Source organism: Phodopus roborovskii, unplaced genomic scaffold, assembly GCF_943737965.1.
Source record: "Phodopus roborovskii unplaced genomic scaffold, PHOROB, whole genome shotgun sequence".
NCBI classification, from domain to species: domain Eukaryota; kingdom Metazoa; phylum Chordata; class Mammalia; order Rodentia; family Cricetidae; genus Phodopus; species Phodopus roborovskii.
This window is the reverse complement of record NW_026126469.1, coordinates 29,362,097-29,434,185: the sequence shown is the minus strand read 5'-3', so window position 1 is coordinate 29,434,185 and position 72,089 is coordinate 29,362,097. Positions and strand designations below refer to the sequence as shown.

General features: G+C 41.2%; 2 protein-coding genes across 2 annotated transcripts in view; both read left to right on the top strand.

The window, feature by feature from the left end:
* Window positions 1-15,821: 15,821 nt before the first annotated feature.
* Tmprss7 (transmembrane serine protease 7) lies at window positions 15,822-51,329 on the top strand. The gene is made up of 18 exons (XM_051190966.1): window positions 15,822-15,944; window positions 18,113-18,314; window positions 22,121-22,251; window positions 23,680-23,747; window positions 24,886-25,079; window positions 26,816-26,854; window positions 27,601-27,829; window positions 28,903-29,033; window positions 30,293-30,405; window positions 33,205-33,311; window positions 38,170-38,306; window positions 39,766-39,873; window positions 42,700-42,810; window positions 43,596-43,712; window positions 44,582-44,753; window positions 46,433-46,701; window positions 48,790-48,926; window positions 51,126-51,329. Exons 1-18 carry the CDS (start codon window positions 15,873-15,875, stop codon window positions 51,294-51,296), a joined length of 2,508 nt encoding a protein of 835 aa, XP_051046923.1. The 5' UTR covers window positions 15,822-15,872; the 3' UTR covers window positions 51,297-51,329.
* A 2,527-nt stretch (window positions 51,330-53,856) lies between these two features.
* The window catches only part of CUNH3orf52 (chromosome unknown C3orf52 homolog), a 25,833-nt gene continuing 7,600 nt past the window's right edge, over window positions 53,857-72,089 (top strand). The window contains exons 1-3 of the mRNA XM_051190938.1: window positions 53,857-53,979; window positions 59,330-59,459; window positions 71,561-71,688. Coding sequence (XP_051046895.1) covers window positions 53,857-53,979; window positions 59,330-59,459; window positions 71,561-71,688 — 381 coding nt within the window. The remainder of the gene's footprint in view (window positions 53,980-59,329; window positions 59,460-71,560; window positions 71,689-72,089) is intronic.

The following is a 72,089-nucleotide window of genomic DNA, read 5'->3' as shown; positions in this document are numbered from 1 at the left end:
TAGAGTTCTCAGCATAACCTTGGGTAATAGTTTCAACAAAGACTTTTCTATCTAGACCAGTGGTTCTCAACCTTCCTAATGCCTTTAATACAGTTCCTCATGTTGTGGTGACCCCACCCACCATAAAAATTCTCACTTCTACTTCATAACTGTAATTTTGCTACTGTTATAAATCATAACATGAATGTCTGATATGCAAGATATCTGATATGTGATCCCTGTGAAAGGGTTGTTTGACCACCAGGACTGTCCTAATCCATGGGTTGAGAACCACTGATCTAGGTAACTTAAGTTTAGAATGCTGCTTTTAGAATGGATTATTTAGTATTATGAGGCAAAAGACTATGTGCAGGCATTTGTGTGGAACTCAGAGAACAGCTTTGAGAAATGGGTTTCTTTCTTCCACCATGGGTTCTGAGGGTGATGCTCTAGTTACCAGGCTTTTGTGGCAAATACTTTTACCCACAGAACAACCTCTGCCCTGCTCACTAATTTTTAAGCACAATAATAAAGCACATGTTAATGAAGACTCACTTTGAGAAAATAATTACTTCATTAAAAATAATATATTATCAGGAATATGTCATTTGATGTGGGAAGTGAGGGTAAATGCACAAATTATAAAAATGCATCCTTATTCAAATATAAAAGTACTGACAAATATGCACAAAATGGTGACAAAGCAAAACACCAAGATTCTAGAAACACTAATGTGGCAAGAATAGCATAGGAGAAGAAATGCAGAGAAAGTTACATGTTCTAAGAGCATCCTTTTGTTTGGAAGGGGGGTCCATTCCCCAAAACTGATACTATTTGGGCCACAAAATAAGTAACCATATTAGAATAGAACCTAAATTATAAAGTAAATGTATTAATCTGTACCAGTATCAGTAAATGAATGAGTGGATACATGAAGAAGAGACAAAGATAAAATTGCATAGTAGCTAACTAATCCGTACATACACATACATATACACATACACATATACATATACATGCATACATACATACATATAGTCACTCTATAGACCAGCCTGGCCTCAAACTCAGACATTGGCCTACCTCTGCCTCTTGTATGCTGGGATTAAAGGCATGTGCCACCACCCGGCATCCAAGACATATTCAAAGCTGAGAGTCATGGCATAGTTCCATGGCAGAGCTACAGGTATCTTGGTGAAGTGTTTTGCACATTATATATCATGCTGCTCTCTAACCAATCTTCTGACACACATACTGATAAGAGTCTGGAACAATGGGTGCTGGAGGTGTAATGTGATTGGTAGTGTTTTCCTAGCACACAGAGGGCCCCAGACTGGATTTTCATGCTGTGTTTGTTAGGTTATATGCCTTCATTACTATTCTTCCTAATCTGCCTGGACTGAGTAGGTGTGACCCCAAGCCAATTCTTTCTGAGTGGATTTGAGCAAGGGGTTAATTTGTGAAATACCTGTCACTCCTGTGCTTAGGTCTCACTTCATCTTAGATTTCCTCAAGCCAGATCTTGAAGCAAAGTAGAGAAGTTCCTTGCTTTTAAGTAACTATTTACTTATTTACTTTTGCTTTTGTTTTTTTTTTGAGACAAGGTCTATGTAGCCCAATCTGGCCTTGAATTCACTGTGCAGATAGATAAAGCTGACCTGGAATTTCTGACCGTCCTTCATCCTGCCTCCACCTCTGTAGTGTTGGGATTATAGCTGTGTATTACCGCCTGAATTTGTACCGTGTTGAGAATCTAATCTGGGGCTTTTTTTTTTTTTTTTTTATGATAGGCAAACATACTCTCAATCACACACCACATTCCAAGTCCATATTAAGTGATTTTTTTTTTTCTGTTGTTGTTTGTTGGTTTTTTTTTTTTTTTTTTTTGACACATGGTTTCCCTATATAACAGTTCTGGCTGTCCTGGAACTTGCTTTGTAGACCAAGCTGGCTTCGTACTCACTGAGATCTGCTTGCCTCTGCCTCCCAGGTACTGGGATTGAAGGTGTGTGCCACCATCACCCAGCTACATTAACTGATTTTTAAAGTCCAAATTCTACCAGCATTTGTGCCAGAAGCCCGGTTGGAGCACATCAGTGTGTGTTTTATGTCTATTTTTTTTTTTGTGTGTGTGTGGGGGAGATTTCGGAGGTTGATTTTCCTATTAAATGGGCCAAGGTCAACTTCTGACATGCTTTAGATTCTGAGTCCTCTTTCACAGAGCCTTCATATTGTGCACACAATGAGTGAAGCAATTAGGGGGCACCTGAAATGACAGACTCCTGTTCTTGGGAAACTATTTTTTTTTTTTTCATTTCAGTTTGAAAGAACTCCTGTTTGGCTGGATTTCAAAGTATATTCCAATCTTTGATTGACCAATTGATTGATTGATTGATTGATTGATTGACTGATTGATTGATTGGTTTTCCTTTTTTGAGACAAGTTTTTATAAAGCCTAGACCAAACTTGAACTTTTGATCTTCTTGCTTCCATCCATATACCAAGTTCTGGCATTATAAGCTATGGCATTGTTGTTTAAATAAGAATAGCCCCCATAGGCCTCTAGATTTGAATACTTAGTCACCAAGGAGTGTCAGCATTAGGAAGGATTAGGGGGTGAGGTCTTGTTGGAGGAGGAAGTGTATCACTGGGGATGGGTTTTGAGGTTTTAAAGTCCATGCCAAGCCCAGAATCTCTTGGCCAGGGGATGAGGATGTAGCTCTCAGATCCTTCTCCAGCACCATGTCTGCCTGTATCCATGCTTGTCACCATGATAATGGACTAAACTGCTAAAACTGTAAGCCAGCTCCATCTAAGTGTTTCCTTCCATAGGAGTTTCCTTGGCCACAGTGCCTCTTCACAGCATTAGAACACTGACTATGACAGGCACTATGCCTGGTAAGCCCTTTGTTTTTACAGTGCTGAGGCCTCTAGCATGCTAAGCAAGTACTCTACTGTAAACCATGTCCTAAGCGCTCTTTTTACTTTTTATTTTGAGACAGGGTCACACTCAGTTGCTCAGAAAATCCTTGACCTTTCTCCAAAGCCCAGTCAGGCCTTGAACTTCAGGGCTTCTTCCTTTAGTCTTCTGGATAGCTGTGTACCAGATCCAGAGTCAAGGCCATGCTTTAAAAGAGCAATCTTCTTCCCCTCTTAAACTGTAGTCGTATTTAGCATGCTGGGCATCTTTTCTCATAGTAAGTAGTAGTGATTATAGGAGAGTAAATTCCGAAGGGTCATTATGCAAACCTCAAGTGTCCTTAGTAATACCTCTCCTGTGGCCACTAAACCACAAGTTAGAGGAAAGATGAGTGCTTAGCTCTGCCCTGTGTGAAGCCAACAGGCTGTTAACTGTAGAGATAGGAATTTTCATGTCAACCAGGGCTGTGCTAGTACGCGCAACAAATAAAATAAAAAGAATCAGGTATTTTTTAATATGAATCTTTTCTTGGCATATGAATGGCTCCAAATGACTTATAATATAGCATGCCACAGATGAGAATATGAGCTAATTCTGTTTGGAAAACACACTTGATTCTAGAAGCCACTTTGTACCCATTGCCTTTGTAAAATAGTCTAGTAATTTGTGGTTAATAGAAGACTAATTCTACTTCTGGGATATTTACCTATGCTAGCTTGCATAAATTTAGATTATGGTTCCCATAATCCCACTTGAATATTTTAAGTGAGAGAGCTTATATGAAATATGGTTAGCTGGCTTATAACTCAGCAAAACAAAAGTTCTGTTTATCTTAGGGCCTAGGATGTATTCTCAAAATAAATTCCAAAACCTTAATAGCCTTCAGCTAGCATGCACAGCATCTCTTGACTCTCTCTCCTCATGATCTGGTATGTGTCCTTCAGTTACAACCTGTGCTTCTTAAGAATGAGGAGCATAGACATGTTCTTAGCACGCGTGAGACTTGTGCCATCCATGTCCCAATAAGATCACATGAGGAAGTTGATCTTTTCATCTTGAAGAGTACTTCTACATAGAAACTACTGAATAGTTTGTCACTGAAAACCCACCAGATATGCTGGGCATGGTGGTATACATTTTAAATCCCATGGCCCCACACAAGGAGGATACCGTGTGCCTGAAGCCAGCCTGGGTTAATAGTAAGATCCTGTCTCAAAAAGTAAATTCAAATACAACAATATACAAACAGAAAAGAAAATCCACTGAATGGATATGTCTTCTCTTATTTAACCCCCACATTGTTGGATTTCACTCTTGAAAATCAAACCAGAAGAAATATCCTTGTAGACATCCATGTTTACCCATTTTGACTAATATTACTGTATTACTATTCACACTTCCAGTCTACAATGTTTCCCACAAAGTCTAACTCTACCAATGTCCCTAACCCTCAATAGAATTATCATTCTTTAAAAGTTTGTGACTATTTCAAAAGGCGTCATGTTAGGGCATTAGTAGAATCCAGAGTCCACAGGCAACTGCAAAGGAATTTACAATGGCTCACTGCCTTGCTGCAAATCCCAATGTTTTTTATGTGTGCCTCGTAGTCCATTAAATCCATGAGCAATTTGTGCTTCAAAGGAGTCCCTGAAGAAGACAAAGTTGGTAAAAACAAAAAAGTTGGCTGTTGAGAATGACCACAAAGCACGGCACCAAAAGAGAAATGACTGTTTCCAGAATTCCACTTGAATGCCTCAGGCGAAGGAGCCCAAGTGAAATGTGGTTAATTGATCTCTCTCTCTCAGCACACTCCAAAGCTCTGATGTGGCCACTAGCCCGTAATATATTCTCAAGATAAATATGACAACTTTTATAGCCTTGAGCTATGAAGGTAAAGCCAGTTTGAAGAGCAAAGATAAATCTCACAGAGTGCTCATTTGTCTAGAGCAAATATTGTCCTACTGACCTTTATCTTAATGAAACACATATTGAATGGCCTTCTGTAGGATAAAGTTAAAGATCCATTCTGTTCCATATTCTTGGATCAATACTTCTTTGAGAGAACATTATATCAGTCTTGTAATGGAATGGTTTTGGATCACACAGATTCAAAGATGACAAATGGTCTGTGAAGAGATCCTGTTTCAGAACAAACTAAGAAGAAATAAGCTGTGGGGTTTTCACTTGAAGGATACCATCCATCTGATTGAGCTGTCCTCACAAGCTGTCTCAGCCTGGGGAGGCTGTAACAATGGAAATGCATTTCTTACAGATGTAGAGGTTGGGCCTTCAAGATCAAGGTAGCAAAAGCTTTCATGCTTTGCTCTTAGCTTCAAAGATGGAACTTTACTGCTGTGTCCCCTGGAGGGGGACCAAACCTTTGTCTTCAAATAGTGGAAGATATGGAGGAGACTGAGGAGTTGTCTGAAGTCTCTTTCATATAAATATTAATGTCACCATGAGGGGAGAGCCCTTATGATCTAATCACCTTATAAGACCATCATAGTCTCTCTGTGTCTCTCTGTCTCTCTCTGTCTCTCTCTCTGTTCATGTTTCTGGGGGCAAAAAGATAACCTAAATATCATCCTCAGGAATATCACCCACCTCCTTTGACAGGGTCTCTCATTTGTTGGGAGCTCAATTAGGCTAGGTTGGTGACCAGCAAGGCCCAGGGATCTTCCTGTCTCTCCCAGTGCTAGGATTACAAATGTGTGCCACCACAGTATTTCTATGGAGGTGCTGGAACTTCAGCTCATGTGTCTCTATTTCCAAGATACAAACTTAATCAATCTACACCATCCTCCCAGATCTCAGAGGCCCCATTTTTTAAATTTAACTTTTTTTCTGTTTTTATATAAGCATAGATGAATAGCATTGATTTTATAATTTTCTTTATTCTTGAGAATTTCATACATGTATACTATGTAATATAACCATATTCATCTCTCATTTTCTACCTCCAACTTTCCCCATATTCCTCCACAATACATTGCTCTTCTTCTTCTTCTTTTTTTTTTTTTTTGATAAGTCATTCATTCAAATTAGTATTGCCCTTGTGTGCCTTGGGTGGAAACTGCCAGTGAAAAGCCTATTCTTAAGGCCATTTTGGAATTCTGGGAAGTGAGCAGGGTAAACTTGTAAGTATTAACATTAATTTTAGAGTGATACACACATTCAAACTACAGCAGATATTTGTTTAGCATTTACTGAATGTTAAACTTTTTCTATATAATCCAGATTCTTTAATAATTATGGCATACTTACATAATTTGATTTTTTAAAAAGCAGAACAAGTCTGAATTTGGAGATCAGAAATAGTGGACACATATCTTTGATCCCAGCATTTAAGAAGCAGAGGTAGATGGCCTCTGTGAGTTAGAGGCTAGTCTGATCCATATATAGAGTTTTAGGCCAGCCGTGGCTACAGAGGGAAGCCCTGTCTTAAACAAACAAACAACAACAAAACCCCCAAATTTGGAACTGTGAACACTGTGATTCCCAAACCATATGAATTTCACTATCTAATGGTACCTCCTGCATCCTAGACCAGGACTGGGCTCAAGGGAGTACAGGGGTAAACCCATGGTCTTTGTGCTCAGATAGCACTTGAACTTTCCCCAGTATTAACTCACAGTGAAGATTCCGTCCAGCTGTAGCTCAGTAAAGCACAGATGTGTCCATTTCTCTGGACCCAGCTCAGGGGATGGATTCGGTACTTTCCTGTGAGTATATAAGTAGCCAATATTAAATGTAGCTTCTAATACATTAGAAAATTTAGCATATGATTTTAGATCAGAATTATTCCTGCAAGCCTACATAGATATTATGTAAAGCTTTCTTTTCTTTTGGGATCTTTTCCAGAGGGGAAGATTGGAGTAAGATAAGTGAACATTTAGTTTTGAGAAGCCAGTGTCTGCAATACTCCTCTGTACAGTAAATGAGGCAATGATTATGGAATTAGAGCCGTGGCAATGTTGTATAATATAACCTGGGGTTAATTAATAATCAACACAACAACCAAACTTTTCTAAGCACCCAGTGTGCATCAGATTCTGTGCTACCCTTCAGCTAGCATAGGGAACAAGGAGTCTCCTAGCGGTGTAGATTTATCATGAGAAGAGTCAGGTAACGAAGCTCCCCTGCTGTACAGTCATTCTTCCTAAGCAGACTATTTTGGAGAATGACTCTCAAGGTTTGACACTAGCTTGGTAGACAGGTTCCCTCCTCTGCTGTTTTGCTAAAACACCAAAGCAGATGAGTGAGTATGAAGAGCCTTAGCTCAGAGTAAAGGGGTTTGGCAGCCGTGGGTGACTGTGGGCGGATGCTACCAGAGACTTCCAGTGAAACTCAGCTTGTGAAAGTGGAAAACTCTCATTTAAGTCAGAATTCCTTCTGGCCTTGTTAACCCAGTGAGGGAATAGTTAGTAGAAACATCTATGCACATGACCTTCATGCCTTAAAAGAAAATAGAACGGTGCTACCAAACACTTCCAAAGCCAGAAGCCTGCTGAAGTAGCAGCAAGACTCCATTGGAGTCTTCTTCATGTTGGTAGGCCCATGAACTTAAATGACCCTATAATTCTCATGAGAACAGCAAGCATGAGGCATCCAGGAGACCCTTTGTAAATTAACATTTATCTGGATATCTTAATGTTTGGGCAAGACTAGAAAGAGATGCCAGTGAATGAATACAAAACCCCACAGAGATGTTGTCTTGTGTTGACTTCAAAGATAAAAACAACCAAAACAAACAAACAAAAAACCCCAAACCCAACAAGTTCTATGTAACTCCTTAATTAAAGAAAAATAATCTCCAAAGCTGTTTATGGTAGAAAGGTCTAATTTAATTCTGAAATGGTTCATCTTTTGGGAAGGGAAATCAAGATGAGTACAATTTCTGTTCCACACATCACTGACTGGTATTCAGATTTCAATCCCAATATCTGGACTTTGGAAGAAATGAGTAGAAAACACCATATTGGGGGAAGAAATGAGTAGAACACACCATACTGGGTCATTTCTCTTGTCATTTGTAAATTACATCAAGGCTGTTGAGGTCATTAACTGGGTGCAGTTTGGGATGAGGAGCAAGCAGCTGAATGAGGTATTGTTCAGATTCCAGCTTCTGCACACAGTCTGTGGAATGGTTGTCCTGACAACCACACAGATGCTGGGAGCATGGAGCAGCATGATGGACAGGAACTAGCTGGCAATGCCAACTGCAAGGCTGAGCAGGACTTGACATGTCATTACTCTCCAGGTTAGTACACATTTACAAAGTCTTGGAGGAACATTTTTTATTCATTTTCTCGACCTTTTTCTGTGCCCAGCATATTTACATTCATGTTTCATTTCATTCTTCATGCCATAGTTATTCTCATCTCCTGTCATTTTTTTTTGCATTTTCTTAGTCATTCCCTGTTGCTCCTTTTAAATAGTATGACCTTTTTATGATTTCTAAAATCAATAGTTTTTAGTGCAGCAAATGTTTCTTTGCCAAGCATTAAGCCAGTTCAGCTCCTGCTATGATCTGGAAGTCACAGGCAGCTCGTGAGAGTGATGGCTTCCTGTGAGATTGTTGCTTCCTTTGGACCAGATTGGGTCTCCAGCCATATGTCTGGTTAAACCTGTGAGTCAGGCTGGCTGTGAGTCTGTCCACCACAATGCCTATATCTTGATTGTAGCCAGAAGATCAATAAGAGAAACCCCAGAGCACCTTAATCCAAACGTGTGTACACTGAATTGAGCACTTCTTAAAAAAAATTAAAAAGAAACACAGAACTTTGTAGTGGGACAACTGGACCAGAACAAAAGGCCTTGTAGAGCTCAGCACTTTTATTTTGGCTTTCTCCAAGGAATAATATTGCTTACCATGGATGCAAAGTTCACGTTGGGGATAGTAGCAATCCAATAAAACATCAATGACTGCTGGCAAACAACCAGAAGCAGGAAAAATGAATTTAAAGGATGCAGAGGAAGCATGGGCCTGCCAATACCTTAATGTCAGATTTCTTGCCTCAAGGACTGTGGGATAGTATGGTTTTGCTGTGGTTGTTCAAATTTCTCAATATGTGGTGGTTATGTTATGGAAATTTAGAGATGATCCTGTGAGTGCTAAGAATACAATGTCTTGACTTCCTTCAGGTGTGTTTGTAGAGAAACTCGGGGAGTTAGGTGCTACATTCATCTTTGACCATATATTAATTATTTCCTGCAAAAGTAATATATTCCCCAAGATCAGATACCTTCAGTCTTGGTGAACATAGTGTGACAACAGCATCCACTTGGACCATGTTGTGACAGGTTTCCAGGAGACTTAAGGGGAAAGGGAAGCAGGACAAATGACTTGATGCTAATGCTGCTTTCTAAGCCAAAATTTTATGTCATCTGCCAGCACCTATGAAATAGTACATAGGATGAAACCAAATCCTAACCCCAACAAAATTCCATCAAGGTTCTCTGTCTGTGCCTTCCCATCAAGCTATTGTATGGAAGGTAATAAGGAAAGACTTGCCTCAAAGGAACCTGAAGTATGGTTGGAGAGTGAATAGATATACAACATGATAATTAGTAAACAAGACAATGTGAGAGTTTCCGTAGAGTTCTGCTTGATGAATTACTATAATGGAGATCTCAATTAATAGGTTGTACCATAGAGCTTTTGATGCAGAAAAACAAAACAAACAAACAAAAACCAAGAAATTGTTGTAGCTTGGGATGCAAAAATTTGCAGGATCACTATAAGCAGAATGTGGAAAGCAGAAAGGGACAAAGACATGAGGCCAGGAGGAAGAGCTGCTGATGCCATCCTCCTCTGTGGTCCAGGGTGATCTTCCCATCTTTGGAATTGTACATATTGCCTCAGGATGTAATCAGCAGCTTACATGCCTTTCCCTCCACTGAGAGCTATTTTAGAACAGTGGTATATTTTATCATTTAAAATATTTGACATGTGTCACCAAATGCCATGCAATAAATGTATAAACAGATGGACCGGTGCATTGAAAAATAAACACTGAAAATGCATGACTTGATGGGTCTGTTAGTGTTGTGGCTTTCTTGTCACACTAAGAAAGAACTTAAAGAGCAGGCGGAGGGACAGATAAGAAGGGCTACTCTTTGTGAAAGAATAAGATGACATCAGAGTCATTTTAGGGAGCTTTATTTTTCAGTATTGAGCACACCACATGGGTCAGTTTCAGCATGGGTGGGGCCTGGAGGAGGAAATCCAGTTAAAGACGAGAGTAGTCCTGATCCAAGATGCTTGCTTTTTAAAAAAGAAACATGGGATGTGACAGGAAGCATTAAGATCACAGTCCTCCTTGTAAGAAGGAAAGGAAGCCAGCAGTTTATTACAGAACATTAGAGATGACCCAAATAACCTTGAGAGTCCCACCCCCAGCCTGAGGGCTCAGCAGTGAGTGGTGATCAGATGGCCTCTCTCTGGGTGTGCATTTATCATAGCAGAAGGAAGCAGAGCTCCAGTGGCAGAAAAGCTCTTCTCTGCCTGGGAAATGCTGGCCTCACCTGCAGTTACGCAAAGATGGTGGAGTCACCTCCCACTGCTGAGAGCCTCTATGCCAAGGTCTCAGCACCTTACTTATGGGGGATGAATGCCTCACAGCTGTCTCTGAGTCTTCACTCTGCGGTAGCTTTGCTGGGGAAAGTTGAAACACTTGCAAGGTTTTCATAGGTTTAATTTACATCGAGGTTACGTTTGCATTGATCCAGGTCATCATGTGCTATCTGTTTGACTAAGGGACACACACTGCTTCCCTCCATACAGGGCCTTTACTGCTGACAAGGACCGTCTTTCAAGCAGCTTATAGAGGGGACACTTTGATCCTTGTGTCGTCTTTGGTGACAGGTTCTGGAACTTCGGGGCCTCTGCCCGAGCTTCAGTAACAGTCAAAACGATAAGGAGGTCAAAGAATGTTTGCTCCCCAAGCGGCTTACAAGCTTCTTTGCCTCACACCCCATCTCTTCATCTCTGTGTCTGTCTAATGTATTTCACTCGCAGATGCTCATTTCCTCACCAACATTTTAGCAAGAAAAATTTCAAACTTTGCATTGAAAAACTTAATGCCCATACTTGGATTTTTTTACCCTCGACACTGAACCTCACTTTTTTTTTTTTTTTTTCATTTATCTGTTCACTCAGACTGGATTGTATTTTGATTTTGTTTGTTTGCTTGTCTTTGTGATTGTATTGTATTTTATTTGTTTGTTTTTATTGTTTTGTTTTTTCAAGACAGAGTTTCCCTGTGTTATCCTGGCTACGCTAGAACTCTCTCTATAGACCAGGCTGGCCTGGAACTCACAAAGATCAGTCTGCCTTTGCCTCCTGAATGCTGGCATTAAAGGTGTGCACCACCACAGGCTGATTGAGATAGCATTTTAATTACAATATGTCTCTTTTCCTTTTCCTCTTTTCAAACTTCAAAGCCTCCCCTGAATCCCATCCCCACTCTCCTTCAACCTCATGGACACTCTCTCTCTCTCAATTGTTATTGCATGCATATATGTCTTTGTATATTCTTAAATATAATTTATTGAGTCCACATGTTACTTGTTTGTGTGTTTTCAGGACTCATTGTCTGGCACAGTGAAAGGATGGAAAATACAGCCTAACTCTCCAATGATCACAGGAAGCTAGAAGTTTAGAAATACTGTATCTAAGAAGCCCTAAATGCCTTAAATTCCTCTGCCAGTAAATAGGCGAAAGGTCACACTCCTTGCTGTTTATGGCAGCCCCTTGAGTATGTGATCCTGGTCTAGTAAGATAACAGGAAATGAGCTAACTAACCGCTTATCTGACTATGGTAAACTGCTTGTGAAACCCCCCCACCCCAGGGACCTATCCTAACTGCCATTTGTCACCCCACTTAGGAGCCCATGCAAATGCATACATCCAGGGCTATAGAAAACTGATTGGTCTATAAAGCGCGGGCTTGGATGATTTAAGATGATTGGTCTAAAACCTATAAAATGGTTTAAATTGATTGGCCTGCACCACGCAGGCTCTTGATGGTTTGGGATGATTGGTTTGCAATGTGCAGGCTTTGTTGTAAACCCTATAAAAGCTGTCTCGATTTACATTCAGGTTTCTCAGACCTCTACCTCTGAGTGGTGTATGACTGTGGACCCCAGTGCACTTGAAATAAAAAAGTCCTCATGCTGTTTGCATCAAGACCACTTCTCGTGAGTGATTTGGGGTGTCACCTTTTCTGAGTCAGAGCATGAAGGTCCTCAATCTGAGGGTCTTTCAACAGGGCAAACATTTAGTGTGCTCTTCCCTGGGGATGATCTCCACTCCCTCTCCCAGCTTTACTCGGGTTTCTGCTCCTGAATAAATGGTTCCAGAGCCATAAGGTGGGAGTGTTTTGTAGATATATCCATTTGGGAATAGATTATATTCTAACAACTTCTTTCTATGTATTTTGAAATTAACTTTTGTTAAAAAAAAAAAAGACACACTACAATCAGGAATGTCTACGGAAAACAGGAAACATTTTATTTAACTTTGTGTATATTATCATAGTAGTAAAAATAAAGTTAACAAAATAACTATTGTTCACAAACTATTACAAGTAAACGCATAATACCTCCTCTTCAATCTCTACACAACTGTACTGCAGTTTAAATACAAATTGACAATGAGTGGTCCCATAGAAATTATTTAAATTCCATTTTCTTGTCTGTCCAGTCACCATGATTACAATTGTTTTGAATCTTCTGTTTAAGTGAGGGAGTGTGCAGTCCTTCAGGAGTAAGTAAATGGAGACAAGCATCCAGCCTCATGTGAGCTAAAATGGCCCCAGCAGTTGAGGAACATATCCTTGATCTGGGCGTGGTGTTGTGTACTTGTACTCCAGAGCTTAGGCTACATAAGGAAAGAGGGAAGGGAGGGAGGGAGGAGGAAAAGTAGGGAGAGAGAAGAGAAGGAAGGACTAGAGGAGGGAAGGGAGGGAGAAGGTAAAGAAGGGAAGGAGGAGGGAAAGAAGGGAGGGAGGGGAAGGAAGGAAGGAGAAGAGGAAAGGAAGAAAGAAACTTTCTCTTAAAATGAAGATGTGTTTCATAGAACCTTCATCCAGCAACTGATGGAAGCAGCTGACCTGAGCTAATGGGAGCTCACTGACTCTGGACTGACAGCAGGGGAACCTGCACAGGACCAAACTAGGCCCTCTGAATGTAGGTGACAGTTGTGTGGCTTGGGCAGTCCTTGGGACCATTGGCAATGGAACAAGGATTTATTCCTAGTGCTTGCACTGGTGGCCTACAACTTTAACCCCAGCACTCAGGAGGCAGAGATAGGGGGATCTCTGTGAGTTCCTGTTCTACAGAGCTAGTTATAGGACAGCCACCAAAGCAATACAGAGAAACCCTGCCTTGAAAAACAAAACAAAACAAAACAAAAACAAAAAAAAAAAAAAAAAAAAAAAACAAAAAAAACAACAAGCAACAACAACAAAAAGTATCCCTTGTGCTTGAACTGGCTTTTTGGTGCTTATCCTCTTAGGAGGGATGTCTTGCTCAGCCTTGCTCAGGGCCTTGGTCCTGCCTCAAAGCTCTAGACTTCATTGACTTCCTATGGGAAGTCTTACCCTCTCTGAGGAGTGGCCAAGGGAGGAGGGGGTGTTGAGGGGTGGGATGGAGGGGGGAAGGTGGAGAGAGCAGGAGGAGGGGAGGGAGTGGGAACTAGATTGGTATGGAAAATGAGAAAAGATCATTTTAAAATAAAAAAAGACTTAAAAACTGAAGATGGGTCACAGATTTCTTGTTAAACACAACTGAACATCCACCAAATTAACTTCTATATTCACTCATTATTTATTAAAACATGAATATTAATATGATCATTTGATATTTAGCTATGAAGTATAAAACTCAATTGTGATATTAGTGATTGTTTAGATTTTAAATTAATCAAAAAATTTCCAGGGTGGGATGTTTTTATCACTGATAATTGTTGGAGTGATGATTAAAAAGAAGCCCGTGGTTGGCTATATAGTTATGACCTTTGATACATATAGTGTAGCATCTTATTATCTGGCTGCTACTTCTCCCACTTAGTCATGTCAAAAATAAAGGGATGTGTATTCATTACCTTCATATGATAAAACCCCAACAGTGTCTTGTGTGGGGGGGAGCAGTTTGTTTTAGTTTACAGTTCCAGAGGGAGAGTACATAAAGGCAGGAAAGGCATGGCAGCCTATGTGGCTAGAGCAGATAACCAAGAGATCACATCTTTAACCCTGTACTGAATTAGCGTGGGCAAAGTGGAAGTGAGGCAAGGTTATTAACTCTCAAACCCCATTCTAAAGGTTCCTTACCTCTTCAGTGACACAACCAGGGACTAAGTGCTCAAATATGTGAGCTTCTGGGGACTATTTCTCATTCAAACTGCTGCGCAAGCATGAACCAGTAGTAGGCTACAAAGACTGGTTTTATTGGGCATCATTGCAACAGCGAAAGAGATCAGAGTAGAATTGAGCTCAATTGCAAACACAGGAAAAATGGTTGAGTAGAGCCAATGAGCAGAGTGAGCAGAGTGAGGGTTAAGGAGGTAGAAAATGCTGAAAAGAGTTCATCAGCAGTAGAGAGAAGGAACCCTTGATGACTGACATAAGAGGTTCTTGCTCAAGGCAGGCTAAGACTCATAGAAACATAGAGAATGAATGTGGCTAAATATCAAGAATCATCATATATCAAACGTGTGGATTTCCACAGAATCACTTTTAGTGGGTCTCTTTCAAAACTGGGATAGACCAGTGAGGGACAGGGTCCAAAGACAAAGTCTAGTTAAAGAGAGAGCTCAGAGGAGCCTTGGCAACATTGGGTCAGAGATAGATTCTTCCCTAGGGACCACTGCTTAGTATGGATATTTTGCCTATATTAATTGAATATGAGTTTGTTCTGGAAAGAAAGTAGAATACATCAGAGTGAACCATTAAAAAGGCCTAATTTTAAACCTTCTAGTTTCTTTAAATTAGAAATCCTAAAGTATCCATCCCACTGATACCTAGATGTCTCAAAGAAAGATGTGTTAACTTGTGTGAGCTTTCTCTGCAACAAGAGGTATTCTGACTATATCTTTCAGCATTGCTTTCCCCATCCTTGGATCTGACTCAAATTCCTATGCAAGAGTTGGTTATAAGGGATTTATATCAGAAAGGCTCCTGGATTTTCTTAGGATCCAAGATTAAAGGGAGAGAGATCGAAGAAATCCTGATAGGTAGATTTCTAAGGGCTGGAGAGCTGAGGGCAGGATTATAGAAGGTTCCTTTAGGAACCTACAGGAGATACTAACAAGGCAGAAATGTAATGCCTTTTTCCCCCTTTGGAAGCAAGGTCTCTATATGTAGTTGAGGATATCCTCAAAATTTGGTCCTTCAGTTTCTTTCTCCCAAATTCTGAGATTAAAGAGTGTGTTATCCCATCCATTTTAATTGTTTGATTATTCTATTGTGCAATCTGGAAAGACATTTTAGTATAAACAAAATAAATCCCCCTCCGATAGTCTGAGCAAATGAGGTGGTCTTATCGACTTAGAAAGGTTTGAAGGAGGCAGTTAGAAAAAGCAAGAGCAGGGTGGCCTTTCCGAAACTAACTTTATGATGAGGACTCACAGAAGACAATAGGAAAATGTATATTTGGTTAATCTCAATCTTAATGACATGTATCCATGTATTTGCAATGTTGGGTTGTGTTTCTGGGAGAGAACTGAGCCCTTGGTTCATTGCAGAGTTAAAGTGAGATCCTTTCATTGTGGGGGAAACACTGGGTGCTAGGTCCCTTTAACTTTACAGTGAAGCAAGGAGACAGCTTCAGTTTCTGAACTGGACCCAGGGAGGTAAGCTGACTCCATCCATTCCTCTGTAAGCTAGCTGAACACAGTGACTGCCTCTCAATTCTTCTCAAGTGGGCATGTGAGGGAGTGAGCGAACACTGGCTGGCCTGCACACATCCTGGCATGGCCACACACAGAAGCCTGGAAATGGACAAAGAAAGCAGTGATGCTTCCTGCAAATCCTCAGACCTGAAAGTAAGTGCAGCTCACTCTCACCCGAACACCATGTACTGTTGACCCTGTTAGTGAAATACGTTCACATGACTGTAAAAACGAAGAGGACAAGATTAACACTTAATTTCTACACTACTTAGTGGATTTTGTGAACGTGAGCTTGTTTGGAAAGACTGTAGTTGGTAATTGATTACTGCCTGTTTTTAGAAAACTCCAAGGAAATTGTACTGATCTCTTGGTAAATTCCACTTTAAACTTTAATCAGTAGTGCTAACTGAGCCAGCCTGCAATGTGTTCTGGTGCTTAAAGATCCAGCTTGAGCCTTGGTATTCAACATGTGTTGGCGTTTCTTTTCTTTTCCTTTACTCTTTTTGAGTTTTGCTATGCATAAAAGTAGCTTGACACCTCACTGAACTCATCCTATGACAGTTTATTTTCTTTCCAAAAGAACAAATTCACTCTTTCAGGAAATCGCATTAAATGAAGTCTGTCTAGTTCAGTTTCACTATGAGAGATGCAAGCAGCATTTCATTCCAAGGGTTGACAAGGATGTTTGGCAAAAAGAATGAAGGCATCGTGGATAATGCAAAGTGTGCTTGGCCCCATATTATCCCATTAATTGGCAGGATTAAAGACTGGAAGACATGCCACTTTGAAGGAAAGCACAAGGAAGAGAGTGTGAGCATGAGGAAGCTATAGCAGAGCTATTGGGAGGTGACGCCATTATTTCTTTTTTCACTCTCTCTAAAAGAATGCGTGTTTAAAAGTTATTTCCTCACTGGAGTTTAGTTACCCTGACATGTATAAATCTCTTTGTCTAAGAAGCTAAACTCTCACATGCATTATTAAAGGATTCACAGCATCAGATGACAGAAGGTAGAGGGAAAAATAAAAGAGGAGGAGGGGAAGCAGCTAAATAATGTATTTTTCCTCCTTTCAAGCAATAGAATGCACACAAACCAGCAATTTTACCAACTTATGAGTCACCTACTTCATTCCTTTAGTTTAAAATTATTCTTTTATTTATGAGCGAGAAACTGAGTCACCAATCAGTTTAGTGGCTGTCAGTGACAAAACAATCATGTTGGCATCCCATCCTTCAGGTCTGCACAAATCACCACACCTCTTTAAGCTTTCTCCCTAGCCCAGCAGTCAGAAAGTTACAATGAGGAAATCAACATATTTCTGTGAGAAACTCACTTGCATTCTTATTTCCAATCTTGCCACCAGACAGAAAGAAATAATAAGAGTACAAGAGAAAAGCAGAATAATAACAAGCATCTGAGCCATCAAAACATCTGGGCACAATAATACATTCGTGTAATCCCAATACTTAGAATACTGGCAGGAGAATTGTGAATTCAAGGGCACCTTGGGCTACATAGTAAGATCTTGTCTCATAAAATAAATGTTCCCAAACCAAATCCCTTCTGGGAAAACAAAAACCAAAAAACACCCCAAAGAAATACTCAAAGAAGGCTGTGTCATCGGCATTTGGACACCACAGGCCTTTCCTCATCCCCAACCTTTAGATCTCTTTGTCTGCTTAGCTCCATGAAGTCAGGCCTCTGCTCATCTGCTTCATTCATTACGGTTGTAGAGGATCTGTCAGATGCACTCAGTTTTTCTTTTCTTTTTACATTGTAAAAGAAAGTGCAAGAACGTGTGCATGTGTGTGGTCAGAGGATAACTCTCAGGAATTGTTCTCTCCTGCCTTTGTGGGTTTAGGGCAGTGGTTCTCAACCTGTGGATCATGATCTTTTGGGGTCTGGCAATCCTTTCACAGGGGTCACCTAAGACCATTGAAAAACACAGATATTTATTATGATCCATAACAGTGTCCAAATTACAGTCATGAAGTAACAATGAATATAACTTTATGGTTGGGGGCAGGGATGTCACCACAACATGAGGGACTGAATTAAAGGGTCACGGCATTAGGAAAGTTGAGAACCACTGGTTTAGCGGAATCAAAGTCATGCTTGGTAACAAGCACCTTTACTCACTGAGCTATTTCGCCAGCCCTATTGTCTAGATTTCCTGAGCTCCATTTTGTAACTGAAAACTGTTACTGCACTCACACGGGCTTGACTGATAGATAGGCCTTCTTGCACCAATGTCTCCTGCATGAGTTGCTCCACTCACGCTTGAGATGACCTCTCATCGATAATTTGTTTTTTCTTTGAAAGATATCCAACATCTCCATTCAGGTGGTCAGTGTCCCAACGAAGCTACCGGGGAGAAGACTGCCTCGAAAGCCCATTGGCAAAGCCAGAAAGCAGCCCAAGAAGAGAGGAGCCCTTTGGAACGTTCAAAATAAGATCATTCTCTTCACTGTGTTTTTATTCATCCTGGCCGTCACAGCCTGGACACTTCTGTGGCTCTATATCCGTAAGTTAAAGTTCGTGTTTCTTTGGGAACGTGGGAAGTCAGGTTGTCCTCTTTCCCAGACAGACACACTGCTTCCTAGAATGGGACTGAGACTTTAAGGGGAAAGCCACCAGAACTGTCCTCCATTTCCCCTTTATCGCCATCACTTCCTTCCCATGGGTGGACGAAGGAGGAGGGATGAGGGATGGGAAGGGAGCTGTGAAGGATGCCTAGGGGGAGTTGACTCACTCATAAGTGTGATGCATTTGTAGCTTTTAAAAAATGAATGGAACACTAAGCTGTTTCATTTCTTCATTCCACCCACAGACTGTTACTAGGCAACCTTAAATTTCCGGCTCTCTGAACCCCCTTCATATAAACATCTTTGCCTCCCAGTTCTGGTTTTTGCCCCTGTAAGTATGCTTTTGTCAATCTGATTGATCCTTTGGGACAGATGTGACAACTAGGCTCTTTCTTATGGAGTACTTCCTAATTCATTCTGGTAACTATAGCATTGGTTGACTTGCATTGACATTCCTATTTTGTGTAATACATTTGATGTGAAATACACTTAATAGCATGTAAATGAAATGCATACCTGTGGTCTCAGCCCTGGGTTCTGACATTCTTATAGCTTTCTGAATGATAGTAGGTGGGAGTGTCTTTTGTTATTTTATCATGGTCTAGTTCTTAGTTGCTAATAGAGAACTTCTAAGAATATTGCTTCTTTTGTTTTGGTTTTTGAGTATTGGTAAGACTGCTACAAAGGCAGAGGAACCATATCATTGCCAGGCTGTATCTTTTAATTCTAGACGTCATTGGAAAGAGGAGAAAAACAAGAGATTAAATTCAATCATCAATGGTTAATGATTTAATCAATCATGCCTTCATAATAGGACATCCATAAAAATCCTCACAGATCAGGTTCCAAACATTCCTGAGTTGGTGAATTTGGCGCGAGGTGCTGTGTTCTAGCCTCACAGGGACAGCAGCTTCTCGGCTTAGGCTTGCCTAGACTTCACCCTGATGAAGTGGTTTGCCTAATGGTTAATTTGTGTTCTTTATAAAATCATATGTAATAAGCCATAAATAATGAGCAAATGACAATGAAATTTCTTAAGCATTATAACAAATGATCACAGCTGAGGGGGTTTGGGGAATCCCTGATTTGAAGAAGCAACATGGATTTTCTGGCATCTGTAGCTGACATCTGAGGCCAGGGAATTATTACAGGAATGAGGCAGTAACTGTGTAGTCAGTCTCTGTTACACAGAGTCATTGGAGACCCATTGCTATCTGCAGAGGACTGTAGAGTTGCTTGGTGTAGAGACAAAAACCTACATGTTTGGTGTCAGAAATGCTATGAGTTGAGAAGCAGTTTGCTTCTATCTGTTGTCAAGGATATTAAAATGTGATTGTAAGACAAGAGAATATTAGGTAAAGACTTCATGAATGTTCTTGAGCAGTTTAGGTCACTTGCTTATCCTTATAAATTGATCCTTAATAATTTGGCATAATCCAAATACTCTTGCAATCTTCAGAATGCTTATTGATGCATTTTCTACTTTTGAAAAGTCCACAAGTTGGTGCTCAAGAAAGGATGTGGGTTATGCTTTCAACTGGAAGTAATTATTTTGTAATTATAGGAGAGGGGCACCCAATGGGCCTAGAGATGGAAATGGGAGAAAGCCTTCAGAATAATCTCCTGAAAGTTCATTGGATACACTGTGGGAGTGCAAAGTGAGTTGATCTCTGTGACAGGCATGGGACAGACTGGTAAGCTAGGTAATATTTCTGAGTCCAAGGAAATTATACAATGACAGGGCAAGTGAAGACAATGGGTAGTGAAGACAACACATTTCACATGAACACAGAGTATTTATAACACATACTTTCCTGGCACTTCAACTGACATGTTTGCAATACCCTATAACTAAAGTTTTAGAAAAAAATTATACAGAAGTAGCTTATTTGTATAAATTACAAAGAGGGTCATTTAGTGGGAAACAAAAGAAAATTTGATTGAATAAGTTAAGAATTGCTCAATAGAAAACAGGTTATTTTTGACATATACAATTTGGTCATAGAATGAGGATTGAACTAAACAGTTAATCAAGGAAACTTGGAGCTAAAAGTGTTAAGTAAATATCATTGGATTTGATGCTAAATTGATCATTTTTGCATTGCTGCTGTTCTGCCCCTTGATCAGAGAAGGATGTCTGAGATACTTTAAAAATAATAATAAATGAATGAATAAATAAATACATAGAAATTGTCTCTGTGGAGAAACAAAACCAAAAGCAATTGCTAGGGAAGTGTCAGATCTAGTGAGGCACCATAAGGGTGAGGCAAGATGATCTACCAAAGTCAGAAACCTAATAATGATCAAAGCCCAACAAAGACCAAAATATGCCCCCTCAAAGCAGGCTTCCTGCCTTTATCATGTGTTCCCCATCCTTTCAGAGCCTCACTTCTTTGCTTTTGCCGGAGTGACCTCAAATAGTCTCTAGAAAAGGGCTGATTTCTTATCTCCTATAGATTTCATCTTTTAAATCCAACCATATTTTGTTGAGCCTCAGTTGATGACAGGTTTTGTGCTAGCAAGGGGATATTCTCTTTCTCATTTCTGCACCCCTCATCTTTTTCTTCCCCACCAAATGTCTTGAGGTCCAAAGATAAGCAAAGAACTTGCCATGTTTGGGGCTGAGATAAAACAATGGTTTACTGTGCATTCTCTCAGAGAGTTTGAAAGGGCAGCCCAGGGGTGGCTGCCACAGAGAATGGGGGTTGCCATGTCCTGTGAGAAGCCTGGCATGGCAGCATGTGACTGTAATTCTAGCACTTGAAGAGCAGAGGCAGGAAGATTTGGAATTCAAGGACAGCCTGGGCTCTCCTTTGATGTTATCTTGACAGATCAATAGATGGAAATATAGCTCAGTGATGATCACTTGGCTTCATGCACATGGCCTTGAGTTTGATTGCCAGCATTGCAGTAAATGCATGAATAAATAAATACATATTTTAAAACTCCATGGGGAGCTGTGGAAGAGGAGAGAGACCTTGGAAACGAAGAGGTAACTGTGGTCTGGTGATACAGTGCTTTCCTAGAAGGTGTTCAATCCCCAATATTGTGAAGGGAGCAAGAGGACCAGACTCCACTTCTCCCAGCCACTTCTTTCTCATGGACTCTGAGTCCACGCAGATGTGGCCAACCTTGGCTCCATCCATCTGCCAGCAAAGTCCATGCCCAGAAACTTAGTCTTATAGTTCCCAGAGCAGATTTGAGTAGGAGTGATCCCATGAAGAGCTGAAGGTCATGCTGGTAAGGGTAAGTGTTCCATATGTTGGGCAGAGCAGAAGCATGGCCTCACTACTGACAATTAGGCACCCATGTCAGCCAGGAGCTCAGTGGAAGCTTCCAAGAGTCAAGGGATTTCTTCTTTCATTCCCCCATCATGCTAACTGTACCCCAGACTGTGATGGTGCATGCTTTACCACCTTACAGCATACAAAAAAGGAACTCACAAAAACTGTTTATCTTCTTAACTCTCTAGAGAGATACTAGAACAAAGTCCAAGGGGTGTAGTTTTTACCTTCAAACCTTGCTTTTAAGTATTTACTAGTAACAGACAAGAAGTATAGAGTGTGCCAAGAGCGTCAATGATGGAAGAGATGTCAATAAGTCTGTTTTGACTTTCACAGGTTACGATATACTGAATGAAGTATGTATGCCTAAGATGAGATCACTTTAGGAGACTCCTGCCAACATGCATCAGGCATTGCTCTGATGCCACAATCTCCTCATTGCATTCGCTCTTGTTTTGCAGGTAAGACAGAGAGCAAAGATGCCTTTTATTTCGTTGGGATGTTCCGCATCACCAACATTGAGTTTCTTCCTGAGTACCGGCAGAAGGAATCCAGGGAATTTCTCTCCATGGCGAAGACAGTACAGCAAGTGGTAAGGCTGTGGGTGTGGCAGCAGGAGGGTGGCGCCTGCAGGAGCAGGGGTAGGGTATGGTGGGCTTCCTAAGAGTCTTAGCTCATGGAGTTTAGGAAACAGAGGGCAGGCAACAAAAAAGAAAGCTGCTGGGGGGTAACAGGGAATTGAGTTCATCTGGGCTTTAAAATAGAGTTGCATTTCTGACCTCCATTTAGTCCATGTTCACTGTAAGATCCAGTCACATTCTTCCTTTTCATAATGTTAAAGAAGAGAGCTTTTTCACCTTTGGATTTTCTCCAGTGTAAAGTAGAGAATATCATGTGATCTTTAAAATACTCTCCAGTTCTGAAGTTCGATACCGATTAATTTTGTGATTTCTGCATATTTATTCCAGCCTTATAGTGGCCATCTCTTCTCTTAAAAAACAACAACAAAAGAAAAATAAAGAACAAAAAACAAAACATCCTTTTTACGCAAATAATAAATATTATTAAAAAAATTAGTAAAATTCAGAAAAGTAAACTTGCAAAAAAGACTACCAGTTTTTCAATGTTGTTTTCAGAGACAGAGCCCTAATTCTGCCAGGACACCAGAGCCCTGCAATGCTGAAGTATTAGCAGTTATTCTTATAGTGTGATAATTTTCTCCCAATGTTGCATCTCATGATGCTGGTGCAAACAAATATTCTTTTAAAAGTAAATGTTAGTAGTCTCAAAGTTAACAAATTCTCTCTTAATGGATGCTTACATCATACATAATACAAAATCAAAAGTACCATGAATTATGCATGTTTCTGATTACTTCCCTAGATGATTCCCTAAAAGTATCTAGAAGAAAAAAGTCCATTCAGGGCTCCTGGAACAGAGTGAGCATGAGAAGGTGTTTGCTAATTTGGACGTCGGCAGCAAGGCAGAGGGGTTTCAGGGACCTCGCTGCAGTGAGAAATGGGTTGGAGAATGAATTTAGCATTAGAAAAAAGAATCGAGGACAAAGAGTATCTCCTTTGAGAGCCAATTATGAAGTTTTGGGCCAGCGGGCCTGATACAGTTGGCCTGACCATGGTTACCACACGCCGCCTTGTGGCTAATCCTGGAATTTGTCCTTGGGAGCATCCAGATATGGAATAGGCAATACAATACATTGGGTTAACTATGGAGGAAATTAATATTAGGGATTGGAAGAACTCAGTAGTTAAATTTGATGACAAACTTTAAAGACAGAAATAAATGGGTAAGAGTAATTGATGATTCTTCACTGCAGAATAAAAGTGACCCAAGGATTGCTTCAGAAATAAGGGCTTCATTAAATTCAGGAGCTAACCTCTGGGATTGGAGTTAGATGCCTTTGGTTTGAGGCCTTTGCTTTCCCCACTACTAGCTGTTGGAATGTGGCCCTAGGGAAACTGAGGTAGAAAGAATTAAGATGATCCAATCTCTTTATTTTCAGGTAAACCTCGTTTACACAACATCTGCTTTCTCCAAATTTTATAAGCAGTCTGTGGTTACAGATGTCAGGTAACACCTGCCCCTTGTTCTGGGATTCTTGCTATCCTTGCTGTATACCCTGCTTATAGGCCTGGAAGGACGGAGGTTCCCCCACTCAGACAGAATTTGTTGTTGGTGATCACCCCATTAGGAAAACTAATGACCCAACTGTCTGCCAGGCTGTCACACCAAGTCTGATTTTTGTCTACCAAGTCTGCCTTCCTCCATCTAGATGAAATCCCGATTTCAATATCTCTGGAGAAAATGGTCACAAACATGGCCACCATGGGAGAGGGTGACAAAGGAAGAAGACACAAACCACCACTTTCCAAAATATGCCCAGTGACAAAGTGGCCACTAGAGATTATCTGAGAAAAAACAAAAAAACAAAAACAAGAGTCCCATGGTAGAATGACAATATTTTAGAAAAACAACCATGCTTTGTATACAATAATCACATTTCTCTTACCCTTCATATAACTGCAGAGACTCATAACTCCAAGAACATAGGAAAGGTACTGAGAAGCCTGGGAGGGAATCAACTAGTTTTCCTTAACTTCCATTTCCCAAGTTACTCACTACAGATCACCACCATATGTTCCTACCATAAAGCATGTAGTATTTGAACAACCAGGGGTGCAGAGTCTGTGGTCAGTTTCAGAAGAAAACTGGACTCTGCTTCTAGCTCCACTGTATATTAACTGTGTGATTTTGAATGCACATTTGTTGTTAATTGTCACATCTGCAGAACTGAAAGATTAGCAGGTTAATTAGACAAAGTAGATGGAATGCTGTTCCGTCTGCTGTCCATCTGCTAAGACACATGTTCAGATACAGAACTGAATTATTTTCAGCGGACAGCGACTACTGGTTGATGGCTTTAAAAAGAATCTCTGTGCAGATGAAGCTATTCAGTAACGCTTCCAGATTCGAATCCAACACAGTGATTAGAACACACATCTAACACAGTCATTAGAATGCATGTAGCATGACAGTTCCTTTTTCCAGTCTTTCTAGCAGAACAAAAGACAACCTACAGAAGGAGGTGGTTAGGTTCACTTGAAGGGTGTTCTCAGTGGCCTTGAGTCTGTCACTTTCTATCTTTTTGGGAATGACTACTTCCTAAGATACATCCTTGAACACTTTCTCTCTCTTTTTTTAACTGTAGTAGTAACAACAAAGGTGGTCTCCTGGTTCACTTTTGGATTGTGTTTGTCATGCCACATGCCAAGGGCTACATTTTCTGTGAGGAATGTGTGGCGGCCATCTTGAAGGACTCCATCCAAACCAGCATCATAAACCGCACCTCTGTGGGGAACCTGCAGGGTCTGGCTGTGGATATGGATTCTGTGGTACTAAATGGTGATTGTTGTGTAATTCTTCTTTAAGCATTCCTTTCTATAGTACAGACTCTTCTAAAACCCCAGGAGCAGAGGGCTAGCTCTTGCCTTAAATTCTTAAAAGTGATACACAGTATGAGTGAAAAGTAGAATTGTGAACAAAATTATATTTATTAAAGTGTGTTCCTTCATGTGTTTATTAGCCTCAGGCACCCTCAAACTAAAGTCCCTAAAGAAGAAAGTTCTAGAATAGAAGAATTGTATTGAGGTTTATCTATCTTTTCTTTTGTCCTGTTTTATGTGGCTGGGGACTGAAAGTTTAGTTCAGTTCCTGGATGAAGTGGGGAAATTAGAAAGAAGGCTTCCTTAGGCAAAGTAAAGAGGGGGGAAAATAGAAGAAAGGTCACGTGACTACTCTGAAGGGAAAATGCCAAATACCATGAAGAGACAAGGTGAGCACACAGGGAGGGAAAGGAGAACTGGCTGTCCTGAGTCTTTATTAAAATTACATTGCAGTTTGTATGTATATCTGTCCATACCATGGCACATCTGTTTAGGTCAGAGGTCAACTTGCGGAAGCTGACTCTCTGTCCCATAAGACTCAAGTTCAGGTCACCAGTACTGGCATCAAGAGCCTTCACCTGCTAAGCTATTTTGTTGGCTCCTGACTTTGGAGGTCAGGGTGGGGTCAGAGTGACCCAGATTTTGTGTGTGAAAATGAGCCTACATATGTGAAAATCAGACTCTGTATTTTGAAGCTTTTGCACATCTGTATTTAGTGTGGGAAATACTTACCTAAAGGTTGCATTATATGTACACCTGCACCACATGCAATTGAGTGGGCCAGATGCCTGCTTTTTGCCCATACAGGTCTAGTGCTCTTTGTAATAGTTTGTAACAGGACACAGATGTGGCCTAAGAATTAAGATGTGTGTTTGGACAGGATGAAAATAGTTAACTATGCTTCTTTATCTTCTTTGCCTTATTGAACTAAGGAGAAAAATATGCAAATTCATTGCATTGCCATAACTCTATCTATCTATCTATTTTTTTTAAACTTTGCACTCAGTTAGAAGCTGGCTAGAGGTTTCCTACTATCTCATGAAAGGCCAGCCTTTGAAAACTGATTCCCCTCTCTCCAGCCAGCCCTATTTCCTAGTGCCTTACCTACCCCAGTGTTCCCAATCAGCCCCATGGAAACACAATGGCACCATTTGTCTTAATAGCAAAACATTGTATTATTCAAAATTTCTGCAGCTTTGTCTTTTGATATACATTTTTGCATATATAAATACCAATTATTCATATATTCATATACTATACATAGCTTATAGCTGATAATTTGTTTAAACAAATGAAAACTCTCTAGTGGAAAATTCCACACTATATTTACATCAGTCATAGGAGTATTATTATTTATATGTTGTTTTCTTATCCTCAAGTTGTTTAAAATTTGTAACTGTGAATGCTTAGAAGCAACTAAAATAGTATGTTGAATTCTCATAGATCCTCAGCTTCAGTGGCTGTCATCTCCTAGTGGCTCTGTTTATCATTAAATACCTCAATAACTCTGCTCCTCACTGGACTACTGTGAAGTATGACCCATATCAGGTTTGATGTGTTTGATTATTTTAAAGAAGGACCTTAAAACCTCAAAAAACAAATAGCAACAACAAAAAAAGAAGGACTGAGAACAATTTTTCTAAACAAATGAACCTCTGGAACTAATGGTCTTCTTTCTATACTGTTTCAATACAGCTGGGCTCCGGTCAGACTACTCTTCAACCATAGGATCGGGTAAATTCATGAACTTTTTTCTTTACCCCTTACTAGTGTGTATACATATGGGCTACACTTTGCCTTTTTTAACGATGCGATCCTTTAATGTTCTTTTAGTTGCAAGTGACAGCAATATAAGTGGCTTCAGCACGAAAGAAACTTGATTGACTGATATATTCCATAGCTGAGACAGATATGGAATATGTTGGCTTTAGGCATGGTTGGAACAAGTTCAAAATGGAATGCTGGCAAGACTCCATATCTCTATCTTCTTATGTCGAGGCTTTGCTCTCAAGCACAGCTTCCATTGTGGTAGCGAGTCAAAGCTTAGGCTTGATCCTATTTCTCAGTTGTAGTGGAAAACTCCTGTATACAGATTTCATTAAAATCTTCATAGAACTTCTGGGCTGATTCGCATTATGCCGATTGACAGATGTGCCCCTTCCTAAACCAGCTTCTTTGACTGGCCAGTGTAGTCATATGTCCCCTTATGGGATCAGAGGTGAATTTAACCCCAATGAAAGTATGGGCTAAGTAAGACAGTTTTCCATGGTAATAGGGTTTGTCACTAAAGAGAGGAGCATAAAGTCTAGACTGGCAAGGAAAGCAAATGTCCTCCATATGACAGTATCTGCTCTTTTGTAGCGATTTCTAGAGAGGTCATGCTTAAGAGCAGGATGGGGTGGGGAGAGTAGATAGAGGGAGAGACAGAGAGACAGAGAGGCAAAGAGGGGACAAGACTAAGGAAAGCCCTTTCTCCACAGACAAAGGCTGCTCCAACTACTTCTATGCAGATCACTTGACTCTCCGCTACCCTCTGGCAATTTCTGCAACCTCAGGACAGCTAATGTGCCACTTTAAGCTAGTGGCTATGGTGGGTTATCTAATTCGTCTCTCAGTTGAGTCTATCCAGCTGGAAGCTGATAACTGCATCACTGACTCCCTGACTGTTTACGACTCCCTCTTGCCAATCCGGAGTGCCACCCTGTACAGGTAAGATGCATGCCCGCTAGCTACCTGGTGAAAAAGGTTTTCATGCAAACTGACCCCTGATACCCTGACACTTTAGGTGTCTGTCAGATTTTGTGTTTGTTGTTCACTTACAGTACACAAGACCCACAACATCCACAGAGATAAGTCTATTGTATCAATAGAGCATGAGAATACTCTGATGATTTATATCACATTAGACAATTAAAAAATTCTTTAATTACAAAGGTGTTCATTGTAGAGAAAAATTAGTTCAGAGAAAACAATAGCTAACTAATTTACAATTTCATTCTCCAGAAAATTTCTCTTACATTTTCATATAAATCTATTCATTCATATATATTAAATATACAAGCACTTACCTATATCTCAATTTTAAAATTGAGAACTTAATATTCAATAAACTAATGATGACAATTAAGTTTTATGTAGGCACTGTATTAAAATGTATGTGAATTATCTTATTTTAACCAATTTTTACATTTATCACATGCTTTGTTTGTGTATATATGCATTTATATTTTTGTGATAATGTACACTTTAGAAGTTCAAACATAATATATAATGTCAATGAAAAGTAAGTTCATTGCTCTCTCCCCTCAGTGATAGTTAGCTTCTTCTCATCTTTCCATAGACATGGAGCTGTTATCTTATTTTGATCTTTACTACAGAGTAAAGATCAAAATGGGATAATGGGGCCATGTCAGTACAAGTGTCACTGTTTCATGGAAAGAACATGGAATTTATATATTTGCTTGACTATCCAGCATCTTTCATTTAGCTGATCTATGGAGCCAAGCCATTGCAAATATCTTTATATCCTGTTTGCTCTCAAGGAGAGCCCAAGGGTGGCCATCTGAAAAAATTCCTTGGTAGTTATTACTAGACAAATGCTAAGCATCTCTTCCAGATATATTCTATCTGTAGAACTCTATGACTATTCACTGATGAAGGTATAACCAGCAGAGACCGAATCAGAAGAACTGAGTGATGGCTCTGGAAATGTATGAGATGGTATAGAATGGAGACCCATTGATGAAACAAGCAGTTACTCATGTGTTGCTATTTGGTTGCAGAATCTGTGAACCCACAAGAACACTAATGTCATTTGTTTCCACAAATAATCTCATGTTGGTAACACTGAAGTCTCCTTATGTACGGAGGCTGTCAGGGATCCGGGCATATTTTGAAGTCATTCCAGAACAAAGTAAGTCTTCTCCAATTTAAACAAGTCACTTGCAATACTCCTGAAGATGCTGTAATCTTTCTGTCCTGGGCTATCTTGTGATATTAGTTGTGCCAGTAAAAGAAGTTGTACTGGACAGGAACCCTGACTCAGAAGAGAGGCATCATAGTAAATTCAGTAAAGAACTGTTAGCATAAAGATGTTGATTAGGTAACTCAAAGGGGAAAAGGAGATTTGAAAGTGTTTTTGGAAGAGCAAAGAGAAGGTTGGGACTAACATGATGCAGAGCTTGGAGGAAGGGGTCTGTTGTTCAAGCTCTTATTTCTTAGCAGGTGTTACCACTTACCTGGTTCTGGTGTGTGTCTGAATCCAGAACCATGCTTTAAAGAAAGTAGTCATATCCTATAGGTCTGGAGCAAAAATGAGGATTGGAAAACATATAATGTGAGAAAAAATATGTTAGCTGTATAAACTGATCATATGACCACCCTGTGGTATGGTTAAAGGATAGAATAGAATGGAATAGAATAGATTAGATAGGTAGATAGATAGATAATAGATAGGGATGGATATATGGATGGATGAATGGATAGATAGATAGATAAATAGAAAGATAGATAGATAATAGATAGATAGGGATGGATGGATGAATGGATAGATAGATAGGGATGGCTAGATAGATAGATAGATAGATAGATAGATAGATAGATAGATGATATATAACAGCTAGAGGCATCTGGAAGAGTCCAGAGGAAAGAAAGTAGCTGATGGCCAGCAGACTGGACCTGGTTACAAGAGAAGCAGGATCAGAGTAGAGAGATAGAGAAATGGAGAAGGAAGGGAGGGGGAGACACACACACACTCTCACACACACATACACACACACACACACACAGAGAGAGAGAGAGAGAGAGAGAGAGAGAGAGAGAGAGAGAGCGTGAAAGGGGGACAGAGAGAAATAGGTTATCAGGGGAATGACTAGCTAGAGAAATGGAAACCGGTGAGTTGGGTGGGGATGAGCTTAGGGTAGCTGAGGAGGTTAGAAGAGCTAGGATAATAGCAACCCTCCAGAAATCCTCCTCTAGTCACACAGAGTCTATTTCTGGCTTTCTGAACTACATTTTGGAGTTTTGTAAACCGGGGTGTTCTTTCTTTGAAGAGATCAAGATTCAAAACTATGCCAGTTCATTGGTCAAGTAAATATACCTGTGTAGAGAAAGCATGAAGCCATGTCCTTATCTCATTATGGCGGGTCCTTGTGTGTGGATCCCTTCTTTCAGAGTGTGAAAACACGATAGTGGTCAAAGACATCAACAGCTTCGAAGGGAAAATTTCAAGTCCGTATTACCCAAGCTACTATCCTCCGAAGTGCAAGTGCACCTGGAAGTTTCAGGTAGCCTAGATCTTCTTAGTAGTATCTTGGGGGGAAATTGTTCTATTGTAGTAAAATACATTTAAATCACTTTGTTTTTAAATTCTAAGACTAATACCATTTAATGTTAGGAGATATAAATCTTGTTGAAATATATTATCTGAAAAGTAAAATTTTCTATTGTCTGTATCCTCTGCTGTCAAGCTACATCCTGTCAGCTGATTTGATCTTATTTCTCTACTTTATTTTTATTTATATTTTAAGATCTAAAGGTATTGATGCAGGATTAAATAATTATTTTATTATAGTTAGTATGATTTCAGAATGGACTTTAATAAAAGAATTAATTTGATTAGGTTATTTACATTCAGTATGTAAGCAAAATGAAAATTTATATGAAATGTATAAACCTCCCTCTGCTGCTTGTCAAGGCGTTGCTCACTGTCTTAAATCTTGGTCTCACAGCTGCTTTTCTTTCTCCTACTATAATAGCACATGGAAATAGAAAATGTTACTATAGCTCACATAGAACATACAAATAAAATCATTAGTGTGTACCACCATAATTGGGTTAGATGTAAATGGTAAATACAACAGTTTGAACTCATCAATATGTCCCTTGGACCTGGAACTCAAGTACTAAAATAGACAGAAAATATGAAATTGAAAAATTAAATTAGACTTTCATGGGACTTTCATGTACCTTCCAGTAGGGGGAGACTGGTGACCTCACAAGCTACATAAACAACGAGTCCTCCTTATTTGTGGCTTACACATCTATGGACTCAGTTAATAACTCCATCGAGTGTGTATCTGTATTGAGCATGTATAGACCATTTTACTGATATTGTTTCCTAAACAATAAAATAAAACTGCATTTTACAAAATTATTGCATGACACTATCTATTATGAACAATATGGATAATTAGATTATGTGAAAGGAGTGTGTGGGTTGTACATATTCTATGCATTTTATGTAAGGGACTTGAGTATCCATGCACTTAGAACACACACACACACACACACAATGCATAACCAAAATAAAATAACTGTCAGAGCAAAGTCAATGGGTAAAATCAATCTAAAGAGAAATATAAAAGGATTGAATTATAAAGTATTTCCTACAACTTCTAAAAGTAATTTCATTTTATTAATCTCTTCATCTACATTGCTTCTGTCTCTCCCTCTCCACTGCATTTCCTCCTCTGTTTTGCCATGTCCCCAGCCAGAGTCATGTTATTTTCTTTTTTTTTTTTTTGGTATTGTATTGTTGTATGTATATCCAATTACTGAGTTCATTTAGTGTTGCTCATGTATACCTATGAGGTTAATCCAGGGCTAATCATTTCAAACTGGACAGTCTGTGCAGGAGCTCCTCCATGGAAAAAAATTGGTCTTTCCTCTCTCAGTAGCTACTGACTACTGTGTAGCTCCTCATCTAGGGACAGGACCATGTGGAATTTCCGCTGTCCACAATAGCCTGTCAACTAGTATTGTCAGAATGCTGGTTTGTTCAGGAAACCATATGTTGATATTTTGTGGCTACATAGTGTAATTTTAGGGACACTATCTAGCAGCAACCATACTGGGCCTCTGACTCTTATAATCTTTTCACCACCCTTCATCAGTTTTCCCCAAGCCTTTGGTGTAGAGGCCATGTTGCAGATTTATCAGTTATAGTTGGGCACCCCGCAGTCTGCATTTTGACCACATATGTCTATGTAATAGTCTTCATCTTTACAATAAGAAGCTTGGTTGATGAGGAATGAGAGCTATACTTATCTGTAAGAGTAAGTATTTAGAACACAGTTAGGAATTATATTGATGTAGGAAAATGATGGCAGTCAATTCTGTAGGACATGTGACCTCACCAATCATGAGTAGTTTTCTAGGTTTACAGTATCAGGCATGATTTCCCTGTTTTTCATCAGGCCTTTCAGTCAAAATAGACAGCTGTTGGTAACCTCAAAAATAAAAATATCACCATTGCACTAAGGGCAATAACCTGCTGGGCTAGATGATTTTGTGGTTCAGTCTTATACCTGGGTAGAACTATTGATCGCTTCTCTCTCTTGGAAGCATGCTTAGAACTTTCTAATGCTTTGAGCAATAGCTCTTAGACAGCAGCCTTCCAGGTCAGTTCCAGTTCAATTCCCCTAGGCCCTGTGTCTGAGGGATGTGTTTTCATCAATAATAGGTCTTACCTTCAAGTTCTGAAAGGGAATCAAGGGCAGTGGAAATAGAACATATTGTTTGGGGAAACTGGTATTCCTCTGACCAACAACTACAAAGGAAGTTTTCCATGCCTAGCAATGGAGTTTTTGTTATATAGTACATGGTCCTTGGGAGGAGCACTCTCATCTCATGTAATGTAATCCTGTTTACATACATAAACATATATATATGTATATATATACAAACATATATATGTGTGTGTATACATATATAATATACATATATATTTATGCACACATATCTGTATATTTTGAGTGAACTTATAAAATAATGTTTCCCTATGACTTTTCTGAATGTCCTTATTTCCCCTTCTTCCCTCTTCCCTACATTATCCTTTCTCCCATCCCCATTTTTCCATTGTCCACTTGATAGCACCTGTTTCCCCACAATCCCCCTTTCTAGGATTCCTCCTCCCCCTCTCACTATGGTATATCTCACCAAGGGCTACATAATACAAAGAGTAGAATATCATTAAAACAATAAGCCAAAAGAATGAATACTGAGCAAGCAAGGACATTTTACCTTGACGCATGCTCTTCTACTGAGGCATTTTTCTGACTTGATTTTGCTTTTGCTTTTCACAGACTCTGCTAACAACTCTGGGCTTAGCCCTGAAGTTCTACAACTATTCAATAACTAAGAAGAGTATGAAAGGCTGTGAGCACGGCTGGTGGGAAATCAATGAACACATGTAAGTGGTTTTCCTATGTGTGGGATCATATGGAAAGTTCTTTGTCCTCTAGGAGTCTTCAGTTTCCTGAGAAAAGGAAGCCAAGGATAGAGGCATTCAGAAACATGTATGTGGCCACTTGGAACCTGTGGTTATAGCAAAATTCAGACCCTCATCCTCACACCTGTGAGCATATTCTACATCTTACAAAGGTATTTTTGAAGTGTTCAAATCCTGGAGCCATTGGGAAAAATAACCAGAGCACCTCACTCTGGAGGTTCAAGAATAAAAGACTATTAGCAAAGTTTACATTGTAGCAGAGGCCTAGCTGACCAGGCTATATCCTAGCACTGGGAAATGGTTGACCAGAAAGAATCTCAGACATAAAGATGCCCAGATTCCTGAATCCATCATGGAGGTTCTATCATATTGTTATCTCTTAACTTGTTCCTTAGATACTGTTGTTGATTTGCTCCTAAACCTATACAACAGTATTTAAAAATGTAGCTGTGATCTGTCTTGGCAGAATAACTTCTCAGCCCACCCTCAAAGAAGCATCTTGTGAGTTAAAGGACTTTCCAGGCAATTCTTTTCTCTTTGTTATTTCCTGAATGAAAATTTCCCTTCCCAAGAGCCTCCCCTTCCTCATTTCTTTCTATTTGAAAACAATTTTCTTCTCTCTCTCTCTCTCTCTCTCTCTCTCTCTCTCTCTCTCTCTGTGTGTGTGTGTGTGTGTGTGTGTGTGTGTGTGTGTGTGAGTGTGTGTACCCATGCTGACATTCTGGAGGTTGATATCAGCTATTGCTCTCTGTCACTCTCTGCCTGCTGTATCTTTTTGAGACCATGTCTAACTGAACTGGAGTTCACCTTCTTTTGTTTGTTGTTTGTTAGTTTGGCTGGCCAGTCAGGAGCAAGCCTCAGTGATTGTCCTGTCTTCACATCTCCAGCACTGAATTACAGATGTTCATGGCAGCTGGATTTCTACTTGGGTGTTGATATTCAAACCCAGGTGTTCGTGCTTGCACAGCGAGCACTTACCCACTGAGCCATCTGGCCAGTCCTCTAAGAGGTTTTCTGAACAAAACACCCTTTTATTTGTTTAGAGAGATAGTATGCAAAGTAGTCATGCTTCTGTTTCCACTGGAAGAGACCTATCTGAATCCCATCATTGAAACATGGCCTTTACACATTTTTGAAATACAGCCTGAATCAAGTAACTGATACTATTTTTGGTTCTCTCTCTCTCTCTCTCTCTCTCTCTCTCTCTCTCTCTCTCTGAGGTAGGGTCTCTATATAGCCCTGGCTATTTTGAAACTCACTATGTAGATCAGTCTGGCCTTGAACTCACAGTAATATGTTTGCCTCTCCAGTGCTGGGATTAAAGGCATGCACCACCATTCTCCAGTATCAAGTATCTCTTATATAGGTTCAAATTCAAACCTTGCCTGACTAGGAAAATATTACCCCTTTTGATTACAGTTATCTTTAAACTTGTTTTTGTTAGCATTCAATGAAAAAAATGCAAACTATGTCAAAAGTTTGTGATACTTGCCTTTAATTCTAACATGCCAGAGGCAAAGGCAGCTCCAGGGTAGCCTGATCTACATAGCAAGTTTCAGGCTAGCTATGACTAAACAGTGAGACTTGCTCATCTAAAACAAACAAACAAAAAATAAAATAATGGTCAATGTGTCTCTGAAGGTTTAGGAACACTGCACTTGATATATAGTGAAAGTAAAGATTCTGAGCATACACTGTTACCCATCTTTTGTGGAGCTGTGAGCCTAAGAATGAACAATCTGTATGGCCCTTGCTGTCCTGAAATCCATTCCGTTGACTAGGTTGGCCTTGAATTCAGATTCACCTGCCTCTGCCTCCTGAGTGCTAGGATTAAAGGTGTGTGACACTACCTCCCAGCACAAACTGTGCTTGGAAAAGGAGGGAAGACTTTCCCCCCTCATAACAAGTACAATCCAGGCCTTTTTGCTTCAAGTAGAAGAGTCTCCTCCCAACCGATACCAGGAAAGCTTTTCCCTGAAGTCCTGAAACAGAGGTTCTTCCTACAGTCCTGTAAACATGTGGAAGTCCTATCAAACTCATCTGATTTCCACTTGTCCCCTCAGGATGTAAGTCCCCAGCTCTGTCCATACCAGTCCTTTTCATGTAGAGAAGAAAGGCTCTGCTTTGTATCGTCAAAACTGAGCTGAGAAATGGGTCAAGGCAACATGGGCTGTAATGGGGAAGCAGAAAACAAAACAAAACAAGAAACCGATGTTGATGGGAAGAATTCCAAGGTCTCTCTGAAACGTAAGACAGCATGGACAGGGTATTTGTATCCAGCGAAGCTGAATGCAGTACTGGAATCCTAGAGTAGTGAATAATGGCCTTTGTACAGCTCTAGCAAAGCAGGCCTTTGGTGTCTTAGAAAGTGCTAGAGTCTAGCATCAGGCCAACTTGTGCACAGATTCTGGGTCAGTAGAAATATCTTTGCTGTTTGAACTTTAACAAATCTATTTACTTCATTATGGTTCCCCTTCCTTGTCATGAGTCTGCATACAGAGTATAAACGGACGCTTACTGGTTTTCTTTGCTCTCTCACCTTTTACACTTCCAAGCTGTTAACCACCCGCATGTCCCACAGCGCACTAACCATCTTCCAACTCCAGCCCAAGCATGGGTGCAAAGGATCTTGGCTCCTTGATCCCCTCCTTAGCATGTGTGCCAGTTAATTTTCTTGTTGCTACGACAAAATGCGAAACAGAAAGAAGCAAGGATATCGTTTAGCTTGAAGTTCCAGGGATTTTAGTTTGTTGTTGTGATGGACGAGACACTGTGGTAGGAGTGCCTCAGCTGGTGGGCAGAAACGTGGGGCAGCCTGGCACATTGCAGAGGCCAACCAGGAAGAAGGTGAAGCAGGTGCAGGGGTGGGGTGGAGTGGCGTGGAGCCAGGATAATGTACCCCTTAGGGTTCTACCCCTAACTATCTACTTCCAGCTGGACGGAACCTGTCTCCGAAGTATTTACAACAATATCACCATCCAAGGACCAACTATTTCAACTACCTGAAGGAGACCCTTCACATTCAAACCATACCAATACACCCAAGAGGAACTTACCTTTGCAAGAAAATTCCAGATGCCAGGGGAGGGCATAGCCATTTCTTCCTGGTGTCCTAGTAACTGACTATATCCTCTGACTTCCTGAATTTCAGCCAACTGCCAAAGGCTATTGGATAATACAGGCTCGCCTTTATTTATTATTTATTTATTTATTTATTTATTTATTTATTTATTTATTTATTTTCTTCAAGTCTTCAAAGTAGTAAATAGTGATTCTGAATGCCAGCCTTGGGTCAGGAACATAAGCGGTTCCCAAATGCCTTGGGAGTCAACCGTGCTTGGCGTTCGCAGGTGACCACTGCCTCAATTCTTGTATCAGCTGTTTCCCATAGAGACTTGACAGGTTTCACACTGGAAACACCGCACCTACACAGGGCAGTAAACTAACTTATCTTGTTGTAAAGTAATATTCTACACTCCATTAACCACAATGCTCACATAGTGAGAATTATTAACTAGAGTGACATTTACTCAAAAGGATCCTGGGAACCCTGCTCACATGAAATGATGGGAAGTAGAGAAAAAGCCAAGGTAGGAAGCACTGTGGATAATTGTTACTTCTTTGAAATGTTGCCAAGGACAAGCCCCAGGGTGCATATGAGATTTCAATTAAGACTGAATTAATGCTGTTTTCTTTTGTCTCAACTGTGGGTGAGATTATTTGCATATTTTGAGGCTGAGCTCACAGTTCTACTCCACTCTACAGAGAGATTTATGGAGAGGGGTTTATGGATAAAAACAGGCCATTCTTGTTACTTATTTTTGACAGTAAAAATATGAAAAGTAGAATTTGATCCATTGTTCTGTTAATTTTTAGTGTTGGTTAAGAAAACAACAGCTCAACAGTACTGTGTTTGTCTGTTTAGCAAAGGAGAAAAATCTTACCACATCACAGTCCCACAACACAAAGTAGCTGTTATTCTTTTTTTAATTATAATTTTTTTCACTCTTATTCCAGTTCCCTCTCCCTCCCTTCCTCCCTCCTTCCCTCCCTCCCTTCCTCCTTCCTTCCCATGCCCACCTCCCACCCCCTCCCCCCACTCCACAGGGAGGGGGGGATGTCTTCCAGGAGAGATCAACAAAATCTGTCAAGTCATTTGGAGCAGGGACTAGGCCCTCCCTCCTGCTTCTAGGTTAAGGGAGTATCCCTCATGGGGAATGTGCTCCCAAAGTCCTTTTGTGCACCAGGGATACATCCTGGTTCCACTGTCAGAGGTCCCTTAGACTGTTCAGGGGGTCTGAGTCAGTCCAGTGCTGGATTCCCATCTATCAGTTTGGGGGCCCATTAGCTCCTCCTTGTTCAGGTCAGCTCTCTCTGTGGGTTTTTGTAGCCTGGTCTTGGCCCCATCTTATCACTCCTTCCTCTGCAACTGGATTCCAGGAGTTCGGCTCAGTGTTTAGCTGTGGGTGTCTGCTTCTGTTTCCATGAGCTACTACATGAAGGTTCTAGGATAGCATGTAAGTTAGTTATCAATCTCATTATCATGGAAGAACATTTAAGGTAGCCTTTCCACTGATGCTCAAATTGTTAGTCTTGTAGGTCTCTGGACATTTCTCTAGAGTCAATTTTCTCTTCAAACCTACAATGGCTCCCTCTTTTATGGTCTCTCTCTCTCTCTCTCTCTCTCTCTCTCTCTCATTCTTAGCTCTACCAGAAGCATCTCGGAGCCTGGAAGACAAAGCATCAGTGATGTCCACTGGCAGGACATCATCCTATGGGACCTCATCCCACATGTCCTCCCCGATCCTTGTCTTCTCAGGTACTGTGGCTCCTACATGGATCACGAGACCATTTTCCGAGTGCCCAGCCCCTTGGTCCACATCCAGCTTCAATGTAGTTCCAGACTTTCAGACAAGCCTCTTTTGGTAGAATATGGCAGCTACAACATCAGTCAACGTAAGTTTGGAGTCAGTTTAGAAAACCTACTAAGCCTTTAATGATAAAGCAAGGCCAATCCTTTACTTCAGGCCTTGAGAATTTAAGGAATTAATACTGCCTCATTTTTGTTATTTGCTATTATACATGTATCTTTTAAAATAGGCAAGTAATATGCACTACAAATAATAAAGTATTCATCCAAGTATATATTAGTGTTATATTTTAAATTATAGAAAAAATAACCTTTTGATATTACTGACTTAGAGTTAAAATGTAATTTTTCACATGACTTCTAAAATAAAGGAAAAGCCCATATTTTGCTCTTTCTTTCTGGATTTCTTTCCCTCATCCTCTTCTTTCTTTCTCATTTCCCCTCCTCCCCCCTTTGAAACAAATTCGAACTGTGTAGCCCTGGCTAGCCTACGTAGACCAGGCTGGTGTTGAACTTGTGGCAATCCTCCTGCCTTGGTGTCCACAGTATTGGGATCACAGGTGTGTGACACCATATTCATCCTGATGTTTTTTGTGCTAGCCATAACTCCTTGTGATCATAGTGTTTATACCAAAATACAGTGCATCTGTGAGTGGCATTTTGTATTCTCTTTGGGGGACAGTGACTGGGGAGAGAGCGTTGGTTGAGATGCTCATAAGTCAACTTTTAGAAAGTTGAAATTTGTATAAGAAACCACAGAACATAGCCAGGAAGTGGTCTTGGGAAAGGTGACAGTTGGCAGAAGTTGTTGAAGCTGCAGAGGGTAATCACTAGAGATATTTCAGACCCTTTTGAAGGTGACAAACAAAATCGATGAAGTGGAACTTCCACAAGGGTATGGTGTGAGTAGAAGCTTCTTTCTACCTTGTTCTACTCTGCCAACTCCAAACACACCTGCCTCTGGATTCAGTGCTGCATTCTGATATTCAGAGTGTTTGAAATTCCAGTGGGGACACAGGAGAAACAAAGCATCTTAATTGCTAATGGTTTCACACACCCTGATGATGGTCTAGCACACCATCCACTCTTCTCATTACCACTGAGACAGAAGCTGACCTGATGTGTTTGCCTCTGTTCTTTCACAAGAGAGGAGAAAGGATTTATTATTTCTGTAACACTCATCCATAAGCTCAGGCTCAATGGCTTGATCTTTAATAAGTAGCCTGGTTAAGTTGGAAGAAACAATGGGCAGTGGGAGAGGAGGCAGGTACTCTGGGCTTTGAGAGTAGGCATTGGTCTTACTCTGTTCAACTTCTGTAGCATTAATTTGCTGATATTCTTGGCTTATTGAAATTATGCATTAAAATTGACCATAGTCTTGGTTAGATGGAGAAATTTTATCATTGCTTCCATTTTTCTACCAAATCCCTAACCAACTAATATTTTACAATTTGTTGCTAAGGTAGTCTGATGACTTTTAGGAACTCAGTCAAGATTTTCTGTTTCTTTTATCTTTCATTCTTTTTTTTTTTTAATTGCCTATAGCTTGTCCTGCTGGAACTTTTAGATGTTCCTCTGGTTTGTGCATCCCCCAAGCCCAGCGCTGTGATGGAGTAAATGACTGTTTCGATGAAAGTGACGAACTTTTCTGTGGTAGGTGTACTATGACCTCATTACAAATCAGTAATTTCTTGGGATCTTTGCCACTGCAGTCTCTGTACTTTCAGTAGGTCACTAGATTTCCCACAACTCACTGGCTTAATTAGCCCAATCATTTTTTTCTTGATCATGCATTCATGGGTTGCATAGATTCAGCTTAGTTGGGTGGCTCAGGTTCAAGCACTGGGCCATTCTGTGCTGAGTCCTTCCAGGTGGGGATCATGGTTGTTCTTTATAACATTTTCTTTCATTGAGCCAAGGAGCTAGTAGTAACAAAAGCAAGGAAAAGTGAACAGAAGCACATGACTCCCCATAAGGCCTGTCCTTGAAAGGCTTATATCATATTTCATTGCTGAGTCACATAGCTGAGCCCATATTCAAGAGGAAGGGAAATTTACCTTGCATACCTTGGGGTCTAGGTAAGGGTGATATACATTACTGCAACCACAGGGACTAATGTCTTGTGGCTAATGACCTAATCCACCACAATCCTATGTGAAAACACAGATCCTTCGCCCGGACAATCCAGACTCTAAGTCCAGTGTAGTTGCTTATGGTGGGCAAAATGGATAATTCAGCTTAGTTTTTATTTTTTTCTATTATAGCTACTTAATTTTTTTATATTGAAAAAGTTTTTTCGTGTCGTATATTAATTAGTGTTTACCCCTCCCGTCCGGTTCCTCTCAGATCCTCCCCACCTTTCCACCAATTTCACCCTCTTTCTCTTTCTTTAGAAAACAAGCAAAGAAAACAATGGAAAAATGGAAAAAATAAGAAGCGTGCGCACATGTGTGCACGCGCACACACATACACACACACACAACCCATAAAAACACAAAATCGGAAGCAATAATATACAATCAAAAGACTGGTAAGGTTAAAAAAAAGAGAGAGAGAGAAAATTACCAAGCAAAGCAATAGGAGAGAAAAAATCTGCACAAATACTACCGAGTTTGTTTTGGTTGGCCATCTAGTGCTTGGCATGGGGTCAGCCTTTATGTGTGGTTAATGTACTCAGTGAGAATCCACTGAAGAAAAACACTTTTTTTCCTTTGCAAGCAGAAGTCAATTGGAGATAACTTCTTGGTTAACTCGTGTCCTTCCCATTCTAAGTGCTAGGATCTGATCTGGCTTGAACCTATGGAGGCCATGTGCTTGCTGCCACAGTCTCTGTGAGTTCATATGTGCCCCAGGTCCCATTGTGTCTGAAGATACTGCTTCCTTCCAGTCCTCTGGCTTTCACAGTCTTTCTGCCTCCTCTCCCACCGACACACTGATACCATGCTGGCAGTGACTGAGGGATGGATGCAGGACAGTCCTAGTCTAGGTGGAAAATGTATATCTTGACTTCTCATTGCTATTTGCAACCTGCTTCTGAACTTATTTCTAGTTTCAGGGAATAATATATAGAAGATAATTTATTGGACGATATAAAGTTAGTGGCAATGTTTTTTTTTCCCCAGTGTTTACTCATAACAGTAATAGCATCTGATTTTTTGCTTGTCTTTAGACAGACATTACACTTATTATATTACAACTATATAAAATTATGTTCATAAAAATAATCTGTGCCTTTATGGTGTGTGTGTATGTGTGTGTGTGTATGTGTTTGTGTGTTACTGGGATCATGTGTAGTGCCTTTCATATGCTAGGCAAGTTCTCTACCACTGATCTACAGCCCTAACTCCTTTGTATACTTTTAAATTAAAAAAATCTTCTTAGTTTATGGCTTATTAGTGGTCTAAACCTATAAAATATTCTAATTCCTTTCTCTTTCATTTCCTTTTCTTTCTTTTTTCTCCCTCCCTCACTCCCTTCCTCCTTCCCTTCCTTCCTTCCTTTTTTTTTTTTTTTTTTTTTTTTTTTGAGACAGGGTTTTCAAGCTCAAACTCACAAGACATCCACCTGGCCTCCTGAGTGCTGGGATAAAGGCATGCATCAACATAACCTGGCTTCTATTTCTTAAGAAAATAGATACTGGAAATTTTTGTGGTTGAAGGTTCCTTTTTTCATTACTGTTCTTTGCTCCAACTAAAAGCCATTGCTATTACTTTGTAAGGACTAATGTTTTACTCAAATTTCACGGCATCAATTTTAAAGCTATCCTACGGATGTCAGCTAGGTACTGTTGGAGACAACCAACTATTTCAAGGCAACAATATACTTCTCTCACCCTTCAGAAGAGCTAAGATGAGAAATATTCTGGTCACCCAGGGAAGAGAGTAAAACTGCTAAATTTCACAATCCAGAAGTCACTGAGAAAACATCCTTCTAAAGGAGCTTGCTGGTACACTGTGCCTACCAATAATTCAAGAAGAATGTCAAAGAGGAATCAGTAGTGTTTAGGAGGGTAGGCAAGTTCAAGTCAGATAAATGCTGATGAGAACTTCTTTTCTTAGACAAGGGTTACTTATGTTAGGCATGGTGAAACACATCTTTAATTGTATCACTCAGGAGGCAGAGGCAGGTGGATCTCTTTGAGTTCAGGGGTCATCCTGGTCTGCATAGTGAGTTCCAGGTTAGCTAGGTTACACGGTGAAATCTTGTCTCAAAAGTAAAACAAAGTATAATTCTGTATGATGCAATGAGTTAAAGTTTAAACACACATGATAGCAAAAGCAAGATCTGACAAACACTTACATAAGGAATAACATCAAAGTAAGGAGTTATACTAAACATCTGCTTTCTTCCACGGATATGACATTTCAAGAAAACATACTCTATTACTTTGCCATGTTAAGATTCATAAGAGGACATTGTTGGTCATCAGAGAGCCCAGCTGATGTCCTGTGCTCATAACTTTTTTGTCTCTCACCACAGTGACTGCCAAACCTTCGTGCAATGCCAGTATCTTCCGGCAGCATGGCCCCCTGATCTGTGACGGCTTCTGGGACTGCGAGGATGGCCAGGATGAGCAGAACTGCACTAGGAGTGAGGAGGACACACAATGCTCCGGTCTTTCTGTAGAACCTCAATGAACGAAACAGTTCTGGTGCATCCAGAGAGATCATCATGTCCTAGTTTCCCCAGACCGTTCTCAGTTTTAGCCTTGCTATCTCTTGTTCTGAGAATCCTATCCATCCAAGAAAACAATGATGTATCTGCTCACAGTAGGTGGGGTGGATTTGGATGTGCACATGTGCAAATATTGGCACATTTTTGTGGTTATACTTGCTTTTCATGCTAGCTGAGGTCAGACAATGAAGGTCTGTGATAGAGGAGCCTGCCAGACACCATGAGGGTACCTGGTAATACCACTACAGGAAGTGAATCCTATAGGTTGTGAACAAATGCATTTTAATTCAGAGTATCTCATCCTTATTTCTCCCCTAACAACCTAAAAGGACTGCTTGTGGTGTGCTATGACATTTTTTCCTTCTTGGAGAGTAAGACTAGGCAATAGCTAAGAGGCCACAACCCAAGGCCACTGATACGGCCAACTTTTTTACCTGGTGTGTCATGGCATAGAGAGGCAGTTGCAGTGAATCTCAGCTGTGTGCTAGTTGCCTGTCTTCCAATGGAGCTGCTTAAGTAAAGGGAAAGTTCTCTGTGGGGTGCTCCCACGTTTCTCTGCCAGCTTTTTTCCAGAGCAGAAAACAGTGATGCTGTGATTAATACCTCTTTTTTGCAGAGTTCCATGGCATTCTCTGAAATCTGTTTCTGACCATGAACAACAACAAAAACCAAAACTGTTCCTTCTTTTTGCTTGTTTTTAGGCATCCCATGCACCAACAGGACCTTTAAATGTGGCAACGACATATGCTTCCAGAAACAAAATGCACAATGTGATGGGATAGTGGATTGTCCAGACGGAAGTGATGAAGTGGGCTGCAGTGCGTAAAAATGGCTTCTTTTGATTCACGTATTTCCCCTTCCTTTATCCACTGTCCACTTTCATCGCTTTAGAGTACCATTCCTCAAGCAGAAGTTGCTATGGATCTAGGAAATAACAAAGCTTGTTGGTGAACTGAATCTGACAATGTTCCAAAGAAATAAAAACCCTGAGGTTTGTCCCATCTTCCTTCTTGGTAATAGGGTTAACACACAGGATGTTTTCTAGTAATCCCTATCAAGGGAGAAATCACCTGTGTGTAAGGCAGTGAAGCCTAGTGGATAGCTTTTAGTAAGATGACCCTCTGTAAGAACAACACCAAGATTCTTTATGCCCTATGTTCTCCTTAGTACTGTGACATTTAATTAACCATGAGGCAGCAGGGTCATGCTACACCCTTATCAGTGCCATTTATACCAGAAAGCAACGGCACCGATAACTAAGTTTTCAATAGGTGCCCACGTCTTCAACTTACAAATCTCTCTTCCAAATGCCTTCTCTCAAATTAGCACAACTTCAAAGATATTACCAATTATTTTCTGTTTGGAACTCCCTGTTTCTTCTCCACATGGTAACTCCATCCACAGCTGTTTATGTCAGCTGTGTTACTACTCCAGGACCTCCTCCCCAAGCATGCAACAGTGTGTAGATGCCACGTCAGGGCACGCTCTCAGAAGCAAAGGAGTGGTGCTGTGTTGGCGCTGGTCCCAGACAGACCTTTAGATTTCCTCTCTGCTAGATAAGCAGGAGATTTCCAATTGATGACTTGATGAGTCAGTCCGAAACCCTGCCATACACGTGACTGAATTTCCGGTTCTCTGTGTGAGTTTCTGCCTGCTTTCCAGTCATATGACCCTTCCTCTCTCAAAGGCTGTAGCAGGAGTTCTTCCTCCCTCCACCGCATCGTTGGGGGTTCTGACTCCCAAGAGGGGAGCTGGCCATGGCAGGTGAGCCTCCACTTTGTTGGATCAGCCTACTGTGGTGCTTCAGTCATCTCCAGAGAGTGGCTTCTCTCTGCAGCCCACTGTTTTCATGGAAACAGGTAGAGCATCCCAATATTCACCCTCAAAACTATACATCTGACCTCCAGTTTTGGGAAAAAGCTTCCTAGTGGAATCGATCGATTTAGTTGGACTCCTTTATGTCTTTGGGTGGGGGTAACCAGTTGTACACCATTTTTGTTTTTACGTATCAAAGGAAGCGCCAAGGCTGGATATGCTTTCCTTAGGCTGAGGAAATGGAGAATGGCTTTTAAACCACAGGGGCAAACCTCAGTCAGTGTATAGCATATAGAGAAGGGCAGTATTGGATGATGGCTGGAGAGCAGGGACGATGGCTGGAGAGCAGGGATCTCTTGTGGATGATGCAGAGATAGCAGAAGTTAGGATATTGGAAAGGACTGGCATCAAAAGGGCTCTTTTGACTTTGTCAATGGGGTTATTATGGGACAGACAGATTCCCCTTTAACTGGGGACAAAGGCAAAATTAAAAAAAAACAAAACACCTCACTTAAAACTTATAGATAGGGGCTGGAGAGATGACTCTGCAGTGAGGAGCATTGGCTGTTCTTCCAGAGGACCTGAGTTTTGTTTCCTAGCACCCATGTGGCTTACAACTATCTGTAACTCTGGTTCAAGGGTGTCTGGCACCCTCACATAGACATACATGCTGGCAAAACAACAATGCATATAAAAATAAATAAATCTAAAACCAAAACAAAACTACCCCCTCCAAAGACAAATAAAACAAACAAAAACACAAACCAAAACAAACCAAAACAAACCAAAAAAAAAAAAAAAAAAAAAAACAAAAACACCCTTAAACCTATCTGAGATCTGTTTGATCTTAGGTAAAGCAAAACATCAATTAATCCAAAATTTTAAGAGTATTACAGAGAAGTTACACAATTTGAGTCTTTGCTTTTACCGGAACTTACAGGATTCATGTTAATTACTAAAGTAGCTTCATCAATAAGTGAAATAACTGCTCCAAATATGTTAGCCTTGGAGTCTTTGGATCTCTGGTACACTCAGGAGATGTTTTCTTGGCAGATGAATGCAAGCATTCTGTGGACCATGTCCTTAGCTTACTTCCAAACTGTCCATGTTCTCCAGACCCCTATTCTCCCTGGCTACTACATTGATTCTGTGGGAGACAAACCCTTAGAAGGGAGCTCCAACCCCTCTCAGGTGAATTGGCCAAGGCCTGAGCAAGCAGTACACTGATCTGAAAAAAATTCTAATAGCTTGCAGGAAAGTATTTCCTTGATGCTCTGAGGCTTACAGCAGTTGAGTGTCTAATCTGTTAATAGCCATTTCATTTTACTTTGGTAAAAGGGCCACCAAACAATACCTTACTGTTCTTGTGTGTCTATACCATTAGCATAATTAAAGGAGTATAACAAATTAATTGTAGCCACCCATGTTCTTGATCTGTGTGTGGTTTGTGAGACATCAGAAGGCAAGAAATTTTTGAAGTATTTTCTCAAAATACCATTGAGAGAATTCTCTGGGATACCACCATAACTCACTACTACTCCAATAGGTTGTTTCATTGCTGTGTTTAGCAAGGAGGGAGGCTATGGTTCTCACTATGTCCCTGAACAGAACCAGGAGTGAAGACAGAGCCAGGCAGTAAGACCCTCCTCTTCACATTCTCATGGCTCAGTAAGTACTTGCTTCCAAACAATTTACTAACTCTGTTTCATTCCTTTTCTATTAGGCTGTCTGACCCCACTCCATGGACTGCGCACCTTGGGATGTATGTACAGGGGAATGCCAAGTTTGTGTCTCCAGTGAGAAGGATTGTGGTCCACGAATACTATAACAGTCAAACCTTTGATTATGACATTGCTTTGCTACAGCTCAGTATAGCCTGGCCTGAGACCCTGAAACAGCTCATTCAGCCAATATGTATTCCCCCAGCTGGCCAGAAAGTACGAAGTGGGGAGACATGCTGGGTGACTGGCTGGGGGCGAAGGCATGAAGCAGGTGTGTATGAATGAAGGATCATGCCCCTGATCTACAAAGGAAAGGCATCTGTGCTGATCTTGTGATTTGGCCCTCCCAGAGATGATCTGAATATACTGTCTCAGTGAAGGGCCTATTTTTATCTGCGTTTTGTGATCTATTTACCTGCCCCCAAACAAGCAAGACTCAATTGATAGAGGGTGAGAGGAATTGTCTGAGCAAGGCAGGACTGGTCAATATGGGCCCATTTCAAACTCTGGGTGCTAAGCACCCCACTATAGGAGAGCAATTCCCTTTCATTTTTAGGTTTCCTTTTCACCTAAAGAAGTGATTGTAAAAGAGACAGCACACATGTGAACACCCTATTGCGTCAATCCAGACAACTGTCTGGAAGGTTATGTAAGTGGGTTTCACACCAGGACTATTGATCAAGAGATAGGAGTGAAAAAGAAATCCAACCAGGACACACCCCAGACTGCAAATTCTGATCCAGGCATCACAGCATTCTAGAATCAGTCCACCCAATGGGAATTACTTTTTGCAATTCCTTCACATACCTGGAAAAGTCAGGCTGTATGCTTGGGAAGCCCCTCTATCTAGCTTGCCCAGGTTTCCCCTGGTTCATGATTTGTAGCTGAATTTAAAGATACAGCAAGGAAGAGAATCCAAAGCTGTTTTGAGTGTTTCCCCAAAGGGTTAGCACCCACCTATTTCTCCTGGAATCTCAGATCCCTTTGACATCTTTTCCAAGGGGAAAGGGCAGATACAGTACATGTAACTTTTCAGTTTACCCCACAGCTTTGGTGTGATACTCTAAAGATTCACTGTGGTGGTTTCTTAGAGTCTCACTACCCTTATGAACTTATTGAAGTAATGGTATTTACCACCAAATGCAGTTTGCTGAGGTCAAAGAATCCCAAGGAGGGATGCTAGCTATTTGCACACTTCCAACTCTGCTTGTATGTTATTGTGCTTGGTGATTTTATTATCTTGTCTTGGCTTGCTTTTCTTTTCTTCCTTCCTTTTTTCCTTCCTTCCTTCCTTCCTTCCTTCCTTCCTTTCTTTCTTTTTTCTTGAGACAGGGTTTCTCTGTGACTTTGGAGGCTGTCTTGGAACTAGCTCTTGTAGACCAGGCTGGACTCAAACTCACAGAGATCTGCCTGCCTGTGCCTCCAGAGTGCTGGGATTAAAGGGGTGTGCTACCACTGCCTAGATTGACTTGCTTTTCTATTGTTGTGAGAAAAACTTTAACAAAAAGCAACTTTCCTTCTTGAGGAGGAAAGGGTTTATTTCAACGTACTGTCTATAGTCCATCATGAAGAGAAGTCAAAGCAAGACCTGGATGCACAAACTGAATCAGAGACAACAGAGGGCAGAGGCTTATTGGCTTTCTTTCTGTTCAGGCTTACGTTTAGCTGCCTTTCTCATACTTTCCAGGACCTCCTGCCCAGGGATGATACTGCCCACAGTATCTGAACCCTCTTCCATCAATCATTAATTAAGAAAATGCCCCACAAGTTTGCCTACAGGTCAAGCTGATGGGGGTATTTTCTCAGTGGAGGTCCTTCATTTCCAGGTGACTCCAGCAAAGCCTAACCAACACTTCCATCATCATCTATCACTAGAGCAAGAGACGACCCACCTCACTCATTCAAGATGCTCTCTTGAAGAGCATGAGTGTATATGTATGTTTTTTGATTCATTAAAGTCAGGCAAGTTAGAAAGGAAGCCACAGAAAAAGAAGTCAGTTTTAATGGCTCCTTTGAGATTTCCATACATCAATTATGTGTCTCCTTTTGAGGAGCCCTCCTGGATGGAAAATGCTGGTACTAACTAACAGTTGCTGGTTCACAGGCCTACAGAGCACAGTGGCTCAGTGGATAAGGTGGTGAAACCAAATCTTTGGCTGTGTCCTGATGTTACTTTCTGGTTGTATACCATTGAGCAAGGCTTCGTTTCTTTGGAAGCAAAAAGGGGCTAATAGAATTCACCTCAAGAGAATTGCTCTGAGGCTGAAAGGATATAACCTGAGCTGATTGCTCAAGTGAAACCTGGAAGAAGTGTAATCCTTACCATCTCCATGATATCTAACCCCAATGTGTCTCGCAGATAAGAAGGGCTCCCTGGTTTTGCAGCAAGCAGAGGTAGAACTCATAGATCAAACCGTCTGTGTTTCTACCTATGGGATCATCACTTCCCGGATGCTCTGTGCAGGGGTTATGTCTGGCAAGAGCGATGCCTGCAAAGTAAGTCTTCCTCCTTCCTGTCACTAACATGATGCACTTTCCATAAATGTGTCTACATTTCATCAAACAGTCCTGAGACTATCAAGGGCAGGCCTTGCCCTTCTTCCATCTGAATTGCCCAGATACTAATTATAATTCAGTCACTTAAGACCAGGAAAATATGGAGAAAGAATGGGTTTAAAAATTACCATTCACTTATGAGTGAGTATATACCATGTTTGTACATCTCTCTCTGGGTTACCTCTCTCAGGATGATTTTTTTCTAGTTTCATCAATTTGCCTTCAAAATTCCTGGTGTCCTTGTTTTTAACAGATGAGTAATACTCCACTGTGTAAATATACCACATTTTATTTTCTTTTTAATCCATCCCTTGGCTGAGAGACATCTAGGTTGTTTCCAGGATCTGGCTATTGCAAGTAAAGCTGCTATATAGTTGATCAAATGTCCTTGTGACTGAGGATTCTTTGGGTATTTGCCCAGAAGTGGTGTAGCTGAGTCTTGTAGATTGATTCCCAGTTTTTTGAGAAACCACAATACTTACTTCCAACGTGGCTGTACAAGTTTGCACTCCCACCAGCAATGGAGGAGTTTTCCCTTTGCTCTACATTCTCTGTGGGACTCCTAAAGGAGGGAACAGGGGCTGTGTTAGGCTCTTTTACTGGCTTCTGGGACCCTATTCCTCATACTAGATCACTTTGCCCAGCCTGGGGGAGGTGTTTATTATTACTGCAACTTGATGAGCCATGTTTTGTTGATGCTTATGGGAGACCTGCCCTTTCCTAATCAGAACTGGAGGAGGAGTGGATTGGGGGGGGGAAAGACAAGTGGGAAATAGAGCAGGGTTGGGGGAAGGGACTGGGAGGAAAGGAAGGTGGAGAAACTGGGACCAGGATGTAAAATAGACAGATACATAAATTTATTTAAAAAAATAAAATATACAGAAAAAAATTCTATCCACACACAGACAAAAATGATTCATTTTTGTTACTTGTTCTGTGAGCACCAAACTATTCCTGTTACTCTGATGCACAGTCTGGGGAAGGGAAGAGGAAGGAGGCCAAGACAGAGCACACTCTGTTCCCACGGTTGCCCTGGGAACGAAAGGGATAGTTGTAGGTTACATTCTGGGGACATTACCCTGAGACTTTAATTCCAATTTGTGCAGATCCCTCCATGATCTACACTGAGCAAATAGATGATCTGGGGCATAAGGAGCATAGTGGGCCTTTCCCACATCTTGCCAACTTCAGTTGCAATGCCAGAATCTCATCTCGTTATAACGATGACTTCCATCTTCTGAGATTTTTATCTGGTAGCAATTACTGGGCAAGGTCCTATATATAAATTCATTCATATCATTCTTTTATCCTTTTTCTATAGCAAAACATAAATAGAGTCTCCCCTTCCCTAAGTTGTACAGTCAGTAGTGTGAGTATTTGGGTGGGATTGGAAGGAACCCTTTCCTTTCTTAATACTAATGTCATTACACTTTAGGGGCTCATTGTGGCTGACAAACTACATAGTTGTGTTCTACACCAGCACATAGGTTTGGGTGTTAAATTAGACTTATAGAGCCAGCAACAATAATAAAGACCTGGCTTCCCTACTACTCAGAATCTACAGCACTTTCTGCACTTTACATCCAAGCTGTAGGTTTACCCACCCACCAAACCAGAAACACAAAACTCCAGATATTACACTTAAGGAGCCCTGCTGTAGGGATTGGTTAAGCCTTAAGTTATTACAGTGTTTGCTCTGTGGAGCTGAGACATTAGAGACAGTCTCAGATGAAAACAGTTGGCAGCCAATGGCTCCCTTGATTGCTTCTTCAGTGGACCCAGCTGGCCATGCCTTTTCTTCTTTCACCCAGGGTCAATGAGCCCACTGCTGAAGCTGAGTGGTCCACAAAAGGAAGTCAGTCTTCCAAGATAACCACGGAGTTTTTATGATGATCAAATGAACCCAGGCACTGCTGGGCTTATAGCCAACACTAATTAGAAATCAGCCCCTGCTATTGCTACTATTTTTTTGCTGCTAGTAGTTAATTCTTTGAGGGTTTGTGAGAATTGCTTTCTCTTGCATAGTGGTCACACAAGCAAAACCATGTCAGAATGAACACAAAGGATTAGACACATAAATGATGGACTTGGAGCTCATGAGACACATGCCCTCATGTTTACATTATCTTTTTTGTGTAGGGCGATTCAGGTGGACCCTTGTCTTGCCGAAGAAAGAGTGATGGAAGATGGATTCTGACTGGCATTGTTAGCTGGGGTCATGGGTGTGGAAGACCAAATTTTCCTGGTGTTTACACAAGGGTGTCAAATTTTGTTCCCTGGATTCATAAATATGTTCCTTCTCTTTTGTAACTGTACCAGTTGAATTTTTCACTGTGACTTACATGATAGATTCTTGAAAAAAATGTAAATATTATCAATAAATTTAATCTTTTTTCAACTGGAAATGCCAGATTGAGCACACCTGATATATGTTGCAAGGTAGACAAATTAATATGTATTACATAAAAATTCCCCAAGGATATAATGATCTTCATCCTAAGGTATCAAAATGCTATTGACTCATGGATGGAAAAAAATTAAAGTTATGTCACAAACCAAGCTTGTAAAATGAAATGAGAACTATGTTAGGTGTCCTTCCTATGTGTTCCAGTGCAAGCAGAGATGCTTGCAAGGGTTGAGACAAACATGCCACACAGCTAAGAAATGTCAGGGAAGCCATAACTGATGTTAGCATTCTCACAAAACTCAACGCACAAAATAACGGTACTTCACAAACAGATATAATGCAAAATGTGGTAACTGACAGAGGAGGAAGTGACAAAGTTGCTTTCCACCCCAATTTGTTCTCCCAACATCATGCTGGATCTTGGCTGCACAGGGGCATGTTGTACACAGAGAAACTGATCCACCCCCACACAGAACTACAGGTTTGCAGCCTTCACTTAAGTGATAGAAAGCAGTAAGGTACCACCTGTGCGATCCTTGATCTTCATAAAGGTGATCAACAGTGAAAGGCTGGAGACACTTTTGTGAGTGTTCTGAAGGTCAACCTTTTCAAGTATGTTATCTCCTAGCTTTTGGTTGTTTTTGTAACTTTTTTAAAAAATATTTATTTATTTATTTATTTATTCATTCATTCATTCATTTTTTTGGTTTTTCCAGTCAGGGTTTCTCTGTATTGCTTTGGAGCCTGTCCTGGAATGAGCTCTGTAAACCAGGCTGGCCTTAAACTCACAAAGATCTGCCTGCCTCTGCCTACGAGTGCTGGGATTAAAGGAGTGTGCCACCAATGCCCTTTTTTTGTAAAATTTAAATTGGCAAGGTTTTTCTTCCATTTTCAAAGCTTTGTAATGCTTTGAATAGCTGTAAATCTATAGAACCTGCTCAATATGTTCCAGTTATTGATTTAGTTTAATTTAGAGGGTTTCTTACTACATCTTAGAATATTTTTATTGTCAGAGTCCAGAGTTAACCATAGCACCAAACAGATAAAACAGAAAAAGAAGAACATTATTTTTTCCTGAAACAAAGTCAAAGGTGAAATAACAATATTATCATTAAACAGGTCACAGGATACTACATAGAACTGCAGAGAAAATTCAAAAGCGAAAGGAGAGAGAACAGGAAGTCTTATTTTCCAAGTTAGTAAAAATGATTGAGAAATTCTTACTACCCTAAGATAAGGATACTTCTAGCTCACAGGACATATGTTGATTTTCTAAAAGACTTTCCTTGGTATTAAGGATAGATATCACAACAACAGCATCTCTCTGGTGCATCTGGGGATGTAACCCAGGGTAGATCATTTACCTGGGATGGATCCCAGCAAGGCAAAGGAAAGATACATTTCTAGATACGTTTCTAAGATTTCTGGAGTCCCCACATTTGGTCTTAATAACTGTGTATGTCAGAGGAAGGGAATGAGGGAGTGCAGTGGTTTTGAACAGCAGATTGAGAGGCAAGGTCTTCTGACCAGCACCCAGCCCATACTTTGCTTTGCAAACATAATTCCAGGCTCACTAAGCCAGTTCTAAGCTATGCATAGGGTGTGGAGGGCATTGTGTGTTTGCCTGCGCTTACCGACACAAGTGCCGTGCTTTCGCCCAAGGTGGGGTGTTTATAGCTCTTCCTCTCAGAGATAAACAATAACGAGTCAATCATAAACATAAGTTCTTGCTTCTGCCAGCCACTGTCTTCTGTCCTGAGTAACTCACTCTCTGTGCATGGAGAACTAACTTGTAGCAGCTGACTTCCCAAATAGGCTGTCCTAACTACTGTCAGTGATACTGACGCTGTCCCTATGCCTGATGCGGCTTGCAAGGGGAATTATGCTTCTGTGTATCATTCATTTTCGTGTGCTCATAAACCAGCAGCCTGCCCGGCACACAGAAGATTATTCATAGCTAATTGTTGATTCGGTAGATGAACAACCTCTCTAGACAGTGAGGACTGAAGTAAGCCTCCGCATCACAGTGGTCGGGGAGAAGGCAAATTGGGGACCGGATCCAGCAGCCCAGCCTACCCCTTCCTTGCCACAGTCCAGCTTGCAATCAGGCTATGTGAGCCGGTCTGGGTCTCCGTGCACAGGAAAAGGCATTGCTGGCAGCACCCTGATCAAACCAGAAAAACAGCCCTCCTCTGCTCTGGAGCCCAAGGCAGGAATGTCCCACCAGTATCTACCTTTCCGGAGTAAGGGTCAACTCTCCAAGGCTAGAGAGCCTCCACTGGCTGCCTTTGCCCCTTCCCTCCAGGCCAGTAACCGCAGGTATATCTGGCGCCGCCCACCGGAGGTCTACCTGCCACGCCAGATGGGTGGAGTGTGAACTGCGTCGGACTCTCCTTGTCCTGGACTCTGCACCCTTAGGTGCCTGGGTCTTGCCTCTCGGCAGAGCCTCTGTCCTGAGTTGCCATGGAAGGGGCCAGAGCCCCAGCGCCCCAGGAAGAGCTGGAGCTGTCGATCCTGGAAGAGGAGACGCCTCTCAACAGCCTCCAGATCCAGCCTTGCTCAGCTGAGAACCCTACCTCGGTCCAGGTAAAGTCTTGGGACTCAGACGTGTCCCAGGAAAGTGGCCTGACACTGCTTAAGGGCGCTAGGGATCCTTTCCAGCGCCCAGGACACACAAAGAGGAGCCAGGAGAAAGAAGGCAAGAATGCCTTAGGCAGACCCCTCCACTACTGAGACCTCACCTAGAGACACTTCAGGAACCATGGAGTGGGGCGTGGCTGCTCCTTTCAAGGGAGAGAGACGCCTTGGAGGTACAGGTGGTGTTTGAAAGTTAGGTGGTTTTTTAAATTTGTTTTTTTCTTAAAAAGAAAGCGGTGGGTAGAAAGGTATTCACTCTCTTTACCCCCTTTCCCCTCTCTGTCTCTTCCACTTTCTCCCTCAGCACACCACTGGCGGCTTTCAGTCCACTACCTTCTGTCTCTAACAGTTCTGTGTCCCCGCCCTCCCCCACCTTCAAACACGTTCCATGTCCTCGCCCTCCCCGACCTTCAAACACGCATTTTCGTCTACTTTGGTCAGTGCTTCTTCCTCCAGCACAGAGATAGGCGAAGAACACAGGAGGGAAAGTACTGAGGCCAGACTGAGGGTTGGCCCTGGTGACTTTACAGACTCAGAAGAAAGCAAATAATACTAAAGTTCTACCTAAGGACTAGCCTTGCTGTCTTTTCATCTCTGAGAAAGTCCTTGGGGTGTGTAGGTTAAACTCTTTGCTGATTCAGTCATGGCAGTGGCTGAACTTTATCCACAGATCAAATGCTTGTGAAAGATCCGAGAGCTTGAATTCTGAGCCACTGTCTTCTGATTAACTCCCAAGGTTACTAGGTTTACTAGGCACACTCTTTGGATGCATCGTTTTAGTCTGGGTCTTCTCACCCTGCATCTCTCTTGTGCCCAAGTGCTGATTTTAGTAGAAAATTCAAAGCTTGAAAACATTACTCTTGGTCCACACTGATTATTGGAGACAGTGTGGCAATATCTTATTTCATAAGTACCTTGGGGAATAAGTTGGCACCTTAGGTTTATATGAAATGGGTCCACAGATAAGTGAAGTTTGGAAAATATGGCTGAAGGCTAGTGCAGGTAGCCATATCCAGGAACTTTCTGTGTGATTCTCCAGGGCAGGATGTGGCCATGGGAATTAGAACTAATTGCCTCAGGCCCAGCACATCCCCAAAGTTTCAGACATTCTCCAGGAAGAGAAAAAAGGTGGAACAAGGCTGTGAGATGATGTAACATTATATATATATGCTCCATTTAGGCTTCTGGGAGCCCTGAACTGCCTGTGGACAACAGTTGAGGACATGCCAAATCCATGCTGAGTATCAGAATTTTACAATTGCTTAGCACCTGCCTTGTAGAGAGTGTGCTTTCCTATCCTGGTGACTTCCTTGTTAGTCAGATGTATACAAACATGCCAGACTTCCTTGTGATATAGCATTGTAGGTCACTAAGAAGTAAAGTTTCAGTGACTGATGGAGTGGGGGTGAAAGGCTCCATGAGATCCCTCAGAGCCTTCTAGAAATACATGAATGGTGACATTTTATTTTATTTTATTTTTTCGAGACAGGGTTTCTCTGTATTGTTTTGGATCCTGTTCTGGAACTAGCTCTGTAGACCAGGCTGGCCTCGAACTCATAGAGATTCACCTGTCTCTGCCCCCACGAGTGCTGGGATTAAAGGCATGCACCACCAACGCCCGGCCGGAATGGTGATATTTTAATAAGGAGACAATGGACAGAAATCTCAATCCCCCACCCCTATGTGTTAGTCACCCTCTGATTCTACAGAGGTGGAAATTAATTTCAACATGAATGGTCAGTTAATGTTGTTCAATAAGGATTAGTTTGCACAAGCCCAGGTTTCAGATGCTTAAGATTTTTGTGTCAAGGTCTTAAGTTGTGTGATGATAGCTCTGACTTTGATGATTGTTTAAGTCCATATACTTTCTATGCCATATGTTTTGTACCTATCTTATGTAAAATACTGCAGCACACAAATGTAGTAATTATTTTCAACGTAGAAGGAGGTTGTCCTACTTAGCATCAACCATCAACTTGAGACAACCTAAAATCACCTGAGAGTCTCAGTTGAGAAACTCTATCGGATTGGCATGTGATATGTGTGTGAGGGATTGTCTTGATTGTCAACTGATATGGGAGGGTCCAGGCCACTATGGGGCTACCATGCCCAGGGAGGTAAGGTAGTCTTGGGCTATACAAAAGCTGGTTAAGCATGAGCCAGTGTGGGGGCTGGCCAGCAGCATTCCTGCCGGCTTCCCTCAATGATGGCCTATGGCCCTACGAGTGCAAGCCAAATTAAACCCTTCCTTCTTCCTCTAAGTTGCTTTTGCTCGGGGTGTTTTTATCACAGTGACAGAAATAAAACAGGAGGGGAAGAGCTGGTTTTCTGGTTTGACAGATGAAAGAACTGAGTGAAGAAACTTAGGCCCAGAGATGCAACCAAGCTGTTCAGGCTTACTTAGTGGGACCCCTTAAAATCTGGACTCAGAACTCCAAAGTCTCAGGTCGGTGCTGTCAATCAGTTTTAAGAAAACATTACATTTATTTCCTTTATGTGAATGTGTGTGTACATGTGCCATGGTGTACATATGGAAAACAGAGGATGACTTTTTGGAGTTAATTTTTTTCCCTCCTACCATGTGTGATCCCAGGGATCAAACTAAGGGTGTCAGGCTTGGCTGCAAGGACCTTTATCTGCTGAACTGTCTTGTTGGCCCCTGTTAATTGATCTTATGGTGCATAGATAAATACATATGACTTGATTTATATCATTTCATCTATAGTTGCCTCAATTACAAATTATGTATTACTAATAGATATGTAATATATCTATTACTAATAGTTATGTAATATATGTATTTTTAAATGACGTGAGAACCGGAGTGGCAGATCTTGCTGATGAAGGGAATTGTAGGTGGATGGGTGAATGGATGATGAGCAGGGACTAGTACTGAGGCCATAAGCATCCCATTAGTGTAGGTGTCTTCCTGTTTGGAAAAGTTGAGCTTAGGAGAGTATGTGAAGAATTTCTCTCCCTTACTTAATCAGGATTTGGAATGTAGAGGAAAAGGAATATAAGCCATTGAACTCCAAGTTGTCTGCTGTTACCACAGGTTAATACCCTTGAGCAAAAAATACAAAAGAAATTGTAGGTGATAAGGTGAGATTTGATTTCTTTTATGGCTAGCTACAAGATCCCTGATTCAGCAGTTCTCAGATGTCTTAAGTGATGGCATCATCATTGTATTAACAATAAACAAGTAAATGGAGTGTTCTGTGGTAATCAAGGCTTATTTGAACTAACAAATTAGCCCTATTGCTGTGCATTACTCAATCCAGTACAAGAATCAACTGTCTCTTTGTGTTTGGATAAAGTGTATGTTTAGATCAAATGCCACAGTGAGTGAAGAAATGGAAGTACAGATTCTCCTGTGTACCAACAGGTTTATTCCTAGTCTTTATAATAACTGCTATTAATTGAGCCAAGAAGAAGAAAAACTCTTTGGACCAGAGATAGGTAGTCCCGCCAATGTGTCCATATCCTGTATGATATGGGGAGGTGGTGGATCTCTTGTACAGTATTCAGAGAAAAGCCTTAAATTCCATAGCCATTTAATGCAATCGCCAAATGTAAGGTGGAGCTTGCAAGTGTATATAGAAGACACCTTGTGGAAAACTTGCCTGAGGCCTCCCAATAGATCACCAAATTAGATCCAACTAACCTTAACAGCAATGAAACCCTTAGTTGTTGAACCTGAGCAATCACTCTAGGCTCATGTGTTGAAGGTTTGGTTTCCAAATTCAGCAAGGTACAGTGATGGACCTTTAGTAAGGTAAGTGGATCTTCAGCGTTTTGACTTTACTTATGTATGGCCTTGTCCATTGCTCAATTCATAATTTGAGGTCATGATTGGAAAATACTGGATACTTTAGGAGGTAGAGCCTACTTGGAGAAAGTATTCTCTGGGGTATGTCATGGAAGGTTGTATTTTGTGTTCAATTCCTTTGACATTTTCTCTCATTGCTTATTGATTGCTATGAGGTGCCTCACATTCCCATTGCTGCGATGTGCTGTCATGGAGTTAGCTGCCATGGATCCAAACCATGAAAACCAAATATTAAACCAGAGCCCAAATACATCTTTGAGCTGACTTTTCTCGGGCATTGTGGTACAGCAAGGGAAAGCTAACATACAAGTGCTTTGCAGTGAGCAGGTTTTTACTCTCTAACCTCAGTTTCATGACTTTGTGACATTTCATCCCAAGCCTTAGGTTGTACCTTTGGCCAAGTCTGTTATGAATCACCAGGTACTGGCTGCTGGGTTTTTTCTTTTCTCTTCTTCTTCTCATTCTCCTGTTTTTGTTTTTTTGACACAGGGTTTCTCTGTGTAGCTTTGGAGCATTTGGAGCCTGTTCCAGTACTCAGTAGAGCTAGTAGACCAGGCTGTTCTTGAACTCACAGAAATCCACCTGCCTCTACCTCCCTAGTGCTGGCATTAAAGGCATGCACCGCCACCACCTGGTGGTTCCTGGGTTCTTAGTACCTTCAAAAACCCTTCCTTCCATACGCAATGAGAAATATCACGTTCTCACTTGTGTGCTGGAGTTTAAAATGTTGATCTTACAGAAGCAGAGACCAGAAGTGTCATGTTCACAGCCAGGGACAGTAATAGGGAATGGAGGGATGGGAAGCAGGTGATCAATAGATAGAGAGGCACTGTTAGACAGAGGAGATACCTCACAGTGTTCTGTAGCACAGCAGAGCAATGATGGGTGACAATGAATTGTACATTTTAAAACAGCTAGTTGAGAGGAGTTCCTAACATGAAATGATAAACATTGGAGGTGGTGGATCTACCATCGATGGCACATGGGTTTGGCAATATCTCAGAGAACTCCATAAATATATACAGTTTTCATGTTAGTTAGAAACAATGCAAACCGGGTGGTGGTAGCATATGCCTTTAATATCGCATTTGGTAGGCAGACAGAGGCAAGTGGATCTCTGAGTTTGAGGCCAGACTGACCTACAAAGTGAGTTCCAGGACTACCAGGGCTGTTACACAGAGAACACTTGTCTCAGAAAAATAAATAAAAAAGCAAGAAAATGAAAGAAAAGAAATAAGTACAAAATTTTAAAACTCCAAGAATAAAAACCCTGCCTCCTGTCTCCATGTCAGAACCCCCAGAGGGACTTTGGCTTTCCTCTCTTGAGGCCCCATTGCAAGTTTGATTCAGTGTAGTGTGTCCTCTTGAAGGGCCCGGTGACTTTAAATCTGCATCACTGCTCTCTAGTAGGACTTTGAGACAATTTGTTGAAACCCAATGACTACCTCACAATCTCCCTTTGCTTTCTAGATGAAAAAAGAAAGTCCCTGGAGTCCCTGTAACAAGACCGTGGTTGGAAAATGTAAACTGTGGATGGCCATTGTCACCATTTTCCTGTGTTTCACTATAGTGATCATTATAAGTTTATGCCTTGTAGGAGGTAAGGAGTCCATTGACCATGTTGACATATTTGAAGACCTTGTCGAATGCTTGCGACTTACACTGAAATGAAAAATGTGCTCACTGCTATTATACTATTTGTAACATGAACTGAAATATGGCTTGGGCAGCTGAGCATGATGATTTATCCCTGTAATCCCTCCCAGTCCTTGAGAGGCTAAGGTGAGAAGGCATCTTTAATTAAAGACTAGCTTGGGCTATATTGTGAGCATGAGGTCAACAAGGGGATACAAGTGAGACCTTGTTTCATAAAACAAAACAGAAGCGAAAATCAAATACAACAAAACTAGCTTGGAATATGTTGTATGAGATATACACAAATCTCCCCACTCCTGTGTGTGGGGGGGCGGAGAGAGGGAGAGGAGAGGAGAGGAGAGAGAGAGAGAGAGAGAGAGAGAGAGAGAGATGTTGATATGTGCACATGAGTGTAGGTGCTGCAGGAGTCCAGGAACTTAGAGACAGGCTGTGAGCTGCCCTGTGTGGGTGCTGAAAATTGAACATGAGTCTTTGAAAGAGCTCTAAGGGCTCTTAACCCTTGGCCATCTTTCTGCTGCTTAAAATTTGTGAACTTGAACACTAATCCACATTTTATTACATTTTAATGCCTGCTTGCTAGAAATTCCTTATAATTTTTTCAAGAAAAATCATTTATTATATTTGGTACCAAATGATAAAATAATAATATATTTGAGAAAGTTTTAAAAGAACTTTAATGAGATATGTGGCAATAAGCCAGTGTTTCTCAACATGTAGGTTGTTACCCGTGACTCCTTGCGGGGGTTGCAGATCAGACATCCTGCATACCAGATATTTACATTATGATTCATAACAGTAGCAAAATTACAGTTACAAAGTAGCAAGAAAATAATTTCATGGTTGGGGTCACAACATGAATAACTGTATTAAAGGGTCATAGCATTAGGAAGGTTGAGAGCCACTTATTGAATAAGCTGTCACTGTTTTAGCTTATTTTATAAGTAACTATTAAATTTGCATTGAATATTTCCATGAAGCAAACATTTGTATAACACTAACAATATGCTTTATATATATATTATCTCACTCTATGGCTGTGTGTTTTGAATTAAAAGCAATACAGTGTTAGCTGTCCCCTCCCATATTGTTAGTAGTTTGTCACATGTTCTTCTCTTTTTCTTACTTGCATTTTTAACTGGAGATCATATTTTTACATTCTATCCCATCTTCATGATTTTAATGTTTTATTAAGATAATTTTACCAGGTCATTAAAATCTTTGTAAACAATATACACGGTCTATGTATTGGTTACAACATAGTCTTCTATACAGTGATGATAGTGTGTATATCTTCTACAGCATTTTAAAGCCTTTAAGTTGTTACTATTTTAGGAATTATTCCCTGTATTTTTCAAAGTTTTATGATGCACAAAGATACTATACTCCATGAGGTAAATAATTTTTACATCAAAATAAGTGGGGGATGGGGGAATTGTTTTATTGGTACATGGCAGTGGTCAGGTGGGAAGTGTTCATCCAGAGCTGCGGTTCTCCTAAGGTGATGTGACCCAAGAGGTCTGAGTCAGGTTCTTAGGAGCAAATGTGGTTACAGAAACATATCACAAGGTCAGGGAGCTCTGAGTCTCTCCAAAGGGATTCTTGGGCACTTTTTTTTTTTTTTTCAGGAAGCCAATTTGACAGTTTCTTCCTTCATTGTGATAGCCCCTGGAAGCTTCCACAGCCTTTGAGTTTCTCAGATAAGCACTCCAGTCTTAGCTGATGTGGGTTAGGTAGGATGGGTGATTTCCTGAGGCTGTGAGCTTCAGTTAGGCAGGGAGCATCTCTGAGGTGTGATGGCACCTCTTCCACCATGCTGAGGACGATGGCTTTGTTATGACCATCCTCACTGTCTTCACATCAGCTGCTACAGATAGACACTGAAACCAGAGCTGAGTCACAGTCTCCTCCCATCTCCAGTGTCTGGTGCAATCCTGAAAGTTGACTGATTTGCCTGGTAGCAAGCAAAGAGCCAATCATGAAGCAGGTGGTTTAATATTCAGGACTTGAAACATAAGACTGGATGTCTGTCTTTTCTCTAGAAATCACCCTACTTCAACTAAAAATCAACCCTACAAAAAGCCATCTGCAGAGAGTTATTCAGTTTCACTCAAAAGGTTTTGGGGAGATGTGAAACACTGTACTTGAAAGTACAAAATAACTTTTTAATATTATAGGACAAACTTTAATTTGATTACAAATTTGCATTTTAACATGTTAATATTATAAAAGATATCTGTAAAATAAATCTATTTTTCCTCTCTGGGAAGTAGTTATTTTGTTTGGAATCTTGCATGTCTAGGGCTTTCAGGGAAAATCATGATAGACCAAAGAAATGGAAACAACTTAAAGACCTTAGATTTGAAAATAGCTTGTTTTATGTCCACTTAACACAAGCTAGAGTCACTGAAGAAGAGAGAGCCTCAATTGAGAAAATGTCTCCATAAGATCACGCAGTAGGCAAATCTGCAGGGCATTTCTTAATTAGAATTGATGGGGAAGGGCCCAGAAGAAAGCAGGCTGAGCAAGCCATGGGGAACAAGCCAGTAAGCAGCATTTCTCCATGGCCTCTGCTCCTGCTGCCAGGCTCCTGCTGCCTGCCTGAGTTCCTGTCTTGACTTCCTTCAATGATGAACAGTGATGTGGAGGCATAAGCAAAAGCCCCAAACCAAACCAACCAACCAACCAACCAACCAACCAACCAACCAAACAAACAAACACAAAACCCAAACAACCCCCCTCCCAAAAAAGCCTTTTGGTATGCTGTTTCATCACAACAATAGTAACTCTAATGAAGATGGTAACATATATCAGTAATAGTTTGTTATGTTTCCTAATCTCTGATTTGCATTTTGAAATAATTTGAGATCAGTTTTTAAGATTAGCTTTTCTTGAAGGTCTTAACATCGTTTTGCTAAATCACTAAAAATTCATGGAAGAATCTTAGTTAGGTAATAGATTAAAATAGATGAAAAAGATTAAATAGATTGAATAGGAGCCAGATTGAATAGATTATAAAGGATGGAGACAGCAGGCTGCCCTGTGTGTGTGTATGATCATTCCAGCCCCACCCAGGGTTGCTCTGCTAGTAGTTCTGGGATGGCAATTGGCAAGCATCAGCCACTGCCCAGTTGCCCAGCCCATTGATATGAATCACATATTTGCAGAACTTGAGGTACTGTGTGGGAAACAGAGAAAAGAGTGGTGTTGGGAGAGCCAGCGGTCAAGATTTACTGAGATAAAATGTCCCTCAGGATCCATATTGCCCTGTTCTGTCCCACCTTTCCTCTCTCAAATCTCTGAAACTCCAATCAAAAGGCTCTTTAGTTGCCCAACAAGCTGGACATTGAGATGGAACTAATTATACAGTTGAAGTGATGGATAATTCAGAGTCACAACTCAGCTTCAAGAGTGGTGTACTGGCTGTGTACACAATAGGGATAAGAGGCCATCATGCCACAAGATTCAACTGACATTGATTTTTTTTTTAATTGACAACTTTATGGGCAGGGTCTAGTGAAGGTTGTTGAATTTGGAGAACTGATTGTTCAGCTCTGCAGAGAATTCTATTAATGAACTATATTCCTTCTCCCCGAAAAATTATAAAATCTTTTGTGTGAAGGCTTTTAAAGGGGGTGTCTTAAGCACTATTCTATGCTGTAAAGAGGCACCATAACCAAGGCAACTCTTATAAGAGAAAGCATTTAATTGGGGGCTTGCTTATAGTTTCAAGATTTAGTCCTTTATCATCATGGTGAGGATCATAGCAGCATTCAGGCTGGCATGTTGCAGGAGGAGTAGTTGAGAGCTATATCCTGATCTGCTGGCAGAGAGAGAGAAAGAGAGGGAGAGGGAGATGGCTGGGGAGCGAAATGGAGAGAGACTAGGCCTGGCAGGGACTTTTGAAATCTCAAATCCTACCCCCACTGACACACCCACTTCAAGAAGGCCACACCCACTCCAAAAGGCCACACCCCCTACTCCCAAAAAGTTCAACTGGATACTAGACATAGAAATATATAAGCCTATGGGGGCCATTCTCTTTCAAACCACCACACACACAGGACAGGGGGATATCTTCTTTCCTTCAGAGTCATTTTCTTTGTAGATAATTTGGAGAACCACTCAGGCTTCTTCACGGGATCCTTTCACTCGGGTACCCTGGTTAGAAAAGAGTAACCATGCACTGAGAAACTCCTCGTGACAAACAGGTGAATGCTTAAACATGATGTAGAGTTAGAGAACTCTGAATGACTCCCACATGCCCCCCCCAGCGTTACAGCTGACCCCCTCTTAGTTCATAGTGCCTTTTGTAGGAAGGAATGCTGTGACATGATTGAAGTAGGGACTTCCAAAGCGATGCAGCATTGACTGGATTACTCCACTCTTCAATAGAGGGTGAGACTTTCATCTTTTGGCGTCCCATGAAGCTAGCAGACTGTTTTCACAGGGAGATACTTCCTGGTTTGGGTGACTCATGGGGAAATCCTTGGCAGACACCATGAACAGCTGTAACCCTGCACAGGTCCTTCAGGGCAGGAGCTGAACTGCTGTTCCCTAGATCCAGTTTCTTAAAGTTGCCTCACATTTTCACCTGTAGTCTTTTCAGCACATCTTTGAGAATTTTCCACCTTCCCAAGACTCAATTCTTCCTTGTGTTCCCTACACAATATCATAAGCATCCCACGGTTCTTCTAAGTTCTCCTTCATGGGATTTGCCATGTTATGGAGGTATTGCTTTCTCTCTCTGCTTTTACTGAAAAACTTAGAGGTGAGTCTGCTTTTGGATCTTGCTCTGAATATATCTAGACCTCTCGTATCTGTTGACGGAAGTTTTATTGGACCCAGGTGACTAGCAATTATTTGATGGTGAAGTCTGACCTTTATCCTCCTTTGGTCCTGTTTGTAGCTGTCATCTTTGTTAGTTATGCTGTACTCCCTGAGTCTACAGAACTCCATGACTGTATATACATATGGGCACACACACACACACACACACACACACACACACACACACACACAGGAGAATGTAGAGTCATACACAATAGGTAAATGTTCTACCACATCTCCAAGCCCTCTTAGTTTTCTGTCTGTCTGTTCATCTGTCTATCTGTATGTCTGTCTGCCTGTCTCTGTCTGTCTCTGTCTCTTTCTCTCTAATACAGGGTCTGTAATTCTTGATGGCCTGGAACTCATTGTATAGCGCAGGCTATTTTCAAGCTCACAGAGATCTGTTTGCCTCAGATTAAAGGCACAGGCCACCACAGCCAGCTTTATGCTTGGACAGGGCCTTACCAAGTTGCCCAGACACATGATCCTCTTGCCTCAGTCTTGTGAGGAACTGAGGTTATAGGCTTGTGCCACTGATTGGAGGTGGGTTATTTTTGTTATTTTTGCTTGTGGTGTTGGCACTGTGGGTCCATGAGGCTTTTCTTTAACTCTGTCACCTTTCATATTTTTGATTTTCCTCTCTTGGAGAGCTCATTGATACCTTGGGTAGCAGTCTACCCTGTAGGAGAGAAATTTTGTTTACACCTACACAGGCTGCTGAGTTTTAGAGATATTTTTTGGAAGATATTACCACTTAGAACTAACCGTAACCATATCCGTCATTATCTAGTGATACTAGTATACTTTTGTACTTTGTCTCAGTCCTCTTAGCTTACTGTGACAAAATGCCATGAGCCTGGTCACCTTAAAAATTAGAAATTAATTACTCGTAATTCCAGAGGCTTAGAAAGTTCAAAGTGCCAGGTGATGTGGTATCTAGGAGTAGCCACTTTCTGGTTTGTAGTTGATACTTTCCAGTCTTTGCTTAAAGGGGCTAGACAGGTCACTGGGGCTTGCCTTGAGAGAGAGAGAGAGAGAGAGAGAGAGAGAGAGAGAGAGAGAGAGACAGAGACAGAGACAGAGACGAGAGAGAGAGAGAGCAGTAATCCCATTTACAATGATCAGTCATCCCAGTAACTGGTTTCAGCATTTGAGTCTTTGAGAACGTGCACATTAAGAGCCCAGCATAGCTCCCCCCTGTCACTCACTCTTTGTAGTTTCAAGGAGACCACACACTCTTGCTTTGCTACCATCTGGCCATGTAGCTCTAGACAAATTCCCTAATCATCTGGGCTTTTAAAACATTTACATTGCTAAAATAAAAATGATTTCTGAATCTTTCTATTAATGTACTTTGACCCTAAAACATATTAACTTATTGGCATGAAAATTATACATTTTCTTTAAGCTTTTTAAAATGAAAATAATGGCATTGAACTTGGGAATGATATGAGGTAAAACCTATAAAATGGTAGCAGACTGTATTTAGTAATTAGTGCAATAGCTGTTCTTCTTGGACAGGCTTGATACCATAGAATCATTTTCGTTTCTTTTCTCTTTCTCTAGGTAGTAACCAAATCTTTCCAATCATTCCTTTGTGGTGATTGTCCCTGACATTGTGTGATTCTGTTCTATATAATTTATTTGCATTGTTTTTCATCTTTACTTCCACTTGTAACATTGGTGTTAATATTTCTGTTGAAAGGCTAGCTTCAGAGATTTAGGTAACCTCCCCAACAACACATGGCTAATAAGTACCTAGTCTGGTGTTAAATCCAAGTCTATCTAACTTAAACCAGCTCTGCCTCTGTCCTTTTCCTCCATCCTTACTTCTCTCCTCCACTGTCAGGCTAAATAAGCTTCCCAGTATGGTACCCAGTAGCCTTGATGCCTCCAGGCTCTTCTTGTTTCAACTGATCCAAACTGTGAGTTGAGGTACAAGCACATTTTCTACCTTCTCCAGGGACTCCAAACAGTGCTCTATTAACCTCTTGACATCATCTAGAATTTAATAGCTCTCCCTCCAGCTTCATCTTAGAGCTGAAAATCTGTCATCATGTTCCTCCCTTGTATTGGAAATGTCTATGATTTTTTTAAAGGCATCTCATTTCATCTCCATTGAAAGTATTGCTTGTATTAACTCTCATTAGTTGCTTAAAAATTATTCTGGCAGGTCAAGTCTATTATTATTTTTATTTTCATGAACACACTTAAGAGCCATGTCTCTGCAGAGACTGAGTTATTTCTAAGCTATAAGCTAAGTACGTGTTATCAGAGATGGTCCTAGAAAGCTCATTTTGAACTTGCTGTCTCTTCGTAGCATCTTGAGTATAGCACTTAGTTATTGGCATCTCTAGCACATCTTGCTGCATGCCTGCTCTTAGTTATTGGTATCTCTAGCACATCTTGCTGCATGCCTGCTCTTTCAGAGTCATTGAGAGAAGACTATGTGGTAGGTAGAGAGCTCACAGATACCTACTGCAGCATCACTCACTCATGAACCTTTGGGAGGGCTTTGATGTTCCAAACCAAAGCAAGTGATACAAGGAGTTCTTTGGTTTTTTTGGAGTTGGATTGCATTGTTTTGTAGTTTTGAAGTTTTTGGATAAGGTGGCATACTTTTTACAGTCAGACAAAAATATCCAATGATTTACAACAAATCAAAACTCAGGGCTAACCCTCTGTGTGTGATATTCCCCAGAACTAGTTAGTGTATTTTTAGGCATGCACACAGTACTCATGGCTTACTTATAGTTACAACTACCCACTAAATAAAGACATTTATTATTAATGGAATCCACAGGGAATTAGAGTGAGATTTTGGAGTTCATTCCCAGTGGGGGTGTTGGAACTCAAGTTTTACAGCAGCAAGTTGTGACTAGGCACATGCAAAATCTATTCTGGATTCCCACTAGACATTTTGTGCCCAGGTTTTCATTAGGTGTTAGTTTCATAGCCTCTGTCTGGAGTATGGCAAATTACAGACTATCAGAATGTTGACCATGTTGTTTATACAAGTATATGAGGTCATCTCTATAAGTGGGTCATCTCTATAAGTGAGGGGTTAATGGGAATTTCGTTCAGACCCAAGCTCCTGATGCTAGCCAGAAGTCACCCTGAGCAGGCCTTTCCAAGGCTGGCAATCTCAGTTCAGCTTTGCAACTCTTTATGGATCAATCTTTGTCCCCAACTCCTCACAGTACTCTCTTCTTGGAAATGAGTGTCAGGAAAATGATGATTTCCCCTCCTCCTCCTACTCTTCTTTGTTTTTTGAGTCAGGGTTTCTCTGCATATCTTTGGCTGTCCTGGAATTGTTCTGTAGACCAGACTGGCCTTGAACTCACAGAGATCTGCCTGCTTATACCTCCTGAGTACTGAGATTAAATGTGTGTATCACAGCAGACTGACAAGTGTCAGAATTCTTACTTCGTGTGTGTGTGTGTGTGTGTGTGTGTGTGTGTGTGTGTTGTGTGTGTGTGTGTGTTTGTGTCTCTGTGTGTGTATGTCTGTGTATGAATGCCTGTATGGAAACCAGAGAATAACTTTGACTATTATTCCTCAAGGGTCATCCATCCTGTTTTTTAGATAGTATTTCATGTTGGCCTCGGACTCACCAAGTAAGCTAGGCTGGGTGGCCAGTGAGCTCTGTAGCTCTGTCTCCCCACCCAGAACTGAAACTGGAAGTACATACCATCATGCTGGGCTTGTTTGTTTTCTTTTCTAGTACGGTTTCCCTGATTTAAAATCCAAAATAAGCAAAGCTAATCCATGATTATTGAAGTCAGGAAAGACATTCCATTTTTGGGTGGGTTAGTGAACAGCCATCCCTGTCTCTCCACCCATTCCCAACTTCATGTCCTTGGGTTTTTTGCTGTTGTTGTTCGTTTTAAAAAATAACCTACCAAGTCTATTTTGTGCAGACAGTATACTCCTAGGAGTAGGACCGTTTCCTGAAGCATGGTTGATCTACCAGGGCCACACCTGAAAAGAACTCTCTTTGCCAGTTAAAGAGCTGGCCTTGCTCCTCACCAGCTGTATCTCATCAGGGAAGCACAGTAGACTGACCTAGTAGTGTGGGTATAGGTGAGCCGGCCCTGAGGGCATGATGGCAGAAGAACTGGCTCCACCCCTTATTGCCTACAACACTGGGTGAGCTAGAAGGGAATGGGGGGCAGTGCTGGCAAACTCACCCTATTGGTGAGGGTGAGGGAGAGCTGGCAGGCTGCAACCCAGCCACCACCTAGGCCCAGAATCAGGACAACCCTAATAACCACCCCTTCTATGATCTGCTGGAGCACGTGAAGGGGCTGGTGCAGGATCTCCATGACACAGCGCAGCAACAGGATATCCCTAGTGAGGGCCTAGTATTGATAGAGTAGCAGAAGCCAGAGGCCGTGAGCCAAACCAATGACTCATTGCAATGAACACTCAAAAGTAAAGATAAGTGGACTAAAGAGTAAGATGTGTGACTCACTGTGACACACTACAGCTTCTAAGATGCTTCCAAGATGAGATAGTTTTCTTCTAAAATTTATTTATTTTATTGTTTGGGGGAGGTTGCAAGGGAAGATGAGAAGGAATGGAGAGACAAATGAGATTGGGGTTCCTGATGTGAACCCCAAAGAATCAATAAAAAGTTAAAAAAAAAAAACCCTGAATCTCCCTTTCCTAGAAGCTATTAACTGCCAATAGCCCCTGGAGGGTTGAAGCTCATGAGCCCCCCTTTCCTCTATGTTAGAATGCTGATCACCTTGATCCTGTGCAGGCCTTGTGCAATCTACCACATCTGCTATGAGTTCATGAGTGCAGCTGTCCTGTCATGTCTAGAAGACATTGTATCATTCTTGTCTTCCTGTTCCTTCTTCCACAATTGTCTCTGAACTTCGGTGGTGGGTAGAGTGACTAGAAGGTCCAGTCATGGCTGAACACTCCACCAACACATATTCTCTGCACTTGGATAGGCTTTGAATTTCTATGCCGCCCCCCCGCCCCCATTGCACAAAACACTTCTCTGGTGAGGTCTGAGAGCATCTGTAATCTATGAATATAGAGATAGGGATTTAGAGACAGTTTGCTATCCTTGTGTCCATTTGGCAGAGTAATAGTAGTATGTTTATTCCTGTGGCCTGTGAATTCCCCAGTCACGAGTTTTCTTTAGTGGACTGGACCTTAAATCTAATCAGAGAGCAATTGGTTGATCCCCTAATATTTTTGCATCTATTGTGTCCATGGGTCCATGGGCATTTTTTTTTTCTACACTGGCCATTACTGTAGCTGGGTAAGACTGTTGAACACGTTCATTTGTGTGTGTGCTTGCACACTTGGAGACCACAGGTTGACATTAGGTGTCACCTTCAAATGCTCCCCACCTGGATTTTTGAGACAGAACAGCCCTGCATTTTATCTGCATTCCTATCACACTAAATGCATTCCAGGATGTCCTTTCAAAGGCCCGTAAAGGAGGCAGAGTTGGTTACCTATGATGTGCAGAACTTAAGGGGAAGTCTGAGATCACCTGGTTCCTCAGTTGCCCACGCTTTTCACAGGGAGGATGAGGTGGCCCCCTGTATGGAGCAAGCCTGTGAGGCTGGAGTGGAGCCAGGAAAGCTGCAATAAGCATGCCAGTGCCAGCTACTGGCTCCGGGCTCCTGGCTGTGTGTGGTTTTCCTTCATTTCTTCAGCTCTAACTGTTTAAAAATCAATTAGCTCTAGTCATTAGAACACAAGCAACAGAGAGCTCATTGTTCTAGGAGTTGCTCTGCAGGCCCTGGGGCTCCAAGTGAAGTTTGTTTTCCCCTCTGCAAACAGAGGACGTCAACATCCCTCTCCTGTGGAACCCAGGCTGGAGTGATGATTTCATGCCCATCTCTTAGAATGCTTGGAGATGTCCACTCAGATCCTTATTTTCTAGTCTTACCCTATTCCTGTCTGTGCTATCAGGGTCTTTGACAGCTCAGAACTGGAAGATCATTCACTGAGGCTGCTTATGATCATTCCTTATGTGTCCATGTTGTTTCTCAGCACTTGGCCCGACACCTGAGTACCCAGCTAACCTTCAAGTTCAATGTTGCAAACAACTTCATGTTTTTTCCACTTCTTTCTGCCTGGTCCTTCCCTGGTCTATATTCAGTGGTGTCAGAGATCCCTTTGCCCTAAAACCAACAAAACATTTATCACAATGAAGACAAGCATCTCTCTCTCTCTCTCTTTTTGTACTTCTTAAGTTTTTATTTAACATTTTTTTCTTATTTTACATATCAACCTCAGTTCCCTCTCCCTCCCATCCTTCCATGCTCCCCACCAGTCCCATCATCCCATCCCCCATCTACTCCCCAGGGAAGGTGAGACCGTCCATGAGGGATCATCAGAGTCTGTCAAGTCATTTGGGGTAGGGCCTAAGCCCTTCCCCATGTCTTTAGGCTAAGAAAGTATCCCTCCATGGGGAATGTGCTCCCCAAATCCATTTGCACTAGGGCTACATCCTGGTTCCACTGCCAGAGGTCCCATAGACTGCCCAGGCCTCCTAACTGACACCGACACACGTTCAGGGGCCCTGGCTTGGTCCTGTGTTGGTCCTCCAGATATCAGTCTGGGTCCATGAGTTCTTACTTGCTCAGGTTAAATGTTTCTGTGGTTTTCCCAGCATGATGTTGACCCCTTTGTTCATCACTCCTACCTCTCTGAAACTGAATTCCAGGAGTTCAGCTCAGTGCTTAACCGTGGATCTCTGCTTCTGCTTCCTTCAGCTACTGGATGAAGGCTCTAGGATGGCATTTAAGGTAGTCATCATTATAGGGGATGGACATTTAAGGTAGCCTCTCCACTATTGCTTAGATTCTTAGTTGAGGTCATCCTGCCTAGTGCCTCTCATTATTTATTTATTTAGTTTGCTGATCAAAGAAAGTATTTCTGCTTGTACTTACTGATTATGACCAGATTTTAGCTTCTATGAGTATGGATAGTTATGTTTAGTTATAGAAGCCAACAGAATGAATGCCTTTTATTTTTTTCTTTGTATATTTTGAGATCCAGTCTCACCATGAAGCCATGGGTGTCCTGGAACTTGCTATGTAGATCAAGCTGGCTTGGGACTTGAAGTGGTTCCCCTATCTCTGTGTTTCTGGATTAGAGGTGTGCACCACTGAATCTGCTTTTATTAAACTCATGATTTTATGCATGGCCTTACCTTTATTTTTACCCCCCCCCCCATCTCTTTAGTAACTTACATCGATGAAGATGAAAATGAAATCCTTGTATTATCGTCAAACAAAACCTTCTTCATCATGCTCAAGATTCCAGAGGAGTGCGTTAATGAAGAGGGATTGCATCACTTGCTCACTAAAAGGGTGATTATGCCTTATGCATTATTGCTTATGGAGTTCTTAGTTTGGGTATTAGGAGTTCTGTTAGAGTGATTGGGAAAGCCCTAGAGTGAACAGCAGAAGGTGCTTATAAATACAAGTGGAATGAACCTGGCCCGTCCTCCAGCTGTGTGTGCCAGAAGACAGCATCCTTTACACATGCTGGCCCTGTATTTCACCCAACCTGTATTCACTGATGACCTAGTAATGCCAAGTTCCGGGGCCACATAGTCCTTGCTTACAGGGAAGTATGAGTAGGAGAAACAATCAAATAGTTACAAAATGGTGTAGTTATGTCCTAATACTGGGTTAATACAGTGTTGATGGTATTTTTTAATCTATGTGTACCTGTCATTTGTGTGCTTACATGCACAAGTGTGTACATG

Bases quoted from the DNA above. Each gene is read 5' to 3' on its own strand.
- Tmprss7 (XM_051190966.1), top strand. From the start codon at position 15,873: ATGGCCACACACAGAAGCCTGGAAATGGACAAAGAAAGCAGTGATGCT. The intron at 43,713-44,581 runs GTGCGTAAAAAT...CCTCTCTCAAAG, and splicing joins AAGTGATGAAGTGGGCTGCA to GCTGTAGCAGGAGTTCTTCC. The intron at 44,754-46,432 runs GTAGAGCATCCC...CTTTTCTATTAG, and splicing joins CACTGTTTTCATGGAAACAG to GCTGTCTGACCCCACTCCAT.